Genomic DNA, 70,317 nt, shown 5'->3' with positions numbered 1-70,317 from the left:
TGCACGAGTGTATATGTCATATTTCATAGGCAGGACTTGTGTTAGCGTCTTCTTATGGAACTTGGAAAGACACAGTGAGTGGCTTTACAGCGACAGTGTGGGCGAAGGGGGTTCAAGTGGAGTGGCCTCTTCTGGTATTTTCAAAAGCACTGAGTCACGGAGGAGGTCATCTATAAATTACTACTTCAGACTCTTCAAATTAAGAGAAGACAAAAAGGCGGGAGGAGGGACGCAGAAGAGAGAGAGCAGAGCAGAAAGCATCCAGCTTTCTGTTGATGTGGCAGTCGTCTGTCACAGATGATGCCCAAACCTCCACATCAGCGGAGCAGAGAGAGCCTCCCCGCCTCGTGCTGCTTGTCCTGACAGAAGAGCAAAGCAGAGAGGCAGACGGCGCATGCTTTTGGGCTTTGTTGGCTGTAAGTCATGAGGGCTTCATTCAAAAGCCTTCAAAGACACTTGAGATAGTGACATGCTGCTGCAGCTGATGATGCCACCTGCAAAAAAGGAGACAAATCAGTGTTTGTCTGCGGCTCCAGCGTGTCACACTGAATGTTTACAGCTTTGTCAGGGGCTGCAGTGCTGCTGGAGAGGAACATGCATCAGTGAGGGTTATTCCAGTCATGGCAACGTTGCTGTGGCAACAGGCCCGCGCACGAGAGAGAGAAAGAGAGAGAGATTGTATACATTTCTAAAAATACTCCAACAAGCACTTCATTCCTCCAAATAAATGAGTAATCATACACTGCTTTGTCTGATCTTTTTTAAGATTCTTTTTGTAATTGGTGTCTTTTATTTATTTAATTATTTATTTATTTATTTTTTTGGCCACCAAAGCTCAAAAAGAACTACTTTTCCGACAAATAGTGCTGCGTTGTTTTAGAGCTGCGGGGAGGCGCGCTGGTCAAGAGGCTTTTACACTGTAGGGATTAAGACTGACTGCACGACGCAGCCACAGGTGTTAATGCACAATGGATCCGAATATCGTCTTCCCAACCTGGCTCAATGCGACCGTGGGCACTTGGAGGTCGGACCCGTTTGGTGATGCCGGGCAGAGGTAGGGCCGCGCGGGGCAGAGAGCGCTGCTCTGAAGTGCGCATTGTGTCCAGGTGTCAGCGGAGGCTAGCTGCATGCGCTGAATGGGAGGAGAGGGTAGCACCTTGTGGGACGTTTTTATTTTTATTCGTTATTTTTCAGCTGAGGCAAATTGCAGTCGTGCAGGTGAGCGATGGAGGAGGCGAACAACGTGCGCTCCCGCTCAGCAATTTGATAAGCGCGCCCAAAAACTGCTGAGATGCACAGAAACGCCTGCGCCCTTATTTATTTATTGTTTTAAGACCGTGGAAGTCGAAAAGGCTGTGATGTGAGGCAGAGCTGCATCTAACGCTCTTCATCATCCATTCGTTATTTTCTGATCGTTTGATCTATTTGTGCAACCAGTAGTTTAAAAGCCAACAGTGACACCTTGGTAGTTTTTGCTTAAGAAGTGACTTAAATGGATTTTTTTTAAAACCAGCGAGTTGCCAATAACTTTTTTATTCATCAAGATGTTCAGTTTATTATCACATAAGGCAAAGAATACCCGGATATACTTTCGAGCCACATCTAGGGAGTCATTGCTGATTACTTTTCTACTAAGTGATTAATCGATATTTCAGCTCTAGTATAAAGTGTTTTAATACCAGGTCTGCAATTAACGATTATTTTCATGATCACTTCATGTGCCAAGTCAATTTAATGCTAAAGTTTGGTCTATAAAACGTCAGAGAATGGTGAAAAAGAATCAAAAGATACTCAGTTCACTTTCACACAAGACATAGAAAACCAGAAGAACATTCATATTTTAGAGCCACAGCTGGTGAATTTTTAGCATTTTTGCTTAAGAGATTATTTTAAAAGAGAATGTGCTTTAAAAATCGTTCCTGATTACTTTTCGGTCAGTTGATTAATCAATAATTTCAGCTCTAATAGGAAGATTTTTCTATTAGAGCTGCAACTGGCTATCATCTTTCCATTGCTTGTTTTGTCTGACCGACAGCCTAAAACTCAAATATATATTAAGTTTACTGCCACAGAAAAGAACAGCAGCCAAAAGCTCACAGTCGAGCAGCTGGAAGTTGGTCACAACAGGTTTCTTCTGGTGGCTGATCAACACCTTCGGGTGAATTGATTTGATGAAAGCGGGCCTGTTTCAGAGCTGATTGAAAGTTGCCGAACTTGCTGAGCCCCAATCAGTCGTTTTAAAGGATCAGACTTCTCCCAGAGCTGCACGTCTTATTGCCTGAAACTCCGATGTGACACCGCAGTATGACTAATGTCAGACCACTTCAGCTTGTAATTGTGTGCTCAACAGGAGCTGATTATGGGTCATTACTTGCACCATTACGTGTGTGTGGGGGGGGTTGGGTGGGTGGGTGTGTGGGTGTGTGGAGGGGTGAGGCACAGTCAGATAGACAGGGAGCAATCTGGAGGACCCTCACGTGTGACAGCAAATTCTCATTTGCCTCAAGAGCCCCTCTCTGCCCTGCTGCCGGCCAGATGTGACAGCTGTTCGCAGATCTCATTGCGGAAGGTTCTTCTTTTCGTTGTTCCACCTCTGAAAGGTTTCCTCCACTCTGCGGTGCAGTTTCATCTTTGTGCAGACCTGAAATAGCTGTTGCAGAGCACGCCGAAGGGATGTCGGTGCACCCAGCAGCCCACACTGTCTTTTCCTTCCCACTGTGAACCTTTCAGCCACGAGGCAAAATTTGGGATGACTGCAGCAGCACCGCCTCACAAGCTTTCAACCTTCCTCGAACTCTTCTATCTCATCTCTCTGGCTTGCACTCTGTCTTTTTCATTTTCCCCCGTCTGCACTCTCCTCTGTGAAGATTATGCATTAACAGTGTAAACTGTGTGTTGCCAAGTTACCTACAGTATGAGTCGTGCTTATTCTCTCTGACTCTCTCTGTGCTTTGTCTTTGAAATTCACATCCAACATGTACTATTGTTTCGCAGTTAATAGAAATTGCTTTTTTTCACAATTTGCAAGAGGATTTTTTTTCTCACTCACAAGGCAGATGCTCCTGATGGCAGTGGTGGACATAAGAAGGGCATCAGCTGCGTGCGGTGGGGCATCAGTGGACAGAAAGTCATGATGCATTCATGGTGAAACAGTTTCAGGCTGTGGTTAAGATTAAAATTGTTTTATTATGTGACTCAGATTTGAAGTATGACTGCAACACCTCCGTAATAAAAACACACAAGGAACCACCATCTATCTAACCATTTAGAGGCACGAAGAGGTGATCTTAATTTTCTAGCATTTATGGCTCCACAGAGGAAACGGCATTGTGATTTCTGGATTGTGAGGGCATCCATTAGTGCACTGTGTCCCGGCTTCTCATGTTTTATCCACCATAGGGGCATCTGAGAGGTCAATAACTATAGTTTTTTTTCCAACATGGGGGCATCAGGGGCAGCGATCACCTCCCCCGATGATGTTTTTTTTAATGAAAACCTATTTTTTTCTTTATTCTTTATGCAATCACAGTTTATCAGTTTATTCTGAAATGGCATGGAAGCAAAATGTGTGTGTGTGTGTGTGGGGGGGGGCATATTGAAGTGACAAATTGAGATTTTGAAGGAGCAATTTTAAAATGAAAGCTTGAATTGAAATTTGTAACTGGAAAAGGAAAATTAAGACGTATATAAGAATGTTTTAAGAGAAAATGTATGCAAATGAGAGGTGTGGTCTTATACTTAATATCTTTCCTTTTTGTTTCATTTAATCATGGCTGATTATCTTGGGTACTATAATAATACTATTTTCTCTTTTAATTTTCCATTTTGCCTTTTAATTTTAATTATTTCGGATTCTTCTAATGATCTTCCGTACTGTGACAGCTGCTCTGTGGCTCCTTTCGGATTGAGCTGCATCTCCTGGAGTAACCCTCTCTTGTAATTTGGAACAAAATCAGAGACAGATAATTACCAAACCCTCCTCGGGCATATGATTAGAAAAACAACATAATGAATATTCATGCTGTGTGAAATTACATACTTTAAAAACGGCTTTGAAAAACATCTGCGTGGCTCCTGTGTTTGTGCTGCCGAGCGTCGTGTGACAGTTGCTCTCCTCTCCTCCCTGATAGGGTGCAGGTAGAGTTTTACGTGAATGAAAACACCTTCAAGGAGCGCCTGAAGCTTTTCTTCATCAAAAACCAAAGATCAAGTAAGTGGACGGTGCTTCTCACGTCCTTCAACTGGCAGAAATAAGAGGATGCACTAAAGGACAAAACAATAACAACAACACCCACAGATTCATACCTAATGAGGCCCAGATGCATATAGAAAAGTGTGACAGCACTGGAGAACACCACAAGTTTCTTGTTTAGCACCATAGAGGTAAAGGAAATTACCACTGTGCTGCACATACTGTAAATCTACACACAAATAAGCACATCTACGCACAGCTCATGTTTGTTGCAGTGTTATAGTGTTGTTGTTATAGAGTCCCTCTCTCGCCTTCAGGTCTTAGGATTCGTGTGTTCAACTTCTGCCTGAAGCTGCTCACCTGTCTGCTGTACATCATCCGAGTGGCGACAGACAACCCCGGTCAGGGCGCCGGGGCCAATCACAGCGCAGGACAGCAAAACGCTCCCAGTGGCAACAACAAATGGTTTGTTCTCGCTGAGCATCGTCACATGGAAGTGTCTCAGATCTTTACTTCAGTAAAAGTACTAAAACTACGCTGGACAAGTGAAAGTTCTGAAGTGAACTTTAAAGTATTAAAAGTACTGTTGAACGTGGGAGAGGTGCAGCTAATTGTAAATATCTTCTTTAGAACTGCGTGATCATGATAATTGATTGTTGGTTATGATTGATATGATTAATGATTATTATCATTATGGATTAATCTGCTGCTTATTTCCTCCATAATCAGTTGATTGGCTTGTTTATAAAAATCAGAAAATGGATGAAAATATGCTGTCACAGTCATTCAGAGCCCCCAGTGACGCCTTCACAATAATTGATTTTGCATGAAAAAAGACTCAAATTACTGTGAAAGCAGTTGCTAATTAATTTTCTATTGATCGACTAATTGTTTTAGCTGTTTTTTTTTATGTTTTTTGTTAAAAAATAATAATTCGTTTAGCAACTAATCAGTAAAGCTGTCAAACAATCATGATGAAGTAAAAAGTGCAATATTACTAATAATCAAAAGAAATGGAAATACTACAATTACCTCAAATTTGTACTCAATTGCAGTCCTTGAGTAAATGTAGTTAGTTACATTCCAGCACTGATCAATACACGAAGAACAGTGACAACAATAGAAAGACCAGCAAACGGTAGCATTGAAACAAAGGCAGCAAAATGCCTACTAAAGGTGTTTTCTCTGTTTCGCTCTGAGAAATTACACAACCATCAGGCATCAATACCTTTAAATAAATATGTATCTTTGACTGGTTCTGCAAAACGCAATCAAGTTTTTTTCTGTATTGAACTTAAAAACATGAGAAGACGATCTTCATTAAAAACTAATTTGAGACGGTGGGTGAACATGAAGATTTAAGACACTGATGGATTCACTGGCGAGTGTAAAATCTAATAAAAAGCTCCGCTTAAAATGCAAATAACCTGCGCACTCGCATTAACTTTTCATTCTGTTTCGTTTTGCTCTCGTTTCCTCGCCGTCATCTACTCTGCAGCGTTGACTGCCAGTGGAACGGATCAGTGCAGGACAGAGAAATTAACTGGTAAGCAGCAGAACGAGTGATTTCTGTTAAGATGGTCAGATCAGTGGGAAATTATTACGTAGCCTGTAGTTAGAGCAATATTCTGTGTGTGCTCTTTCAGCTCATTTCCTGCACTCGCTTTATTAATCTGGAATGATATCAGTGTTTTTATTATGAGATCAATTTTGGGAATTGTTAATTGGACAGATTGTCATATCTATATCTCCATTAATACACACCTAAAGAGATAGTATCTGACAGCCTGGTCATCCACAAGTCTTATTTTCACTGTATTTAAAGGATTTTTATTGTTAATTGTTGTTGTGTGCTCCGTCTGACAGGGAGTTGATCTTCTGGGTGGACAGAAAGGTTCCTGTCTGGGCCATTCAAGTGAGTCAAAACAAAATATATACACAGATTTAAATAAGCCAAAGTTTTATGAACTTAACCACAGATCTAAAACACAGATGCTTGACCAGCTAAACGAATGTGAAACCACCAAACTCCTGGGTTTATGTGTTTATTATTTCCTGTTTTGGTTTCGCACAGGTGATTGTGGCCATCATTAGTTTCCTGGAGACTATGTTACTGATGTATCTGAGCTACAAGGTAACACACACACACACACACACACACACACACACACACACACAAAGTACATACAGACAGACTTCAAGCACATCAGTATGATTACAGAATTCAGTCTGTACAATTAGTCACTTACAGTCTGTGAGATTGACAGTACATAAGTGGCGTAATTAGCCCAAGTCATTTGTCACAGCTACATTAAGGATAGATGGTAATTACAGGATCTGGTTGAGGTGAAGGATTAAGTGGTCGTGGAAAGTGACAGACTACAATTAAGGAATGTATCTGTGCAGTGACTCACTGTCTATTGTGTGCTTACAGGTAAAACTGTTAAAAGCGTCCGTGCATGTTTTTGATTTTAGGGGAACATTTGGGAGCAGATCTTCCAGGTGTCTTATCTTCTGGAGATGATCAACACGGTTCCCTTCATCATTACGGTAAAACTATTACCATGAAATACTCATTAGTTTAACTCTCCCACTAGTAAGCTACAAGTTTACTCTGACTTTTACATATTTTTTGCAATCTTAGCCTTCAAGCATAGAGGCCATAAGAATTATTGAGTCAGACTTACCTTAATGGACACATAAAAGGGAATTATACACTTTCAGATAGCTAGAAACCACAGACTCTGCATCTCTCTGCATCGCAGTTGTCATAGCAGGTGTTTTTTTTTACAGGTGAAACATCGAAGCCACAGCACATATTTCCCATTCGTGTAGCAGTTTTAGCCATGCCAGCGCTGTGGCTGCTGGCAGTCTACCATTGTGGTCCAGACTGTCACAACAACTACTGGATGGATTGCCATAAAATTCTGCAAATTTCCAATTCATCCAATACTTTGGTTTATGACCAAATACCTGCAAAGATGTTGACATTCCCATCAGCCTCAGTTTTTCTGTATTAGTGAATAATAACATGCTAACATGCTGAAGGTAAACATGCTAAACATTTTACCTGCTAACCAACAAGTTAGCATTGCCAATGTGAGCATGACACAGTAGCATGCTGACATTAGCATGTAGCTCAAAGCTGTGCCTCCATCACAGATTTATTAGCTTAGCTGTAGACTCGGATAGCAGCCATGTAAGTGTTGTAAGTCAGACTGAGCGTAGGCATAGAGCATAAACATTGCCCATTGGTGTGCAGTTTTTAATGTGTGATGGAAGTGATCGAAGAAACTCTGAAATGTTATCCGTTAATGAATTTAAATGTGCCACTCTCGCCTCAGATTTTCTGGCCCTCAATAAGGAACATCTTCATCCCCGTGTTTCTCAACTGCTGGCTGGCAAAGTGTGCTTTGGAGAACATGATTGTGAGTCAACAAAAGCATTAACTTAATTGTATCTGGTAATGACTTGTTTTTAATCAACATTTTAATGACTTTGTTTAGGCAAGACGCTCTGAGTCACACTATGCTCGGTCATCTGACAGCCAGTCTATCGCAGCCATTGCATTTCGCTGCACTGATTTGCACAAGCCTTCATGTGCACAATAATTTGTACTGTTGCTGCAACAACGGATCTTTCTGTAGCTTTGGTTCTGCTCTGATTGTTCGCACCCTGGAGGGCTTCCACTGATAGATAATTTGCAAACGTATCTGCATTTTATCATGTTGTTCTGTGTTTCGTTCTGTTCAGCTGTACTGCTGCAGCAGGGAGCATCCAAGAGCAGAACCATAATGTCATCTCCATTTGCAATGAATAGCTAAATTAATGGTGTGAGTGATTCCTGATGGAACTGACACGAAAGATGAGAGAAAACATTTCATAGATGCAAGTCTACTATATGTGAGTTGAGTTTTTAGCTTCATATGTTAAAGCATGCTGTTGTTATTGGGTAGAACGATGTCCACAGAGCGATCCAGAGGACCAACTCAGCCATGTTCAACCAGGTCCTCATTCTCATCTGCACCCTGCTCTGCCTGGTCTTCACTGGGTGAGGCTGCTTCCTCCTGCTTCGTTTCTGTCATCCTTTAGTGTGAATGACTGATTTAACTGCTCTGTGTGTATATGTGTATATTCCCAATCATGACACTATCACCTGTTGCCAGTGAACCTGTTTACCTGTGGAATGTTCCAAACAGGTGTTTTTGAAAAATCATGACATGTTTCTACAGGCAAACAGACAATATTCCAATTTTAAATTAATAATGAACAGATATTTATTTGGGTTTGAAAAGAGCATCTCTTTAAAGGGAATTGCTCTGGAAATGAATTATAAACTCAACACAACAAAATGAAGTTAATAATATAACAACTCTATTTTCCCTGTAATTGATACTGAATTACATGGTTCTTTGCAGGAAACTTTCAAGAAACATTAAGTAAATAATGGCCTTGTAAATGAAAATAGGGAATAGACGAGCCACTTGTGTAATCCAAAAAGAGGAAAACAGTGCAGCTGAGAATATAATTGTCAAGCAAAATAAAAACAATCGTAAAAACAAATCCAGTTTGATTTTATTAGATAAAACTTTTAATTTGCTTTTGCAATGAATTCGAACTGCAAATCAATCTCATTTATTGACTATATTACCTTTGGCTCATCAGATGGCCTTTTACTGCTTTATGTAGCCGAGTTCATAGCGAATAGTTCATGGTCGTCATAACTGTTTCTCTAACCTGTCCTACACAGCACATGTGGAATCCAGCACCTGGAGCGAGCAGGCAAAAATCTCTCCCTGTTCAATTCCTTCTACTTCTGCATCGTCACCTTCTCCACCGTGGGCTTTGGAGACGTCACGCCCCGCATATGGCCCTCGCAGCTGCTGGTGGTCATCATGATCTGTGTGGCTCTGGTGGTGCTGCCTCTGCAGGTAGGAAGATGTTGGAATGATCTTTGCTAACTTCCTGTGTTCCTGTGTGAGCTGTAGTTTCACTCGTCTCGTTGTGTGTCAGTTTGAGGAGCTGATGTACCTGTGGATGGAGAGACAGAAGTCTGGAGGGAATTACAGCCGCCACAGAGCGCAGACAGAGAAACATGTTGTGCTTTGTGTCAGCGCACTGAAGATAGACCTGCTCATGGATTTTCTGAATGAATTCTACGCCCATCCCAGACTGCAGGTACCAAACAACACAAGATAAGCATTTTTATATTGTGGGGTACACATACAGTAGAGGAAGTGATGATAATCTGCATTCCAGTAGATTGCAGTAGACACTAAAGTGATTCTTGTGTGATATTAAAGGATTACTATGTGGTGATCCTGTGCCCAACTGAAATGGACATCCAGGTGCGGAGAGTGCTGCAGATCCCTCTGTGGTCTCAAAGGGTCATATATCTGCAAGGATCTGTTCTCAAAGACCAGGACCTTCTAAGAGCCAAGTAAGTGGCCAATACTGAAACCTCTGAGTGTGTATGATGTTTCCATTAAGCACTGAGTACTAGAAATTCAGTACATTCAGGGTAAAATTGATATGAGACCCAACAAAATATATACACAAATATATAGCTATGCATACACAGGCAGGTACATGCACGTGCAGATAGATTTTAATTAAAAAACTAATACTGTAAAAGGAGGAAAAGAGGGGAAAAAAATAGTAATAATGAGAAAAGAAAAATACAGAATAAAAATGATAATAATAACAGGAAAACAAATTGAATTTAAGGTCATGGGGTTATGTCTTCCTTTCACATTTGACTCTTTGTGTATATTTAAACTGAAGAGACAGTTTTTGCAGGACAAGGAACCAAATCTGATCAAGGTTAGCAACTGTTCCTCACTTCTTTGCTAACCTCACAAAATACAATACATCCTGAGTCCAGCAAGTGCTAGAGGGGGAGATACATCAGACATCTTGCAATAAAGGAGAGCAATAAGATATAATTTATGGGCAGAACTGTTGCCTCAGGGAGGACCCTAAAGAGAGCAGTGATAGAAATATGGCTGTGATTCAAAAACAGACTTCCAATACAGAGTTACTGAAGGACAGGACCAGAACAGAACATATGGTAAAAGACCACCAGGCCCCAACATACATACAGCCAGGCAAGGCAAGAGTAAGATGTGACAGGCACTTAGAACAGTTTTCCAAGGAACAAGAGGGGAAACATTTGTCAGGGGTGCAAACTCCAAAATATGTAATCTCATGCAAAGAGATCTTGAATGGTATTGACTTTGTGAGGTGTATAATGTATAAAAGGAGGTCATCTGCATATAATGAGACTTTCTCGTCAGTTCCACTTCTGGTAAGGTAAGATTTGGATTTGTTCTTCAGGAGATGGCCAAAAGTTCAAAAGCTACCACAAACAGTAACACTGAACGTGGGCATCCCTGCCCTGTGCTACCAGAGGGTAATATTTAGAGCAGTTATTAATGTGGGGCTTGCAAGCATGTGCTGTAGATTAACAAAGTTTTATTCAAGTCGATAAGTTTTTTTTTCTTCTAAATTTGCAAATTTGAAATATTAAAGTCTGCTCAACTCAATCAAAAAAGATTTTTTGCGCTAAAATTCTGTGAATTAATCATTAATTATTGTGTTATAGGGTCAGCTGTTGTACCGTTGTACCATTACCCTGGCAGGGAAATGTCCATTGACATCACAGCATGGTCAGAGTTATTTATGAATAAGACTTTTTGATTGATTTTTGACCTCCAGCACTACCAGCAGCAAGCGGCAAGTTGTAATTGGTGATTTTGAGGGAGTTTCAACAGCAGTCAGCAGTTTGCCGTTAAATTGGGTACAGACAGATCGTGTTCCCTCAGAATGATTCGTAATGTGACTTTTCTTTCCCACTCAAATCCAGCTGCTCTGAGAAATTACACTGATTTGTCTAATTGCTATAATTAAAGGTGAAACAAATCATCTAATTTTGATATCACCATTACCAGTAGGCCTCCTGGAAGGATGACAGATCTTAGTAATTGGCCTGGAAAGTGTCTTCATCATTTTTAGGGAGGATCTGGTGTGAGATTTACCTAATTGCATTATGATGATGTCCCTGATGCTGCGGGAAAATAAAGACAACTTCAGATCAAATTATCTGTAGTGGATGCTAGCATTTTATATTTTGCATTTTATATCAGGTTCAAATAATCAGTGGGATATAAATCTTTATTATTCTTCCATTCCTCAGTGTCACACAGATATCTTCTCAGTCCTCTCTGTATTCTCTCATTACTCTCTCAGTAAATAGACTTGTCAGAGCTGTTGTCTTGCCTCATACTCATTTTTCAGGCTCAGCTGTTTGACCACGTTCTCTAATGAAAGCAAACATCGGATCTGTCTCTGTCTCACATTTTTCAGATAATTGTAAGTCATGAAAGTGTTATGAAGGAGACTACTAGGAAAGTGGCAACAGCATTTTTTAGAAACTGCACATATTGTACATATACATATACTGATGCAATTCAATGCTCTTTTGATGCAACAAGCACAATTTCAACATATGGCATTGGTAGTTTCTGTCATAAGGATATTCGCAATAATAAATTAGCATTTTTATAATCTGTCCTTAATGCTCATATACATAATTCATTTTTTTTATTCTGTATCCTTTATACTATTTATGTTGACCCTTCTGTGCCACTATTTATGCTGTTTTTGCTGTTGATACGTGCTGGCTCTACCACTTAATTTCCCCGGCGTGGGATCTTATCTTACACGGAAAATTTTAACACTGATGAAAGGACAGAAAAACCTTCTGTCAATCTGCGTGTCAAGTCAGGTTTATTTTCGTAGCCTTAATCACACACATGCAACAGAGATACAGCAAAGACTAATGGGTAAATCCAATTGATTTTACACATACAGGTCAGTTCATTTGTCACTGGCAGTGGTACGCTGCACACACCCTGTGGAAATGGTTGATATGGTATGTGGCTCTGGAGAATTCTTCTGTAGTCTAGTGTGAAATACTAAAACATCAAAAAGCAAAGAAAAAGATGCATATCAAAAACACATAGTCCTGTGCAACAGTTGCACCATAAGGTAAGAAAAACCTTACACCAAACACCACAGTGTGATTTTGATGAAGATGTCTATAACTTCACTGCATACATTTGGCAGGGTTCTGACAGAGCAATTAGAAGTAGAGGACTGGGTGTGTGTCGAGCTTACATCCTGCATCTGGCACCGTTTCAAATCCTCCCACACTTGTTTTGCATTCTCCTGGCTATGTTAATCATATGCAAAAACAGTTCCACATTCACAGCACATATACAGCGCAGAGCTTTTCAGCTTTCTCTTTGAGTGTTTGTCTATATGTTCTGGAGGCAGTGTTAAATTAAAGTTTGAACCATAACGCTGTCATCTCCTCTAACTGGTCAGCAGTCATTTCAGTTTTGATCGGCTGACTCTTTTGTGGCAGGGTTTGTGATTTTGTTCCCTGCTGTTAGCTTTTCATGTATTTTGACTTTGTTCTATTATTTGTCAACTTGTCTTGGTGCTGCAGAATGGATGATGCAGAGGCTTGTTTCATTTTAAGTAGCCGTAACGAGGTGGATCGCATGGCAGCGGTAAGATAACAGCAGAGATTGAGCTCTCAGTCATCCATGCCAGTTATTAGCTGTCATTCATTTTGTTTACAGAATCACAAGTCATTAATGCTGTCAATCATGAAGACAATTGCTGATTAATTAAAGGAGATTAATTAGGGAATGAAAGAGTGAAAATGCATCATCTTTGACTGTTTTCCCTCAGGACCATCAGACCATCCTGAGAGCCTGGGCAGTGAAGGACTTTGCTCCAAACTGCCCCCTTTATGTCCAGATACTCAAACCTGAAAATAAGTTTCATGTCAAATTTGCAGGTGAGAGTGTCTAAACTGTCAGTGAATGCTTATTTAGATTGTGGCTGAGAGTTATGTGTTCAGAAGAGCAGCTGAATGATGAATGATGAAATCAGTCAGTCGGTGACAGTATATCAGTGTTGTGTTTCCAGTTTGTTCCACTTCCCCCAGATGGCCAAAAAATCAGCAGGATTAAATATGAAGCTAGAGCTGGGAGTCAGTTTGGGTTTGTGTATCTTTTGGTCATTTGATTTTCATTTCTGAAACGGATATTAAAGACAAAAAAACAAGTGTTTATTTGATTTTAACACTAAATAGAGCAGCAATGAGAACACTTGTAAGTTTATTTTTTAAGTTTTGAGAGAGTTAGTCTAGGTTAAAATAATGTAAGATGACCTTAAGCTAAGCTAATCAACGCTCAGATCCGGCTAGCTCCATATGTAACAGACGGATAAGAGAGAGGTAGTGACCAGAAAGCAAATAAGTCTATTTCCCAAAATGTTAAATTAGTTTTTTCATTTAGAAATCACCTTTCCAGCATAACACATGATTTTACAACTTCTACTTCATGGACAACCCCTCTGGTCTTTTACTCCTTTTCAGATCATGTTGTGTGCGAGGAGGAGTTCAAGTACGCCATGTTGGCTCTGAACTGCGTGTGTCCTGCCACCTCCACCTTGGTCACACTCCTTGTACACACCTCCCGTGGACGGTCAGTCATCTTGTATAAAAAGGAGCCTCCTCGGGCTCTTTGATTTCTCCTCAGTCTGATCGCAGAGTTCAAATTTGTTCCCAAGTCTGCTGATGTATGCATTCTATGAAAGTGGCACAGAGAGGTGAAAGACAAGCAAAGACAAAAGTCTCAGTTCGCTGTGTAAAACGGTAGGAAGTCAAGCGAGTGCATTAAAGCAAAAAAATTGATTTTTTAGGATGTGTCCTCTGTAAAGTAGTGTGAAAAGCTCTGCGGTAGAAAATGATTTTTCACAGCATGCACACAGATCACTTTTAAAGTTGATGTCAGCGGCTGAAGGAAACCACATTAAGGAGGAATCAATGGGCTGCAGCACTTACTGTGTTCCTGACAACTCTTTTGAAAGTGAAGCTTTGTGTGTTTTCATTCGACAAAGGCGCACAGGCTTTGAGCTTGCACGCAAGAGCCACAAAGATGTACATGAATGTGTATTGGGGTTGCTTGATTGTGTATGAGGGAGTTTGTGTATGCAATTTCCGTTTTTGTGTCTATTTGCATTGCATGTGTGGGCGTCTTTGAGTGCACACGATCAATTTAGAGACATGCTGCTCATCAAGGTGGGAAATAAGTTTAAAATGAACCAGGAGTTATTGATAATTATTCTCTAATCATGAGTAACAGTATGGAAGCCATAAAGCGTCAAATATGATTTATAAGTCATCTTATGTAAATATTTATAAGTACTAAGAAACAAGTATGTAAACTGCTACCTTGGGGTTGTGTTGAGCATCTCTCGTAGCCCATTAAACTCCATCAAAGTGCTTGAGCAATTACTGCAATTACAGGAAGTCATTACAAAGGGCATATTAGAGCCAAGCAGATGGATCAAGCTGTCTGCTTTCAACAGAGAGAAATGTACTTTATGATTGATCCTATATAGATGGTTTATCAAAAAGAAAGCGATCAGGTTTACTGACCCTCTGTGTTTGATCGTATTTTCCCCGACAGAGAAGGACAGCAGTCTCCGGAGCAGTGGCAGAGGATGTACGGGTGTTGCTCAGGCAACGAGGTCTACCACATCCGACTGTGTGACAGCAAGTTCTTTGGAGAGTATAACGGCAAAAGCTTCACATACGCGTCCTTTCATGCTCACAAGAAGTGAGTTGACATGTAAGCTAAAGCATCTCCTTCGGATGCTGACAAGTTGAACATATACCAAAACATTTACAAGGGTTCTTCCGTATTTTGTTAGGTTGTCTGTTTGACTTGGAGCATTCGTGCGCTGCTATTTTGTCAAATCCAATTTAATATGGATTTTATACAGATAAATAAATGCAAAAGATCTAACTTTTTTTATATATTATTATTATACTGTAGGTGGTTTCTACAAAATTAGAATTCCAGAGAACGCTTCTGGTGTTATTTAAAGAAATAGCAGTTCAACATTTCATGCTTAATTGCCTTTTTGCTGAGAGATGCGAAGATTGATTCATTGCACACAAAGCTACATGCACCAGTCAGTTAGCTAAGCCTATCATTAAGACTGAAAACAGGAGGAAACAGCTAACGTTAGCCTGACTCTGTCTAAATCTCCCTACCAGCACCTGTAGCACTCACTAATTAACACGTCTCTCAAGTTTAAATACGACAAGTTGTGTTTTTTTTAGCGCTGTAACTGTTTTGGAAAAACACTTTTGCTATCTGAGCAAGGGTAAGATCAATACCATTGCAATGCCTGTATGCTATATGCCGCAAGCAGCAGCTAGTTAGCTTAGCTTAACTTAGTGTAAAGACTGGAAATAGCTAGACCGTCTAACAAAATCTTTAAAAGCTAAAGCCCAAAAGACCTCCAGGCACAATATAAGTGAATGTCATTATCATAACATCAAAGAAATGTTATCCATGAAAAATTAACATAGCTAACATTAGCTATACGCTAGCTTTTCACATACAGTATGAGTAAGTGTGCTTGCAGAGGTTAGAAGAGGAGTTTTTAAAGTGTGTAAGGTATAAATGTAAATGTAGTGAAGTAAAAAGTAGATTATTAACTCCAAAATATACTCGATTTAAGAACAGTACAGTCTTGAAAAAGGGAACATGGAAAGTATTTGTTCAGTGTTACTTAGTGAGCTTTAGGCAGTGGACAAACCCTGGCTAGCTGTTTCCCCGTCTCTATTCTTTATGCTAAGCTAATCTAAGCTAACTCTAAGCAAGACAATGAGTACTGGTAAGCTAGCCTATTACCCAAAATGTCACACAATTCCTTTAAGCCTCAAGTATCATTTCTTATCTATGCAGTCAATGATAAGACCTAGTATGCTAACAGCAGGTGTGTGACGTACAGGTACGGCGTGTGTCTGATCGGTATAAAGAGGGAAGACAACAAGAGCATTCTGCTGAACCCTGGCCCACGTCACATCATGGCTGCCACAGACACCTGCTACTACATCAACATCACCAAGGAGGAGAACTCAGCCTTCATCTTCAACCAGGAGGAGAGGAAGGGCCGCCCTGCCGGGGGGGTTTTTGACGGACCCTCACAGCTTCCTGTGCACAGCATCATTGCTAGCATGGGTGAGAGAGGATAGAGTGCCATAAACTGCTCCGTCTGGATTGACTGTGGAGACACTGGTTCCTGATATGTGATTTAAAGCTCAGCTGAATATATTTTACAGGCACTGTTGCCATGGATCTTCAGAATACCAGTCCACCTGACCCCTCAGGTGGTAAACTGGTCCCACCGACAGTAAATGGAACAGGGGGCCGCCGGCCCAGCATCGCTCCGGTTCAGGAGATCGCCGACTCCTCCTCAATTCTGCCATGTGACCTCCTCAGTGACCAATCAGAAGATGACTCCGTCTTCACAGATGAGAAAGGCCACTCGTCCACTGAGTAAGAGTTCTGTTTCTCTGTGTGTACATAAGCACCTGACTTACATATTACTCTGGTTGAAGTTTGATTTCTTGTCGTTCGTAATCATATATCCTTCATAGAGAGCCATTTGTCTGCACAGTTACACTTTTAATTGAATGCTATTGATAGTACACCCATACTGAATGCAGTACTTTTGCATATCATGGGGTATTTATTTATTCTTTACACAGTTTAAAGTTATAGGGACAGTACACATTAAAAGACATTCATCAGGCAGGTGTAATGACAGCTACAAAAGCCACATAAAATACAATAAAACAGAAATAGTAGACAGTACACAAAGCAGAGCACACTTCACGTTAAACCAGCAAAATGCAAATAAATACAAATCAAGCAAACAATCATACATTATCCAGATGATTCCTCCAACCTCCAAAAATATCTGACCAAAGCACAGCAAAACATTTTCCTTACCTGTTAGCATTATGTGAATAATTTACCCAGCATGCAGTTGAACCTGAATGTTAATTTCCAAGGTAACATGAATAAATTAATGAGTTCTGCATCGTCTGAAGATTGCCTCTAAACGCTCCCTTCACTTTCAAATGTCTAACACTGGACACCAGCCTCACCTTTTTTTGTTAGAAGAAGAATGAGAAAACCTGATTTTAACACAGTGCGTTTCCATGAAATGTGTCATTCATGCTTTTTGGATTTGTTGGCAGGTATGTGAAAGGTTATCCCCCTAACTCTCCGTACATTGGGAGCTCGCCCACCTTGTGCCATCTGTTGGCTGAAAAAGCCCCGTTTTGCTGCCTACGACTCGACCAGGTGGGCAGTCGCTGTTCCTCCAACTTAGTCACTCAATTACTTACTGCCTCCATCACTCCTTTCATTCTCTCTCTGTCCTTCACAGCAAACCGAAAATACCTGTCCTTCACAGCAAACCTTAAATATCTGTTTTTTTTTTGTTGTTTTTTTTTTGCTCCCAACGCAGGGTTGCAGGCACAACAGCTTCGAGGATGCTAAGGCTTATGGTTTTAAAAACAAGCTCATCATCGTGTCTGCTGAGACTGCAGGCAACGGTCTCTATAACTTCATTGTGCCTCTCAGAGCTTATTACAGACCCAGGAAAGAGCTCAACCCCATTGTCTTGCTGCTGGATAACCCGTGAGTTCACCTTAACACACACACACATAAACACACACGTCCTTCCTCTCTCCCTCCCCTTCACTCTGTCTTTCACCATGTCACGCCGGGAAGCATTATGTATGCTAAATGCTCACGTCACTTGCACTTAGGACAAGGCTGTGGAGGTGGCACTCCATTGTCGGTCTTGATGTTGGGTTACTGCCGCTGCTCGCAGTGACGGTGTGTTTTGAGCGACAAAGAAAATAAAAAAAAACGCCGCACTCGGTAGCTCCAGATGGTAACCATAGCAACTTGCTTCGCCTTGAACCTGAATGATATATATTGCTACAAGGGGAGAAAAAGATGAAGAAAATTATTTCTTTGGAGAACACCGAGCAGGCTTTCATTGACAACCCTGATGTGTCCCTTTTCAGCCCCCACATGCGAGCTCTCAGGACTCTCATAGAAACGCGCACATAACAATAAACTCTCGCTCCGTGCAGCTCTCTCTCCCACCGTTCCTATCGCTGTTGCACACACACAAATACAAACACCCACACACTTGGATACGCAATTCAAGCACTTACGACAGCCTTGGGTCTCTAGTCAGCAGGACTGGGCAGATGCATAAAGCAGTGTTCTGTCAGGGGTTCTGGTGGTGGTGGTGGTGGAACGGCAGAAATAAAGCAAGTGAATGTCTCTGAGAGCGCTCAGCAGCAGACGGACCAACCCTCAGCTTAAAGACGCACCGAGCGAGGACACCAACCATCACTTTGTCTTTACATTTACTGTACATTGCAAGCAGCGTGTGTTTTTGAGCTGAATTTCAAATAACCAAATAGCAGAATAAAGAAAAGAAGCAGGACTAAAATTCAGCTAAGACAGCCTCATTAACACCTTTTTTATTCATCCTCGAGGCTTTTCTCCAAGTTAGCGGCTAATTTAAATGTTTCTAGTCATCTCACTTTCTGCATCCGTCCATGTTTTTTTTTTTTATTTTGCAAAGCAATGTATTGTGTGGTTTTGAGTAAAAAGTGCAACAGAAAACCAAACTGAGTCATCATATGTTTCATGTAGGCCAGATAATCACTTTCTGGAGGCCATCTGCTGTTTTCCTATGGTCTACTACATGGCTGGAACCATAGACAAGTAAGCCTGTCATACTGCTCTCCTTTATAATCTTATTTTATGTTACATTTATTTTCTCATTAAAATAGACTGATGAGTGTTAAGTGGACGCTCCAGGTAAATTGCTGTTGTCGGCCTCATTGTTCTGTGCGTTTCAGTCTGGACAGCCTGCTGCAGTGTGGCATTATCTACGCCGATAATTTGGTTGTTGTGGATAAAGAGAGCACGATGAGTGCCGAGGAGGACTACATGGCTGATGCCAAAACTATTGTCAATGTACAGACTATGTTCAGGTAATTAATCAGATTTTATCAGGATGCTCGTCATTCATTATTCACAGCATGAGCTTTAACATCACTTTATCGTGAAGTTTTTGAACCTGCATTGGACCACAGCAGTGCTCACTCTCACTCTCATCTATCACTCTCTCTAATGGAGCACCCGTCTCTCTCCTCCCAGGCTGTTTCCCAGTCTCAGTATTATCACAGAGCTTACTCATCCATCCAACATGAGATTCATGCAGTTCAGAGCAAAGGACTGCTACTCACTGGCCCTCTCCAAGCTGGAGAAGGTAAGATGTAACGGCAGGGCTTACAGTGAAGTGTGTAGTGTGGATTATGAGGATGATTTGTGAAGAGAAGGTGGAGAGTTTGTTCAATCTTCGCGTCGTTGTCATGTGTTTGCCTTTTCCATGTGACCGTCTGACTGGCTCTCTCCCACAGAAAGAGCGTGACAAAGGCTCCAACTTGGCCTTCATGTTTCGCCTACCCTTCGCTGCAGGCAGAGTGTTCAGCATTAGCATGCTGGACACCCTGCTGTATCAGGTTGGTGCACACCTACAGCTAAAAACCTCAGATGACTCTGAAATACCAGGTGACAGAAAGGAATGTGCCTTATGTGACAGCAGAGAAACGGTATCACCTGAGGAAACCGAGCAGCATTGCCATCGTAAAGCTAAAGTGCCCTCTTGTGTTCAGTCATTGATAGAAAACTTACTCCACTTTCTTAATGCTTTTAGCTGTGATAATATTTAAGTTTTAAAAGTGTTTTCTCTGTGTTTCCATGTTAGTCTTTTGTGAAGGACTACATGATCCTTATTGCAAGGCTGCTGTTGGGACTGGACACCACTCCAGGATCAGGATACCTCTGTGCTGTGAGTCAGATAACAGAACCATAAAAGATTAATCTGACACAGTGTCACGGTATCAAACTAATAGCATACCCATGCATCACTTATTCCAGATGAAAGTAACCGAGGAAGATCTGTGGATTAGTACTTACGGCAGACTGTTCCAGAAACTCTGCTCCTCTAGTGCCGAAATTCCTATTGGGATCTATCGGACAGAATCCCACATTTTCTCGACTTCGGAGGTGAGATCTCAGATACTGTAAGTTTTACCAAGCTAAATTTCTCAATGGCAAGAACACGTTTAGTCAAAATACACTTGTGATTTCTGGTTTGTAGTAGAGTCTTGACACATGCAAGACTAAGAGTCTACAGCTATGCAAGTGACTCTGTGAGGTTGTACATAGGTTGCACGGCAGTGCTTTGAGCTAAATGCTAACGTGGTAATTTGACATTTTTATTTATTTTTTATCTTTTTGTGAACTTTTGATCAGCCATAATGGTAACTTCCTGTCTCCCCAGTCACAGGTGTCAGTCAGTGTTGATGACTGCGAGGACACCAAAGACAGGGGGGACGAATCTCGCAGCAATGACCAATCAGATCACCCGCTGCTGAGGAAGAAGAGCATGCAGTGGGCACGGCGTCTGAGTAAGAAAAGCGTGAGGTGGCAGTCAGTGAGCCGCGACTCGAGCAAGGACCACGCTCAGCGCATCGCTCAGCAGCGCCTCAACCTCTACCGACGCTCCGAGAGGGAAGAGCTGTCAGAGCTGGTCCGCAACCGCATGAGGCACCTGGGCCTCCCCACCTCCGGATATGGTGAGGATGGACGCGTCGTTCACTGATCCAACTGCTCAGGGCTTTACCTTCCCAAACTTTCATGTCTTCTACTGCTTTAAAGTTGGTCTGTTTCTGTGTCTAACTGCTGTCTGCAGAAGACCTGACTAATCTGACAGCCAGTGACGTGATGAACAGAGTCAATCTGGGATACCTGCAAGGTGAGCATCAAAGCTACGATCCGATGGCAGATCCTAGCGCCATCATGCAGATGTGAGTGTTTGCTGATTGAGAGATGTTTCTGTTTCAGATGAGCAGAATGATCACCAAAACACCCTGTCCTACGTCCTGATTAACCCCTCTCCTGACACCAGGCTGGAGCTCAATGATATTGTGTAAGCATTGCTCATCATGTTGCTCCAGTTCTCCACGTTTCTTTGTGTGCTGTTTAGAACAAATAAAAACCTGGTTTTGTCTCTCTGACCTGTTTTATAATAAACAGACCTGAAAAACTTCAATTCATTTTCTGCCTGCATGAAGGTTAATTTGACCTGCATCACCGCTGCTGTTTGTTTTTCAGCTTTCTCTTAGCAGGTTTTGTTTGTGGATGTTTTTGCATGTGTGTTACTGTGAACATTTTGTCCAAAATCAATCCAAGTGATAATCAAAGCAAAACAGTTTGATGCAACAAAACAGTAAAACACTGTTTTTTCAAAGTGGATTTTAATAAAATCCCTCAATAGTGAAGTGAAAATGAAAACAAAAACGTAGCTTTGTAACTTAAACATTATCTTACACTACCTGCCCAGCACCAAGTTTGCATTGAGCTGTTGAATATAGTGGAGCATCTGATTAGCTAAGGAGTCCCTCTGGAGTTGGTGGAGGCCAAAACAGAGCTAGAAGTTTATAGGTGCTGTGGCCAGAAACACGACTCCAAACGACAGCAGGGTTGCTCTGTGTTTACTGGATGTGCGAACAGGAAGTTATTTGATAACACATTCAGCATAAGAGCTTTATGGGGTGATAATATGTCAGTGTGTTCACAGATTGCTCCACTTCCCCCCCAAACATCACAGAATACTGCTTTACAAAAGAACAGATCCCTGCCTGCTCTGTCTTATTTCATCTTATTTTGGAGATGATATGCAGCTACAGGGAAACATGAATTATAACACAACAGCTGAGCAAGCAAGGCACCTATCAGTATCCATGACAACGGCTGTTTCCTGTTCGTGGCGAGTGCATCCCACAGTTTACTTGTTTGTTGAGCTCCTCTTTAATGCGGAGTGCCTTTCATGGCTAAGAGTGTGGATTCTGCAGCGACGGGTTCGTGAGCAGGGATCAGTTTAAGAAAGTGCCTGAACACTGAGCTTCATTGTGCCATCAACTGATGCACATGTTTGTCTCATCTGCCCTCTTGCTCTTTCTCTCTCTCAGGTACTTGATTCGTTCAGACCCTCTGGCTCACGTCCCAGAGGAGCCCCCGGTCCACAGCAGCAGCCTGAAAGAGAGACGTGAGTCCAGCATAGACACCAGGGAGGACACCCAGCTCTGAGACCATGTGGACGGTCACTGGTACACTCCTTCATAATCACCCCCTTAAGCTCTCATGGGGGTGAGGTTGGCGTCCAAGCAGGTCCAATCTGAGGGCAATTTGTGCTACGATGTTCCAGCACTGCAGTGTACAACTGTATTACTGTCTATGAGTGCCTACTGTTTGGTAGATGACATTTGTCATCTGTGACATTTTCATCCTCTTGCCACAGACATTGTATGTGAGAATAGTGTATTCATGTCTGTGGAAGCTCTCTCAGATGAGCAGACATGGACCAGCTTGTTAACAAATTATTTTAGCTGGCTGAAGGGGTCTCAGTTAGGCCCATCACAGCTGCAGCATCCCCCTTTGGTTAGAGTTAATCTGCGTCATCAAACTAAAGAACAGGGATCACAGGGCCACTTTATGACTTTCATTAGAACCTCCTGAATTTTGGAGTGAGTTCCAGACTTTGTCTCTGGGTTGTGGCCCCCTCAGGAAAAGTGTAAATTGAACATCGAGATCAGATATTTTCAATGCAGAGGTTGGTGGAGAAATCAAATGCACATATTTGAAAATTCCCCTGCGCCTTACGCTTACAGCTGTTTACCACCAATGCCATAAAATCAAGCATAACGTTCAACACCATGTGACTTATATAAAATATGTGGATTAAAGCTTTCCTTTAAAGCTTTCAAGGCTTAATTTTTGTAGCTGAACCATAGAAGTAGTTATTCAGTGGTGTAGAGGTATTAATAAGTAAGTTATGTACAAACAGTGATGTTATTTATATGTTCGCTGCAGTACATTTCTTAGTCTAGATAAGGTTTTTGCACTACGATAGCTTAGGTCAACCCTTTAAACAGGACGTGCCATATATTCAATACATAAAGGATTTATTTGATTTGTACTATATTAGTAATCAGAAAACCTAATTTTACTTTCAGCACTGCTCAATGAAAGAATTTGCTTGTTCATTTACAAATGTGTGGCTGTTTGGTCAAGGTATTCTAAAATGCTTCATTCTGTACGCAGGATTTTTTGACTCTGACTCTTTGACTTCATACATATTTAAATGTTGAAAATATTTGTACTTGAGTTTCATTTTATCTTAATTTGCACATTAAAGTGCTATATTATGAAAAAAGTACATTGAAACTGCTGTGAGTTGTCTAATAATTGAGCCTTGGTATTGCTGCGTGTTGAGCCGAGGAATGCCAAATGAAAGGAATAGTTTGACATTTGGGGAATTTGCTGAGATTTAGATAGAAGATCAATATCACTCCGCATACCAAATTAATTTAGGATATTTCCAGTTCAGAGACATTTCCAGTGTTTAGAACTGAAGCAGCTTCCTGGAAACAGTCAAAATACAATTAAAAAGTAAATTTGAATGCCTCACTTGTCCTTCCATTTTCAAACACGCCATCTTAGCTGTCAGCTATGGTTAGCTAACAGTGAGAAACAGCAGCTATTAGACTTAGAGAGTAACAATGCTAATCGAGACAATATACAAAGTTACGTAGATCCAGGTAGTGCGAAATGAACTTTTAGTGTCTCAAAACATCAACTGGCAGCACAGGTAAAAACCTCAGAAGCCGCCTCGCACATGTTTGCATCAAGCGTTGTGAGCATAAACTGTATGAAATACCTGTTTAAATGCTAAAAGATTAGAACTTCCCTCATTTTGGATTATTATATAATAATGTCATGTATGAAAATCCTGCTGTTTGCTCAAAATGTGACAGACTGACTGAAGTGAACTGAAACTGTACACATTTCAAACAGCATTGATCTGACAGCTTTGTTTTTGTTCTTTTATGTACTGATGTCTGTGGGTCTTAGTACAGACAGGTCTATACAGTCATGAGCGGTCAGTGTAATTTGCCACACAACAAAGGAAAGAAAGAAAAGCGAGGAAATCGCTCAGTGTGGATTTGTCACAGTTAACAGCTTAAATGGAAAGCAGAGCGGGACAAAGGTCTGTATGAAAGACATTTCTGTAGTGAAATACAGTGTATGAAAAAGAGCAAAATAAATGGTGCAATAATTGGTGAAAGAAAAAGTGTTAATGGAAAACAGGAGGGAGAAACAAAGAGAAGAGACGTGATGGAAGGAGGGAGCTGTGAGACTGAAGCAGAGAAGAGGTCTGATCGCACAACTCAAAACACCTGAACTGTTTAACTGTGGGTCTCCGGCTTGATTGGATGTGTAGAAATAAACAGCAAGTGGTTTCAGTGTGACCTGAACGAGTAGGCTGCATCTGAACCACCTATTTAATATAGTGCACCATTTACAGTCTCCCACTGAGTGTGAAATTTAAGCTCTATTTTCTACGTTGGAAGGTGCTTTCTGCTTTCTGCTGTACTTTCTGTTCCATTGAAATGTTGGGACACTTTGTGGATAAAGCCACTCAGCTTTATGGAGCTTTACACAATTTCAGCTCACTGCAACTTTCCTGTTTTGGTTCACTCTCAGCGATCTCACACAGCTGTTTTCAGTAAAAGTCTCTGAAAATCCACTGTAAACCACCAGCTCAGCACCAAACAGCAGACAGTTATCCTCTAGTAGTTGGTGGCATTTAGCAGTTGCCAGATATTTTCTTTTCTTTATTGGGAGTCATGGCAAAACAACCCAACTGCAAATGAATGTTTCTTCTTAACTGCCCCATAAGCAAATTTATGCTGTTTCCCCATATTGATTTAAAATGTGTTTGTTTTTAGCAGTAACTAAGTGGCCAAAACACAAAAGAAAAGAAGTAAAGAATCAGGTTTAAAGAAAGAGTTCAACATTTTAGGAGACATGCTTATCCTTCGTCTTGCAAATTTTCTTGGAATTGTTTTCTACATACAAGCACCAGTGTTACAACCCCAGAGTGGCCTTCAGGGACCAGCCCGAGGCACACCTGTTGAATAATCACGCTGTTTAATCAGTGTCTTGACGTGCCGCACCTGTCAGGTGGAATCTTGACAAAGGGGAGGTGCTCACTAACATGGATTTGAACACATTTGGGAACAAATTAGAGAGAAATAAGCCTTTTGTGTGCATGGAAAAAGGATTACATCTTCTTTTTCAACTCAGACAGAGTGTAAATTAGTGAGCTCTTTTGGTGATAGGTGATAGTTAGACCAGTGCTTTTCCTGAAACAGGCGTATACTGGAGGTGTTCTGCCTTAACTGTGTGGTAGAAATGATTTACAGCCCAAACAGAAGAGTGACTGAGTGTGTCATTGTGCAGAACAGTGTACAGTAATTTATATGTGAAAGTAAGCATGTTTTATTACGTAAACAGCCTTACAGACCTTTCATAAACACCCTCTTTACCTCCACCATATCTGGAAGAGACAAACGAGGAATAACGAGCAGCAGAGAAAAAGAAAGAGACAGGAAGGCAGATGGTCAAGGAAAGGAAATTGGAGCGGGAGGGAACAGATGCAGACTGTATACAATCAAAATGCACACACATTTCTTCAGAAAACATACCTAGTTACATTTTATTATATCTCTTCAAAATAAATAAAACATATACCACAACAACGTAAGACTCATAACATCTCTGAAAGCCTGTAACAGAATAAACTTTAAAATAGTGCCTGCTTTTTAGTAAACATAACTTGTACATAATGTACAAAAAATACTACTCAAAAATGTACAAAATGCAGCAAACAAATATCAAGTATTGTGCAGTTCCCCCCCACATTGTACCAGCTGCTGACAGTCAGTCATTGCAGGGAAATTACTAGTGTTGAGCGCCAGAAGCTATGTTAAAATCGTACATCTCTCCACGATCCTGTGAGCAGATAATGAGCGGCGAAAAAGCTCAGTGGCATAGCTCAGTTCATTTTGGTTCAGCAATATGAGCCAGTCAGGGATCTCAGGTGGCTCATAAGGAAGGAGGAGTATAAGTATGAAGTTAATACAATATAATGCACTACTGAAAGGTATAATGCACTGAGTCTCACAAGCGCTTCCTGTTTGGAATAAATACTAGTACAATTTCCCTCACAGTAAAAACAACATTATTTCTGTCCCACTGTGTCAGCAGCACACAGCTTCCAAACTAAAAAAAAAAAAATATTTTGTTGCTTTGCTCCATTGTTCTGTTGCATGACAGAAAGTTTAAAGGATAATAAAGTGAGTGAGAAAACACATTCAGAGCTGGACGCACAGGCAGTGCACTCAGCTCTCCCCTTCCCCGACACAAAGACTCACACACTTCGCCAAACACACTAAATAGCAAATTACCACTCACTAACATCCATTCCATACATACATTATAAAAGTTTCTTCAAAGCTCCCTCCTCGTAAAAGCACTGACCAGTCGTAGATAGAGGTGGATAACAGGGGCTGTGTATGTGGAGCCTGGATTAATCACAGCGGTAGGGTATTTTTTGCTGTGCTGAAGTAGCTTTAACTTTACAAGACACGATCAAGTGAATGTTCACCTCCGCCTGTCTGTCTGTAGTTGCACTTGGTATCAGTAGTACGCTCGCTACTGTAAGTAGATCCAGTGGTGTTCGACTTGAGGCTCCATCTCTTCGCTGCTACATAAGAATCAGTCCGTCATTAACAGTGCCTAATTAACACAGGATGTACCCACAAATGAAAACAGAAACGTGTGACATGCAGAATAAAAAGCTAACGAGACAAAAAAAGGAAATTAGAGCCTTCAGTTGGCAGGTGATTCATTCTCGACCTGCCCCAGGCTGACATCTCCAGTAATAAGAGCATCTAACGCTCCTGTCTAATGACACGTTAGTCACACGATCACATTTCGGTCACCTCAGAGATCATTGGGTCCTGCCCAACAGTAGTAGATAGAACAGAGACTATAACAAGTGTTTTCTTTCCCTCCTCCTCTTCCTCACTTCCTACGTGCGCTCCCTGGTCTCTTGACCTGCCAGAGGTGATTGTGGATGGTCAGGGCGTCCACGCTGACCGACACAGACTTGGCGGGGATGACGGTGAACTGCTTGCGGTCCGAGCTGTATTTGTAGAGCTTGTCGATCATCTTCCGGCTGATGGTTCGCGGTCCCGTGCCCGTGAACTTGACGATCTCCTCGGTGTCCGGCGAGTAGGAGTAAATGGCGCGGAATTGGCACCCGCCGTCGCGGAAAAGGATGATCAGGTGATTGGAGTCGCACTTTTCCAGCTCCTGTGTTCAGTGAGACACACGCAAAACATTGTTTCTGAATATGGCAAAAAATGAGCAAAATATGGAACTGTGAGAGTAATAAATACAAAAAAAAACAAACAAACAAACCTACTTTTGGCACAATCACCTTCAATAAATTAATTTCAAGCGATCACACTGACCTCCAGAACAGCATTCTTCTGGGTCTCATTAACTCTTCCGGCCAGACAGCAGTGAGCGATGGCATTGATGATGATTGGCTTGTTGGACTTGGAGCTCGGCTCTTTGAAGAGTTTAGGACCTTAGAACAGACAAAACATAGAAAGGTTAGTAAGATGAATGTGCAAAAGTCTTTAAGTCTTTAATACTTTCAATCTTCAGCCTTGGTTTGAAAATGTTCTGCACAAATGATTGCTTTGTGACGGTGATGGTTAAATAAATACATAGTCTTGTTTCTGCATTTCTACCCACCATTGTACTCCACTGAAGTGATGGAGGAGGCTATGGAGCCGTTCTCCCAGTCCCTCTCCATGTTCCTGCTCGACGCCCTGCTCAGCATGGGGAACGACTCCACAGAGCACACAGATCCAGCCCTTGAAAACACACTTATAGGTCAATCTGATGGCTACACGGAAACACAGTGTGGGAAGAGATGATCTCCTCCACATTTAACAGACAATGCAGGAAGTCTCACCTCTGTGACTCCGCCCCTCCAGAGATGACGCTGTCTGCCTCAGTCGCCAAAGAGAGCGTCGATCCTTGATGACTGCAGCTCAGATCGGCTGAAAATGACAGCGACAGAGGGATTTAGCTACTTTACAAAACAAAGTAACGCTGTTGTTTGTCCATTCCACACCTGTTTTACTGTTTTTCCACATGACAAGCAGTGACCCAAATTGACAATGTGATGTTACTCTACAAACAGTATGTAACCCTATGACTCAAACAAGGGACAGAAGCTGCATGACAGGCAACTAAATGATAAACAGATTACAATTAAGTCAGAATTAGCAAAGATTTATCTTCCTAGTATGTAATCCACAGCTGACTTCCGTTTGTCACGTGAAGTATTTTAGTGGGCTGTGTGTGGTTGATGTCACATCATGCAGAGCAGGTTAGAAGGTTCACCTCCCCTGCAGCCTGCTGCTGAGCCCTTCGCTTTGATCAACATCGACACCTTCAGAGAATTACCTGCATAACACACATGTACACACTCAGAGGATGACGACGAATGTACACAAGTGAATTAGACTGAAACTACACGTGCACACACGGCCTATCAGATGACACAACAGCATGTAGACAGACGCATTACTCTAAGCTGACAATGAATAAAACACTGAGCACTTGACAAAAATATGCACTGTTTAAGTACTAAAGGTGTTCTTACGAGTGGTGGATCCTTTGGAGAGGCTGCTGGACTCATCACGGTGCAGTGCTTTAGGTCTATTCCTGCGGGATTTAGTCCGTGGGCGAGGTTTGACCAGACCCTGCTCTTCCATCAACGCTTGCTGCTTCCTCCGCAGGTATTCCTGCTTAATAAGCTCTCGTCGTGCCTTCTCCTCCTCCTTACGAACACGGTCCTCTTCTGCCTTGCGCCTTGAAGGAAGGAAAGGAGAGTTAAGACGGGCAGGATTTATTTATCTGCGCGAAAAAGGTGCACCCCTGCCCACATCCCTGCTGACAGTTGCTTAATCTTATGATCAATTTCTGAGTGTGTGGCATGAAAACTTACCTGGCCTCATCACGTTTGAGCTCACTCTCAGCTTCTTGCTGTAGTTTGCGTAGTCTCGTCTCCTCAGCTTTGCGTTGCTGTTTGAGGAGGAAGGCAGCACGACGTTTTGCCATTTCATCCTCTGCTTTCTCGTCGTCCTGGAAGATGAAAGTTATGCTTCCTAGTTTGTACTCTTGGTATTCCAAATCAGTCACACACACAGTGCACACATGAAGATGCAGAAATGGTGAGTTTTACCTTAAAGAAGAAGCCTAGCACATTCTTCTGCTCGCTGTCTGTAGCGCCATCTGCACTTCCATCTTCCAGTGGACCTTTAAGCTCTGATAGGTCGACCTCAACCAGTTGACTCTTGACCCTGGTATTCTCATCTCCACCCACATCCTCTTTTCCTGAGTTGACAACATTGTTCTCCTCTTGTTCTGCAGCCTGTGAGGGAGACACTGATGTACTGGAAACGACTTCTGGGTCCTTTGTTTGCATTTTGTCCAAGGAGCCCCCCGTTCCCTCTCTGCTGCTGTGCTGGCTGAAGTCATCACGGACTCTGAAGGTTGTGTTTCTCTGAAGGCTTTTCTCTTGCCTGGAGCTCTCGGCGGTACTCCCTGCCTTCTGGTCTCCACCAGAACTTTCTTTAGGGGACTGAGTATTAGACTTGATATAAGCCATCTTGCTGTTGTCTTTACTCTGCTTTTGCTCTGAGGCTTTGCTGCGTTGGCTGGAGCTAAGCTTGGGAGGACGACGAGCAGGGGCAGAGTTGTTGCCACTGATATCTACAAAGTGAAGTGCAAAGCATTTGGAGTCTGAGGTAGGGGATGTTGATTGTGTTGTGCTCGGGGGTGTGCTGGGGCCTGATTCAACACGCTCTGGGGGTGACACCACACGCTTCATTAGCAGGTCTTGCTGTAAAGAGAGCTGCATCATCTGGTGCTGAATGGAACTAATAGCTTCATTGAGTAGATCTATGGAGTGGGAGCACTCATTCAAATCAGGTTCAGCCCCGTTATCCTGGGACAGGGTGTTCAACCTGTTGTCCCTTTTCATCTGCCCTGCCTCTGTTTGACCTGCCTTTGCCTGGACCTTCAGAGCATCGAGACAGGAGTCGTCCTTGCAGGACTGGGTCTTCACCCTACTCCTGGTTAGTTCCGCAGATTCTGAGTGTTTCATGGGCAGGGGAAGTGTGTCACTCTTCCCTCCACCCTTCTTAACGATGTTCAAGAACGCAGCTTTCCCTAGCTTTAGTCGCTGCCTCGCTGACAGGGTCTCCATCTTCTTCTTCTGAAACTCAATAGCACGTCTTTGCTCTTCAAGCTGCATGTGAAGTTGCAGCAGCTCTGAAGGCACAGGTGGGGGACTCACCACCATATTCTTCCCCAACATAGGGACAGGCTCCTTCCCTATCCAGCCGGAGGTGCAGTCACTCCTCAGTTGCCAGGGGGGGCAGGGGGTAACCTCAGAGCCATCTGGCGTGGTCTTCTGAGAGCTGCTGGTGCTTGAGAATCCATCACGGAGGCCAAGTTTGAGGAGCTTTCTCTCTGCAAAGCTGGTCATTTTGACACTGGTGCTGCCTGAAGCGCTGCAGCTGCTCGCCCAGGATATGGTACTGAGGCAAGGGCTGGAGCGTCCACTCAAGTCTTCCTTATCGTCCCGCTCACTAATCTTCAAGTCTTCTCTCAGTTTGGCCGACTCACCATCTCCCTCTACAAATTCATACACTTCTCCCTCCTCTAAGTATTGTCCCTTTCCTCTCCTCATCACCACTTTAGTCAGCTCCATCTGATCGTCGTCCTCCTCATCTTCTTCAAGGTCTGCAATGTCAGAGTCAGAGTCGTGCCCCACCTCCAGCGCAGTGGAGGAAGGACTGTGGTGCTCTGGCTCTCCTGACAGATGAAGGAAAAAGCCTTGGGGCTGTTTCTTCCCAGGCTGAGAGATGCCTACCGACCCCTCTGTGGGTGGCCTGAGTGAGCTTGGTGCTGATTCCACCACAGGTATGGGGGTGAAGGTACTTCTGCTGGACTCAACAACAGAGGCCTTCCTCTGTGAGGTGCTTGGGACACTGGTGGCTGCTTTCCTTGGAGCTGCAGCTGCTCTACAACGACTCTCACCACTCTCCTCCTCCTTGTTCAGGCTGATGCTCTTCTCTTTGGCTGGTTTAGGGACGGCAGGCATCAAAGGCTCCAGATAGTAGCTGTCTGCCTGGTGGTCAGGAGTAAAGGGAGTCATGTCAAGGCGGGGAGAGCAACGAGTATTAGAAACCCTTGAGATGGGGATCGCACTCTGGATTTCCAGCTCGTCTTGCTCCATGTCACTCCCAAGTCGATGTCGAGAAAATGCAGAGGGGTGGATTACAGCAACCAGTTCCTCCTCTTCTATTTCCTCCTCCTCATCCTCTATGCGCATGTGACTCAGCAGGCTTTGACCACTGAGCCTGTGTTGAGGCATTTGAGGGCCTGACCCGAGCATATGCTTGGGGGTGATGCACATTATATTGGAGGCCAAGCTGTCTTTGCTGATGGAGCGAGCAAGGCTTATACTGTCTGCATCATCCTCCAGGGGACAATGCAGGGCGTAGGGCACCGGCTGGGATAAAGGCCTAGACATGGAGAGAGGGAATAACGTGATTAATGTGAGCTTAGGATAATGAATCATGGAGCAACAACTGTCTGTTATATCTGCACCTTGTGGTACATTTAATTGAATTACTGGTCAGTACAGTAATTGTGAAGGTTGTAATCACGCTGCTCACCTCGGCCTCCTTTCTGGCCAGGCCAGTATTGAGCCCTGATGCAGCCCATCTGTACGTGTCATAGAGTTGGGCCTATTTCTCATCTCTGTACGAAGAAAATGTTATCTATATTACAAAAAAGGACTTCTCAAACATGAAACAGTAATTGTAGATAAACATTCTAGTGAAATGCTTTGACAACTAATCAAATACTTTGTTTGTTTTTTTTGTTAGAGGTGGACATTCAAATAAGGAAGGATACAAGAACACAACTTGGGTACATTTCACCTTCAAAGAACAATGAAGAACTTTGTGACTAGAGGAGCCTGTGTACATTTATTTTTGTATTACCTGAAGTGTTCTCCTCAGCCACTTTGTGCTGTCTCTGTCTCAAGGGCAGTAAAGAGTGAGATGGGCTTAATGAGCTTGGTTTAGTGCTGTAAAGGAAAGACAGAGAGGTTCGGGTTTTCAAGTTAAATCTAGTTTGATTTTAGACAATGAAATGTTTAAAAAGTTTATTATATGGAGAAAGCTTTTCTGAAAAAACTCATAGTGTCCAAAATAACTCTGATGTTGTGTCTCTTTGTTGTTGATGTGAAAAGCAGAGGCACTTTAAATGTAATTTAATCAAAGTTAAAGTGCTGTGGTAATGAACTGTGGGAAGGGCAAAAAATCAGAAAATTACCAAAGTGCTTCTCCAAATTTAAATGCATGTCACTCACAGTGGTTGTTCATATTTCTGACTTTTACCATAGCAAATAATGTGTGCGTGGTAAGAATGTATCTTAGAATTTCTTTACATGCTGTGTTCAATAGTAAATTTATATCACAAGCATACAAATTATGCAAACATCAATATAGAGAAGAGAAAAGTTTAGGCATGAGACCTTTCTCAGAACTCTAACGTGAACACAACTTGAAAGCAGAACTGTCTCTGAGTGATGTTACTCAAAAACACAGTTACTGGATAATACCTGAGGTCAGGGCTCGGGGGCGTGGTCAAGGTGTCAGCAGAGTTCGACGATGTCAGGAAACTGCGTTTGGTGACGTTGGAGATGGCAACATGGGGTCGTGAACTCTTGGGCTGCAGCAGTAATCTCACTAAAAAATGGTAGAAGGGATTTCAACCATTAGAAGAGATCCTATAAAATAGTACACCTCTGTTTGAAAGAGCCATTAGAAGTTCAGTAAATGACAAAAAACTGTATCGAAGTAGAAGGTGTGTTATACCATCTCTGATTTCCTGAAGGTCCCTGGGCTGTACAAACTCTGGCTTCACACACTCAAACCACCAGAAGAGCTCAGCAATGAAGACCATCACGTTATTCTGCAAGACACAATGATCAAGTTCAAGGTCAACAGGAAGACATCACAATGTCGCTGGAGCCAGTTTTTACAGTATTTTCTTGTTGTCAGTACTTTGGCACTGACCTTTAGTACTGGTGGTGAATACAACAAGTCCTCAGGCCTCAGATAGAAGCATTTGTTCAGGTATTCATTAGAAAACTCCTTCAGTAGCTGGATGTTGTACACGCTGTCTGCTATGGAGGGAACCTCCTTCAGACAGATATCTGCACAGAATAGGAGAACAGTGGTCCAAACAATGAGGCTAAGACTATATACTGTAACAGTTCAGTTCAGAGCACTTTTTAAACCTATTTCTTAAGGGACACCTTAACAGAATGTTTGCCATTTTGGGAAATAAGTTCCATGTTTGTTGTCTTGCTGATAGTTAGATGAGAGGATCAGCACCACTAAGTTAATGTGGTACACTAAGTATGAGGCAGCAGGCATTATCTTAGCTTAGCATAAACGCTTAAACCTGGGGAAGTCAGCTAGCCTGGCCTCCATCTAAGAGAGGTATACAAAAAGCAGCCATTATGTTTTAATGACTGCGTTTAAAAGTGAACTTTAGAGGTGCTAGTAGGCGTATTTGTTCACCTTACCTTTACAGCTATCCAGGCTAGCTGCTTCCCGCCGCTTCCAGTCTTAATGCTAAGCTAAGCGAATACTTTCCTGGCTCTAGCTTCACATACAGCATCCACACATCAGGGTGGTATCAATCTACTAATCTAACTTCCGTCAATAAAGCCAAAAAGCATATTTCCTAAACTGTTAAAAAGGATTATAACATCGTAAACAGAGTGGTGGACTGTGTATCCAGGGCGTGAGCAACTGTAGTATCTTGTAGCAGTGGATCTAACAGTCCAGTATTACCGTACCTTCCAGTCTTATGAGTTCCGGGCAGTAGAAGTGGATCACAGCCAGCAGAGCCGTGCCGTCACACACATCCTTCAACAGGTCGTCCAACAGAGGGAAGTGCTGAAGTGTCCGACCTGCCAGGTGATCTCTGCGGTAACGCACCTGCACAGAAAGAGAGGGAACAAGTTTAAACAAAGCACACAAATTAATCTGATCTGAACACTGAGTCTCATGCTCACTTGTCACACACAAACACACCATTTCTCGCTTTCTCACTAAATTATTATCTGGCTCTCTTCAACACATATACTGTACAGTAGGTGTCTGTAACTGGCATCCAGTGCTCGAGGGCCCTCATTTATCAGATTAGGTCAGGTGAAGTCTTTTAGAGGAGCACCTTGTGTATCTGGCCTGTCATGTGGTACAACAATGTGTGCCTTCACTCACAGGCATGTTAACCACTTTCAGATATAATAATTCAACCAAGCCTAAGGTGAGTTTAGTGGTTGGTTCGTGTGATGAATGATAGAAAGGGGTAAAAAAAAGGTCAATGGTGAGTACATTACCACACGAGAGAATTCCACAGGCTCCAATAAGCAGTGGGCCAGAGCATGCAATATATCGGGCTGATGAGGGAAGAAAGACAAGATTTGGTGGGAAGTTAATGAAAGGAGGCGAGCAGTGACTGGATGAGTGGACTTTAGCGCTTTAAACACTGGACCCCACACAGGTTGCTTTATGGCAGTAATGAGCTACAGCCCAGGATTTCACTTCAGCTTTGCAGGATAAAAAGAAATGAGAAAGCACAGCGTGTTGACATTTAGGGGAGGGAAGGTGATGAATGTGAAAGCATTCAAAGCCTGAAAAGTGAAGGAACTGCGAAAGGGTTTCAAGCAAAGCAAAAGCAGACGAGTAGGGACGAGTCTCATGAGCCTGCTGTTTCTTCCTTTGCCACTGAGGGGCACTGTGTCATCTGCACGGCACACATCAGTGGTTTTATGTCATGTTGGGCTTTTTTTCTGTGTATCTCATGAGCTGTTATTTTTAGTTTGGCTTCCACTGTCTGATCTCACACACACACACACACACACACACACACACCCCTCATACAGACATACATACACACCCACACAGGAGAATGCTAGCGGTTGCACTTACAGGTACAAGCTTCCAGTACCATTTGGAGGGAGACTAGTATCCAACAGGCAGGAGGGGGAGGAAAGTTTGGGGAGACACAAAGAGGAAGAGCAGCAGACAAGTCAGGGGTCATATACAGTGAATCAGATCCCCTGATTCACAGATCTGGTTTTAAAGACAACTGGAAAGGGTTAGGCAGAGAGAGTCAAGAACGAGTAGTTTTACAAAGAAGAGGCAAAGGAGGAAACAGACTGGAGGAGTTTGAGTATATTGTAATTAAATTGTCAATGATTTCAATTTGTGTTGTCACATAATCTCAGACTAATGCAAACCCATTACCCTCTAAAGAAGCAGCCCAACAAGTCTTTTACCAACATGCCTTCACTGGGTGATAGGAACCAAGGCGGATAAACAAAGTGCAGAGTGTTTCAAACTGTGAGGCGTGCCTCCCCAGGGAGGCGCGGGAGAGTTCAAGAGGGAACGAGGAGTCATAACTCAGTCAAACGTGAAGGCAGAGACATGACAAACATATTTTTAGATTCAGCGTAACTTACACTTCCTGAGGATATCATTATCTTCGATCTCCATCACAAGTGAGTGTCCATAAATATGTTCACAGATCATAGGAAAATTGTACTATTTATAACTCCAGAACTTAACTGAGGATCATCATGTTTTCAAGCTTTCTTCAGTATTAAAACAATCCAGTGATACTCGTCTCCACATCCATGCCACAGTGTACACAGGAACTGCTAGTAACTAATTCAGCAAAATGTAAACAAATACAGGCCAAAACAGTTCAGACACTTTCCTCTATCCAGTAATATTTTGCCCTGTGTAAGTACAATATACAGGGGGGCATGCAGTCTACAATTTAACATTGGTTGCCTCAAAAAGATGGGGGAGGGGGCACAGAGTCAGGCTTTGAAAGCTGCTGACATAGAGTGTGTCTGAATGTGTGATCTGAGGTTGATGCTGGGCGCTCATCAGATCACAGCCAGAAGGACAATAAACAAAGGCAACAACATCTCCAAAGAAAGACGCTATTCAACAGAGAGGAAGTGTTTTTCTGAAGCAGTGAGGGAGACAAAGTGTGAGACGCAGGAATAACACAGAGACACACAGGGTTTTACCTTCTGGTGACTGGGTGACTCCAGCAGATGCTGCTTCATTTTCAGCTCTTTTTCTATGATCTCCCTCATCTTTATGTTGACCTGTAGGAACAAAGATGCTGCAGGTCAACGCAGACTGACCAAAGCACAAGTGCAATCGTTAACCCCCCCGTCTGGTTCTCACCTTGTTGATCCAAAAGACCATCGCGTCTTCCAGGTCAAAAGGCAGCTCCTTGGAGGCACTGAAGCTGGAAAACCGCTTGACACTGGTCACCACCTTCTCTATGCTGATCATCTCCACAACATAGGCCATCATCAGGGCATCAATGAGGTGGATGTGGGAGCTCTGGAAGAACACAGATTGTGAGTTAATGTCACAACAGAAACATGATTATGGAGCAGCATGCATTTAAAATACTAAAATGGTATTCGTGCCATGTTGTGATAATCAGCCTCTGCATTAAGAAGTATTTCTGATGTGTTCACTGTCTACACTGCATGCCATTGTTGCACTGCATCATTAATGGCAGTACAGACAGTTTGTGTGCTTTTCTGTCGACAGTGGAGACAAAGCTGATTTTGTCAAGAGATCCTCCATCACTGAGTTGCCAGGGAAACAGTGCAGAACTTACTGACTGAAACATGGAGAGTTCAGCAACAGCCTACATGTGAGATGATCACTATGTCATTACTGTATGTCTCACACACAGTTTTTATTGGTGCCAGAAGCTACACAAAATGAAAGTTAGAGTTGAAGTGAGCCGGGCACATGCATTTGTTTTTACTTATGAGGGTGATTTTATTATAATGACAGTGACGGACGATGCCAGACCCACTAATTCTCTCTTAGATGTGGATAGACAGTTGATTAATTAATGGCGAGAGCTTGACTCTATGCACTGAGAGCAAAGAGTACGCTCGTATAGTGACACCTAAACACAGCAGAAACTGCTGCTTCTTAGCCCGCTTGTTGCCTTTTGTGTTTTCACACTTGTGGGATGAGAATAATACCCCCAAAGTGTGGGTTCATATTAAATGATAAATGCTAAACCTTTGGTTCATTTTGCCTCATGAATATTTTAGCTACGTGCTCTAAAACCTGCAAAACACTCACATCCACTGGTGCATTATTTATTCCAATACTCTTGGCTCATATTTGGCTTTGGAAAGCAAAGTTGCATTAGCTTGTTACCAGATGGCAGGTGTGGGTTGCCAGTTCGCTAGGTTAAACCATCGCAGAGCATGTACCCATATTTACATAAAAGCAATCATTTTACCACTTGGGGCAAGTAGAACAAGCTGTTAACTCAACATATTATCACCTTATCAAGTTGTTACAGTGAATGTGTTATCGAACTTTGCTTGTACACATTCAGCAGAGCTACAGTAGCATTTATTGGAGTTCTTTTTGTTGATCATGTGATGAACGTTGATTAATATTCGGAGCAAAAGCTTCACTGAACTTCTCACAAAATGATTGAGGTTCCTCAGATATGTACAGCCTGGTTATATTTAACCAAGTTCGTTAATTAACCAATTATTAACACCGATGCTCATTATCTGAGTGACCTATCGAAGCACACAAGACTTAATGCAGAAGCTCCATACATCAATGCGCGTACAGGTCAAATATAGCCAGGTATACACAGATTACAGGTTTCGGAATACACGAGGCTGGGCTCGAGCAAAAGTTTAACATTGGTCTATAAGCAGACATGAAGGTGAGCTACTCACCATCTTGATGGGAGTCGAGCTGAGGTCCAGATCAGACACAGGTGAATTGTCTGTCTGCAGGACATAGATGCCCTTCCTGGACAGGGCCTGGATGACGGACTGGTGGCTTTGGAGTGAGGCGGCCTGCTCAGCGTGCAGGATGAGCCCACACACTCGGCAGTAGAGCTCTCCAGACAGCAGCAGGTGGATGATGGGGGGCTTGATGTGCTCCTGCTCATACTGGTCGGTATAGAAGGGGTCCCGCAGGTCTGCAGGGATGTGATCTGGAAAGAATGACAATCAGATGTGCATTATTAAATGAATGTGTACTTGATGAGACATTCAGGGTTAACCAGTGAGCTTTTTTTCACCCATCAAGGTTGTATTAAGTCACACATCACGCCATGCATTCACACACAAACTATTTCTGTGCAGACACGTGTCCAACAATGCCACACCGTGTTACGTAACAGAGAAGCTCCCAGGACACCGACTGTCAAGGTATTAGGCTGTCTACGAAGAAACCACTGTAAGAGGAGAGCACTGAGACAGAGTCCATGGTTAAACAGCATGCCAGGCAGCAACCCTGAGGGCCTATAGGTGGACCAGAGGCTTTAAACCAATGAGCTAACAGGATTTAGTGGTGACACTTAAGCTGATGGTGCTGTCCCAGCCACCCTGGTGTTTTCCTGCTCATGGACACAGACATGGGGCAGCTATTTTTATATGCCTTGCACATGTTAATCCAGAGCTAAGGCCTGGAGCACTCACGAAATTTATCTTCCAGCACTTTCTGGGTAGATTCAGACAGGAATAAACAGGGCTGCCTGATAGAGCAAGAAAGTATGGCTATGCATATGATGAGGTAAAAAAAAATCAGCCTGACCTAGCTGAATTTTATAACTATTTGACAACAGAGCAAGCCACATATGAAGTCAGTCATTAGGCTGCGCCGTGCTATTTTTTTGGTGCTCTGTCACAAGTCTCAAGATCACAGCAATGACCACATTAAGACAAATTATACCTTAAAAGATGCATATCAAGACCACTACTGAGAAAATAAGAAATCGGCTAAGAAGACAAATGCAGATTCTTGCATCCAATATTCTACCACTTAAAAATAACACCTTCTCTCATTTTGCATCACATTATAATCCAGCTGACTGAGATGAACTGGCAAAATGAAACATCCATTAGTGGAAAACACACACACACACACACACACACACACACACACACACACACACACACACACACACACACACAGCAGGCTGCAGCACTCTGTGAAACCCTTAGCTGTGTCTTTCATGACAGACTGCTTGCTTGGCACAGTCTATCTACAGTATCCATCTCACTCTCTGCTGGCGTGTGGCACAGCCATATGGGCATGAGGATCCAGATCATGTGACAAACTGCTTGTTATACATCCCTCCAGGTCTGTCTTCATCTGCCTCATTTGTGTTTTTCACTCACACAAAAGCAAACCTGGCACATCTTCCTTCAGCAGATTCACAAACACATCACTCTTTAACCCGCCACTTCCTCAGCCTCAGCTGTCCCAGAATGCTCCCACATCCTCCCTGGTTGCCGTGGAGATGGTGATGGGGATGCCAGCGTGGCCGGAGGTGGGGGGTGGGCTGCTGTCCCATCTCCTCACCATGGCCTGCTCGCTGAATCGTTTTATGGTCCCTGACATCAGGAGGGGTGAGTGTGTGTGTGTGTGTGTGTGTGTGTGAGTGCCGTGGAGAATCAGAGGGGGAAGCAGGAGCTGCTCTCTAATCCTAGATGCTAATACCACTTAGATATTTATTATCCACCTGATCCAAGGGTTAAAGCCCACCCTGCCTGTGTGTGTGTGTGTGTGAAATCAAGAGGAGGGGGTGCACAGAAAGCCTTTGTTCCTACTCTATCAGACACAAGGTCAGATTGATCAGCAGAGATCTTGCTGACAGAGGGCAGCGCTGTCAGACTCTGCAGGCTCTGCAGGGGAAAGACACAACTATTCTCTGCAATAAGAAGGCTTAATGGAGAATCCTCCACAAGACAGTATGTAGGGAACACGTAGCCTTTAAGCCGATGCACCCTGTAGGCACACATGGAGGTCTGACCCTGCAGAGAGAATGAAAAAGCTGGCGCATGCAACCAATCTGCCAAGAGTATAATGTGTAGCTCTTGAACACTCAGTGGTTTCACGTATGCTTTATATCCACTGACACGCAGTTCTGCAACTATTTTTTAAATCCTGTAATATAATTCCAGCCAATATCCACTCACAGGCCACTTTATTAGGCACACGTGTTCAACTGCTCTTTAACACGAATAGCAATTCAGCCAATCACGTGGCAGCAACTCAGTACATTTATTCATGCAGGTGTGGTGAAAACGATCTGCAGAATTTCAAACCAAGCACCCGAATCTCAGTGACGTTGAGCGTGGTGCAGAAACTGCTGATTCACTGGCATTTTCACAGAGATTACAGAGAATGGTCTGAAAAAGAGAAAATGTTCATTTATTCTAAGTGGACTACATTTACATGGCGGTTTTCTAGTCTTACTGACAACTCACAGAGCTTCACAACACAAGTCAGCATTCACCTGTTCACACACATATTCATACATGGGTGGCAGAGCAGCAGCGAAAGCCATTCACGAACACTCACACACCGATGGCACAGCATAGGGAGCAATATGGGGTTTCTTGCCCAAGAACACTTCCACATGTAAACTTCGACGGCCAGGGATTGAACAGGTAGTCACATGTAGTCAACTAGGACATATACTGTATATTACAGAAAATACTGTATATGTCAAGTTCATCAACCATGACGCAGGTTCACAAAATACTTTGTCAGTGGTCTGCATTTCACCCTCCAGTGTTGCTTTATAAGTCTCTATGCTTCATATTTTAGCTAATGGTGTGGTTTCTATTCCAGCATTAAATAATAATTCTAAAACATAATTTGTGGAAGAGGAAAATTTGGTAATGGCTGACTGATGGAGTTTGTCAGAAATAAATTAAATAAAAATGTGATGAGCCTGGTTTCCAGAGGAGACATTCAGAAAAGATTTGGAGGTTTCTCCGAAGGCCATCAATGAAACTGCGTGAGTGCAAACAAACAGGCTGTGTTGGACGACGACAAAGCCTTCAGGTCCAATCCCATTAAACACTTAACCATGTGACTGGCTGTGCTGACTTTCACACCAGCAAACTGACAACACAGTCCTCGCAGCACTGCCGTGTCGGTTGGTTTGCGCTCTAATCTGATAAAAGTGTTTTGGTTCGTCTGACCTCCACACTGACTATCAATGAACAGGGATTGAATCACAGAAAACAAACAGACACCCTGCATTAGAGGTATAGTTGTAGAATGCAATCCGTGATTCGGTGCATCAGGAGGATTTTTCCTAAATGCTGCACGGTTCCAGGTGTTTGCATTACGACTATTACTGCTATTACCACATATTTAAGTCCTCGGATTCGTACTTGCATCAGCAGATATCCTGAGTTGAGGTATCAGAATTGCATAAGTATTGGGAGATGACAAGCTCCATTTACAGCATAGAAAAACAGCATTACAGCATTACATAGATGTACAGTATATGGACAGTAACACGGTAATTGTCAGATTCATTGATAATAATAACGACTGATAGTCGCAGCCTTAGACAACATAGAGCTGAGCAGGCAAAAAGCCTGACTCATCACTGGCACCACCAAAGAATATCAGGGTGAACTGAGGACTGTGAATAAATGGGATGTGTGTGAAGCAGGAGGGATTGTAACGCTGATCATGTTATTCCCTTCGGTTAAGTGAAAATGTAGAATGTCAATAGTTATATTATATCTAAGCTGTTAAAATGTTTAAGCTAGAGTTGAAATGAGCAGAACTACATGTACTGTACCATCTCTACTGTCTGAACTTGTTCAAGTCGTGAAAGGGGAGTTAAGATGGTGTAGTTTGTGCAAGATCTCAGTGACTTGATGTAAAGGGCTCCTAGGTGTCCCTGGCACACTGACGTCAGGAGGAGCCAATCAGATTAAAGGAAGCAGGAAGCTTGACGGTGGAAAGGGTGATTGTTTGTTTATTACGGGCATCTGATCTCTGCCCTGGGACAACACAGTGTTGGGTAACAGAGAGGTAAATCTTTGACCAGCAGGACGAGAGCTCACAGCATTTCTAACAGCTGGTTGGGGATTCATTGATATCAATCACGCTGATCACATATTTGGAACGTAATTAAGCATTCTTCACTTTCATTTTTATCCACCTGTACGATCCGCCGCTGTTTACCTCACCACACATCAGGAGCTTTGAATTTTAGGGTTTTGTTCCCCTCTTAGTCAATTTACTGAGTCATCCAGTGCAACACAGGAGACAGCAGTGCAGGGCAGGAAACACTTAAACTACAGTGAGTCTGGATAATAAAATGAATATGATGACAAAGAGTTTTCCTGCACTGACTGACCGGCTCTGTGTCTCCTTCCAAATGCCTCATTGTCAAACTGATAATAAAATCACAGAGACTAGCAGGCTCGCGTGAACAGCACAGCTGACCTCCTGCTCACACTCCCCGGAGAGCCATCAGCGAGTGACACAAAAACCCACATTCAAGGAGTAATTTCCAGACATTTACTTACAGCCCGGCGATGTGGAGCAATCATTTTTAATGTTTTAGTAGACCTTGTCAGCGCGGGCGAGGCTAGTGACCTGTGTATAAAAAGACTTTGGCTGATCATGAGACACGGCCGAAGGTCTGGACTGCTGCTACGCTGTCACCATATGAAAATCTTTTTCTGAGGGTGTTTCTTTACACTTTTGACAGTGAAAAGAACCAGACAACAAAGCAAACAACAACCTGATTAATACTCAATGAGTGTAACGCAAAATGTGCAAACAGGAAGGTTGTCAACATGTGCATACTTGCACACTGGAGATCTACATGCAGTGTATTCTTCTTGTCTTTTTGGACCAAACACTGATCTAAGAACAGCACTATCCTTTTATGCATAGTCATGTATTTGACTACATTCATAAATTTCTGCTGCGATTTTTTTCACTGACACCAAACGGATGTTGATAGCAGACTTTTTCTGCAGTGTTTTATAGCAGTGGTGGGCCACCTCACCTTAGCCACTGCATACACTTTTAGTTCATTAGCTTTTATGAGAGAGCACAGATGCGCAATTCCACTGAGCAAATGTTGTACATTTAACGAGTGTGACTATTGTGAGGGCTGTCATCCACTAACTAAATCAATCTCCAGAAGAGATGCTTACAGATATGGGTGGCTTACTGCCTTGGCTAAACAATTTCCAGGGTCAAACGCTGGACAGGCCTTTAGTGCATCAGCTATTAATACCAGCACTCTGCAATAAGGCTGCAAGGATAATTTCCATTATCAATCAATCTGCTGATTGCTTTCCAGATTGATTGATGTTGACATGGTTTTGGTCCATAAAATGACAGAAAATGGCAAACAGTCCTAAACCCTAATATATTCAGTTTACTGTCAGATAAGACTGGCTGGGAATCTTTGATGCATGTCATACTCCTCTCTCTCTCTCTCTCTCTCATGATTACTGTCTGTATCTGTAATCTAATAAATGCAAGACGCCAAAAAACACAACACATAAAGATGACGCCATCTCTCTGTCCTCTCATGCGCAGTTCATTTCAGTACATTTGACAACATTATTAGGTTTAGAGTATATGAGCAAATAATAGAAGTACTGTAATATCCTCTTTGACAAACACATAAAGAAATGTTGTTAAAAACTGTTATTTTGTCCTTGACTTAACCTTATAAAGGTGTGTTGTTTTTGTTGCTCTCCAAGACAGTGTCAGAAAGTGGACATGTGCAACTGCTCAGGCTCAATTAACAGGATTTGCATCGAGCAAACTGCCCATGCAACTACAGTAGAAAGTCTATAATGTACAAATACCATCTGAATTACATAAGATGTGCAGCTGCTGATATGTAAGCAGGAAATACATAATTACCCTGGGCTACAGAGCTGGAATAGACAATCTGCCTGAGTTCAGTTCATGCACATTGGATGCATCTCCAATACATAAATAAGGGAATAAAAACAAACCATTGCATGACGTGACTCAAAGTGTCAACTGTGAGAGGAGAACACGGGGCAGCCTTACCTATACCATAAGCTTTGGCAAACAGCCAGCGGAGATTTCCGTCTATTTTGGCTCTTGCAGAGTCGTACAGCTCCAGCGGCACGACCTGAGCCTCCATGCCTCCCCCTCCGACATCATCTGCTCCTGCTGCTGCTCTCCTCCAGGTGCTGTCCCTGCCAGCACTCACCTCCACATCCATCCTGCACCGAGAGACACGGACACATCACTGCGAGCCGACGGCATTACATCATCGATAGGAAGAACAACAAGCAGGGCCTGGCTCTCTGACAGCACCTGCTCTGGGGATGATGTGAAAAACTACACACACGCTCACCTTGTTTAACCTGCTCCTACCGCAGGTGTCTCTGCCGTTAGGTCACCATGACTCGTATGCTAGAAGCGTATCTTTGAAATCCCGCTAAAAACATCGTTTATTTGCGTACTGTTAGAGCTGTCAATCAGCTGGAGTGAAACAGAAAAGCTGCACTTGTGGGCATGAATGAGAGGCTGCTCTGGGTTTATTAGAGACCAAAAATTAAACAAAATACTAGTATCTTTGACAGCTGCTGTTAGCTAGTTTTTAGCTAGTGGGGGCTGGTCATGGTGACCAGTGGATGACCTGACATTAACGTAGCATCATTGAGTTCAGGGTATCGACGTTAGCTGGTTAGCTAGCTAAACTGCCCACACCCCGAAATTTACAAAGACATACGCAACAAATACTGACCTCTAAGAGTGCATTGGGTCCTCTCTCCAGCTTTGTCTTTGAGGTGGACGTGTTGTTAAAACGCCAACATGCTGGTCTGGCTTCGGCTAACGGTGAATAACAGGACTCCTCCCTGCCCGGCGACACAAATCTCCGGCCTCTCAGGATAAAGCTGCGGCTGGCGGCTGATGGTCGTTAATCCAATAATAAAAAAATCTGTTTGGCAGCCATCCGGAAGTCTGTTTTCGAGGAAATTATTAATGTCCAAAAGCCGGACGTTTCATATCGAGGCTGTCATTGCCTCAGAGGCAGACTAACGGTGACCAGGCAGCCCTGTTGTCGGAGCCTGTCTCTATGGGGACGGCTGTTGTCTTCCGCCAGCTCGGCTGCAGCACAGGTGTTCGCCTGCTGGGGGCGCTGCGGGCCCGTATATGAGTGGACATGGATGATGCTGCAACACTGGTATGAAGGGAGCGGATGAGTATGGTACTCCCTCAAGGTGTTTTCTTTTAAATAAAGAAGGCACTGTGAAATAAATAATGAAGAGATTAAAGAACAAAAAAAAATAGCTTACAAAAACAGCATATGGACAAAGAGTAATAGAAAAAGCAAAACGAGAGAACACACAAAAAATGGAGGTGTTTACACAAACTATATCAGAATCAGAAAAGCAGAATCAGAATCAGAAAAGCTTTATTGCCAAGTATGCTTTTACACATATGAGGAATTTGTTGTGGTGAAATTGGTGCATGACACATGTACTAAAATGAGACTACAAAATATAACAATTTAAATATATATACACAAGTCTGTGTTTTGTTGTTTGCTATTTTCCGGAAACACACTCTGTTTTTCAGAAAGAAGTCCAAGTTGAGCATTTATGTAATGCATAGAGTTATATTTATATTACTTCCATATTACTGTCCATAGATAACAATGCAACTGCAGACAAATATGAAATGCCTATACAGTAGCTATTCCAGGTAATCCAAAATGCAGTGTAGCAAAATGATCATGCATGCATATGGCTTACTCCAAGTGTGGAATGAATCCCCATTTTTAGCATTAATTGTTTTCCAGATTAGCCTGAAATTCTGTCTTTTTCCAAAGATCCAGCGCACATCTGCTTGAACAGGTAGATCATGTAGGCAAAAAATAGCATAAACCATCTGTTGTTGGTTAACCGCCAAGTTTTTATGGTTGCATCCATACACATCAAGTCTAAAATCTTTCAACATCAGCAGCGATGATGGCTTTACTGTTGTGCTATCACCACTAGAGGGCGTCAGACACCCACATCATCCACATGACAGTTCAGAAAATCAAGTTAAAACAGCAACGGAGGCCATATGTTAACGCTTAACAGCAGCTTTTATTGAATCAAGACAATTTTTACAAAACATTTTTAATCAGGAAATACTTCTTTGCAAACTACAACTTTGCATGAACATCGATTTTGAATTACATCTTTTCTTAAAACATCTTTAACTCTGAATTAGTTTATAAAACATGACATTTAGACACCTTAAACCACACTCCTTTACAAAGTGCAGGTGATGTCGTTCAACACACAGAGGTCCCATTTCTTTGACAAACAATGTTCTCCACCTTGAAGACACTTTTTTTTAGAAGAAATCTCACAAATACGTTGCTTTTCTTCGGAAAAACAAAAATCACACTGGCACTATTTTAAACTGTGTAACATTTCCTACAACAGGTCTGCACTTTAACACTTAACAGGTTAAACATGGTAACCATAATCACTGATTTGGGATAAAATATGAAATGGCAAACAGTCTTTGCATCATAAATGATCACAAATCAATCATTCAGCTCCAGCCCAGATCATTACTCAATAAAAATAGGCTCAGGTTGATTTAGATGCATTTCCACTCATTTAGAAAAGCATCTCTCAACTGATATGGGATATATGTGCTTTTAGGTCCCAAATCTCCAAAGTAAATGACATAATTTGTGTTTACTCGGCTTTGTTACTCATTTTGCCAAGAGACGACAGCCTAGCAAGCAACATTATGAAAGGTGACACTTTGTATATATATTTGATAATCTAACACAGACTCAGTGGTAAGACTTAGTGAAATGTAGTTCAGTAACAAAATCTGTGTCACTTAAAGACAAAGGAGGTTAAAATATAATTAATACTGAAAATTTTAAAATAATCTATAAAAGCTGAAAAAAATCTGTACAGACATAACGCAACGCAAATCCCAAAAATAAAAATTTATGAAGGCTGATGCATCAAAAGATTAAAATAAATCCAGTGGATATAGCAACACAAGACACAAATAAATAGCCAGTGTACACATCTAGGAGTCTTTTTTCTGATATACACTCCCTTAAAAATGGATTCTAATCTTCCCATACATAACAGAACAAAAAAACATAAAAAAGCATAAATATAAAAGCATCTTCTTTATATTTCAGGTCAAAAAAAGCACATAAATAAATACAAAATTACTAAAACTGTTCTTATCGTTAGTATAAAAACTGAAAATAAAAAAGGAGCATGTTCAGTCTTGAGACAGGGTCATCACTCTCTTTCTGTATCAACTTACTTTATATATTTTTTGTCCATTTTACAAGTCTCTACTTAAACTGGTCTGGGATCAGATTCATCTGCGAATGGATACTTGTAGGCGGGCTGGAGATGCCTTCTGACCAGTCGGACATGTTGGAATGTGGGGATGAGCTTGACCACTGGTCAGGGGAGCCAGGGGAGGGAGTTAGAAACGGATGGTCAGGCACCTGCAGCTGGTGGTTAGGTGTGTTGTCCATGGGGCCAGAATAGCTGTGCTGGGAGGGAGGGGTGAGAAACTGGGTGCCGAGGATTTGCGTTTCCTGGGGCATTACAGTGTGGATGGGCATAGACCGACCCGAGCCGTTGTTTTGCTGCATGTCGGAGCCGTTCAGCTCGATGTTTGGGAAGCTCTGGTTGTGGGGCTGCCCGGCTGTGGCAGAGTTGGAGTTTTGGTGTTGGAGCTGCCGCGAGTGAGCCTGCTGCATCATGTGTGCAGACGAACCGAGGTGGCTGGTCTGCAGATTCTGGTAGCCCATGATCTGAGACAGGGTGGCAGTGCTGACACCTTGCAGAGCACCCATCATGTTGTGGGACATGGGTGGCGCCTGGGTGAAGTTTCCTTGCTGGCCTACACCTGGGTGCATCCTGGTGACCCAGTCACACTGGCCTCCTCTGCTGCCACCTATGGATGTTGTGCCCTGACTGTTGGGGCTGGACACGGGCAGGTGGGACAGACGGGGTGGGTTAGGATCAAAAGACATACAGCCCATGTCCTTACCCATGCTCATCTGGCCCATATGGTCTCCGTTGCCTTGTAGGTGATTTAGAGACATAGGTGGGGACTGCTGGAAGGGGGATGTCATGGGAGGAGAGGCCACGTCAGACAGATAGCCATGCGGTGACTCGAGGGAATCAACCGGGGATAGGACAGCTGATGTGTCCAACAAGTTACCCTTCCCATCCAGCGACTTTTTCTTCTTCATTCTACTATCTTTGCCCCCATCCTTCCCTCCTTTTCCACCGGAGCTAAGTTTGCGAACCTTCTTAACTGATACAGTGGGCTTGATGTTGCTAAGGTAGTCACTGGGGGAGGAGAGAGGTGGCGAGAGGCTGGAGGTGCTTAAGGGGGCGCTGTGAAGTCCGGGACTCCTAACCACATTGTACTCATCCAGAAGGCGGACGATGTCATGGTGCATGCGTTCCTGGGCGATATCTCTGGGTAGCTGGTCGAGATGGTCAGTGATCTCACGATTGGCAAAGTGCTCCAGAAGAACTTTGGCTGTCTCGAAGCTGCCTTCACGTGCTGCAAGAAAGAGTGGTGTCTCCTCCTACAAAGCAAACAAAAAAGACAGTTAATACACTTGGTACACTATTATGAATGTAACAGTGTAAGTACTTGCCAAATACCTCCATCACAGTCATATCATTTCACTTACCTTGTTGTCTTGCATGTCTTTGTTGGCACCATTCTTCAGCAGCACCATAGCAGCCTCCACATTGTTTACAGCCGCGGCCCAGTGAAGAGCAGATTTACCTGCAGAAAGAGTGAAAATGGAGAGGGTTGATAATCATGACAAGCCCTGCACATTGAATGATCTTTATGGACTGTGGAGATGATAGGTTGATAAAGCATTAGTTACCAGAGTCATCTGTGGCGTTAGCATCGGCATGACAGTTGATAAGCTCTTCCACCATGCCATCAACTGCCAATCGGGCTGCCAGAATCAGCGGTGTTGTTCCGTCATGCATGCGGGCATCAAGATCAGTGGCGCGGTTTCGGATTAAAATCTGCAAGAACACAGACTTGTTTGGTTAAGTGCTTTCGAGCTGCTGGACAAACTTTATCAGAAATCAAAGCCTGGAGAGATATGAGACCCCAGCAGAGGAAGCCGTTACCTGGAACACTCCCTGTGCATCTGCAGCTACAGCAGCGTGAAGGGGGGTGCGGCCCATGTTGTCCTGAACGTTGGCGTCGGCACTGGACTCCAGGAGACGTTTGGCGGCATCAGAGCGGGCGTATCGAGCCGCCAGGTGGAGGGCAGTCTCGCCTGTGCGGTCGGTCTGGTTGTGGAGGTTGGCGCCCTGGTAAATGAAGTCAGAGATGATTTCTGCTGAAGGATCCTCTTCCTCTTCACTGTTGCCAGTCTCCAAACCTCCACCGCTGCAGGAGGCGATCATCAGGGGAGTAAAACCATCTGAAACAGAAAGTAAGGGGATTATAATGAGTAATGAGTAAAGAGTGTTTTCATGCTGACAAACTATTCTGTAAGTCATCCAATGACAAGTGTACACACCTGGTCCTCTGACATTCACATCCATGCAGTCATTCTCTATCTCTCCCTGAGGAGGGGTCGGCGCAATGGAAGCAATACGCAGATCAGCTGCATCCAGATGCTGCTGTGTCCATTTCCTGTGGTCAGTATGGTCACTCAAATCCAACATGGCCTGCTCCTCAAACTGAGAGAGACATCACAACGTTAGCAATGAGCAGGACACGTGAAAACAGTAAAGAATAGAATTGGTTTAGATGTTTATGTAGACAAGAGGAGACTCATCTTAAATTGTTAGTCTTACCCTGAAGCGCCTGCAGTCTGGATCGTCATCATCCCATTCATTTTGATTGTCATCCATAAGATTTATATCAGAGTTTTTCATAGGCCTGTTGAAAAGATTAAGCAGGTTAGACGAGTTACATGACAACATATAGAAAGGTTGCTGCTGCCAGTCAAGGCTAAGGCTGCAGGTAGACTTTAAAGCACAGTTCTCTTCATATTCCACTTCCAAAGTCTGCTTACTTCAGTCCTACAGAATCCTCTCCCAATGGCTCTCTGCGTTTCTTTTTGCTGGGCTCTGACACTTTGAATCCCTCAGGAAACCAGAGCTGACCGTGTTCTCTTCGCCGCTTACGGGACACCAGAACACCGAGGCAGATGAAACCCAAAGCAGCCAAACCCAGGAAGACAACGTACATGGGGTAGAGCTCTGAACGGGAGGGAGTCGGTCTCACACCTGGAAAGACAGTCAAAATCACTGGGTGTTACTTAGGATTTCAACTTGATGCTCATTTGTAATATAACACGTTGAATATACTGTAAATACATGAAAGGGCTGCGGATCAGTTACGTACTGGTGACAGCTTCAATATAGGGAACATTGAGGTTCCCACTGGAGGCCAGAGCTCCAAGGAATGCAGCTACATCTGTGGCACTCTGGAAGCATTCAGTAGACTGCTGGTAGCACTGACGGTTGTCAATCTCCAGGTACACCACAGACCTATGAGCAGAAATGGGTAGAAACATTGACATTCAACACTTTTCTGTAATCCAAATAGAAATCATTCTGTCACTTAATATATTATAGATATGTTCTGTTAATGAATACACAAGAGGAGTTGAGATTTTTTTGTGGTGCTTACCCTTTGACTTGCACAGGATCCAGCTCTCTACGTTTCCGAGGGCTGACAATGGCGGACATGCTTTCCTTCACTTGACCTAAAACATTGGCTGGCATGGAAGCCCACTCAGGCCAGCCATCTGCAGAGCGCTTCAGCACGTTATGTTTCACGAGGTCCTGTTCATTGCCATAGTAAGGGAAGATCATTGGTTCTCCTTTGGCATCACGGCGGAACACCACATTGGTGTGGAGGACGCTGCTGAGGTCTCTGAGGAAAGCTGAAGAATGGTTTTTGAGCTGTTCTGGGGGGATGTGGACCACGAGAACTAAGTGGCCATCTGCCAGTTTCTCTGGCATGTTGTTGGCACAGTCCAAGCCATCCCATTCACATTCTGCATTATTGCAGCCCTGATCACAGTGACCGTCTGCATAGTGGTCTTTGCAGTACTGGTCATAGAGTGGGCTGGAAGATAAAAAGGAGACTGGGTTAGCATTGTCATTGGCATTTGTGCAAGAATGCATGCAAGAAAACATATGACAAATAATAAAATAATAATAAAAATGTTTGCTTTGTTTTCTAGACTTACTTGCATTGTCCTTCCTGTCCTTGACAGTCAAAGCCATCATAGAGGCACCCAGGGCTGTTGCACTGGCCATCACACTTCCCATCGTTGAAGTAGCGCCAGCACTGCAGGGCCGCGGAGCAGTTTTGCCAAGGATCGTCAAAATTAAGTGAGCAGTCTCCTCCATCCCAGCCGCAGGCATGGTTGTTGCACAGGGAGTCGCAGATATGGTTCCCTGCCCACTCGTCACACTGAGGAATCTCGCAGCTCACCTCCACTTCCGGAGGTGGGGTGATGTCCCGGCCAAAACCTCCTACAAAGGAATAGTCCAGGATGTGGCACAGCAGGCCATTGAAATTGCTGGGGCAGCTGCACTGGAAGAAAGGCACATCTGGGGTGATCTGGCAAGTGCCTCCATTGTAGCAGGGGTTGGAGATGCAGAGGCTGTCGGTGGGGGTCTGGCATTCAGGCCCAGTGAAGGTTGTTGGACAGAGGCAGCGTGGGCCGAGGTGGCCTGACACACATGTACCTCCATTCCTGCAATTCAGGCTCCCGCAGGAGCGAGAATCATACTCGCAGGAAGAGCCTGTGAAGCCCTGCAGGAAAAGAAATGGAGGTTATGATCACTGTGCTATACTTGAGAAAAAGTCGAATTATCTTTAAAGAGGTAGTGGTCTAACATAGCTGTACTCACAGGTGGACACTTGCAAATGAAACCATGAGGTGTGTTACTGGCAACAGCACATGTTCCTCCATTCCTGCAGGGTCTTCCTTTGCAGCCATCAAACACCTTGTCACAGCGCTGACCTGGAGAGCAGAAGCAAAATGTCACCACTCATACACCATTTATACACTGCACTCAGGCATACTGACATCTTGTTATGTGCTGCTAGATGCACATCAGTACCTGTATATCCAGTGCGGCATTCACAGCGGTAGCTGTTGGTGAGCTGGATGCAGTTGTAGGACCCTCTGGGGTCACAGGGGTCTGACAAACACTCGTTAACATCACCCTCACAGCGCTCGCCTACGTAGCCTGGTGGGCACACACACTGGTAGCCCCCAATGCGGTCCACACACTTGCCATTGTTGAAGCACTTAGGCTCATTGGTCAGTGGGTCAGTGGAGGGGGTGCAGTCATCCAAATTAATCTCACAGTGGACACCTACGGCAGACAAGAAACGCTAAGTTAGACAATATCCCTATCCTCATATTTGTGGTCCTAAATGTGTGTCAAATTAGATTTTTGTCAACATATGAACGTGAACGTATGCAAGTATATACCTTGTGTTCCTCTGGGGCAGGAGCACTTGTATGTGTTGATGAGGTCGATGCAAGTGCCTCCATTCTGACAGGGCTGTGACTGACATTCATTGATCTCTTTGGTGCAGTTTACACCGTGGTAGCCGGGGACACACTGACAGAGAAAAAGAAAAATCATTATGAGAATAATTTGGCATTTATTTTCTATGATAAAATGTTGTACAATAACTCTCAATTGTCCAGTAATCTCCATTTGTATCTGTAGCTTTCCATGTTATTTATTTCATTCTAATTTAAATCAACCTACATCACAACTGTAGCCTCCCAGATAATCAGTGCAGGAGGCTCCATTCTGGCAAGGATTTGGCGAGCACTCGTCCACTTGTTCCTGGCAGTAACTCCCAGTGTAGCCAGCCTGGCAGTGGCAGTAATGTGTGTTTCCAGCATCCAGACACTGGCCTGAGTTCCTGCACAGGTGAGCCACCTCCACCCCTGAAATCATAGCAGATGGAGTTAACAGAATATAACAGTGACACATAGGATTTGTTGTTTCGACAAATTTAATGTAAAAGGCTACATCCCATGATGGAAAGTAACTTTTGGCGGGCTGTCGTACCTTGCTGTTTGGCTGCAACCTCACAAGACACACTGGGGATGTCACAGTAGAGACCAGTCCATCCAGTCTGACACTGGCAGGTGTAAGAGGCTCCTTGCTGCCAGCAAGAACCTCCATTTTTACAGGGGGAAGAATCACACCAGCGCACAAGATTCTAACAGGGAAGCAAAGACAGAAAACACTTAATAAACTGTATAAATGGAGGCAAAGCCTGAAACCACCGCAGAGCCCCCCAAAATTATCCGGAGAGAAGATGATTTCAGACTACCTGACAATTGACCCCTGTGTAGCCATGAGCACAGGTGCACTTGTATGTCCCATAACTGTCAAGACACGTGCCTCCGTTGAGGCACGGCTTGGAGTCACACTCATTGATATCGTATTGGCAGTAGCTGCCAGTGAAACCAGGTGGACACAGGCAGGTGAACGCATTAATTCCATCCACACAGGTGCCACCGTTGAAGCAAGAGCTGAGGAAACACAGGAAAATAAAAATGTTAAAACATTGCCAGACTTGCTTTGGGTTGATTATTCAGGAAAGTTTAGTGGTTAAATAAATACAAACAACATTTTGAAAGGTTGACCTACCTGTCAGTGCAGTCGTTGGTGTTGATCTCACAGTTGATGCCACTGAAGCCAGGCGGGCAGGTGCAGGTGTAGCTGTTGACACAATCGGTGCAGTTTGCGCCATTCCTACAGGGGTTACTCTCACACTCGTTTATGTCCTGCTCACATCTGCCACCACGAAACCCGGGCAGACAGGTGCACATGAAAGTGTTGATGCCATCCCGGCACAGACCACCATTACTGCAGGGGTCTGAAACACAGAAGAGAGGATTAAAATCACTGTCTACTAGTGATGTTTTGAAATGTGAAGATGAAAAACAAATCTATTCCTTACTTGGTTTGCAGTCATCAGTGTCTGTCTCACACTTCTGGCCAGTGTAACCAGGCTGGCACTTGCACTGGTAGCCGCCCATAGTGTTATGGCAAATAGCACCATTGCGACATGGGCTCTTCACACATTCGTTGATATCAATCTCACATGTTTGACCTTGAGGCAAAGGATAGTTGAAGGCAAGTTAATCACATTGTCCAGTCAATAGATAGATTTATGGTCAGGTATGCATGACTAGGTGAAACAGAAATGGATGGATGGATGGATACCTTGCCATCCTTCAGGGCAGATGCAAGAGAAGCTCTGATAGTCTTCAGACTCTTTACATACTCCACCGTTTTTGCAGGGTCTGGGGCTGCAGGGTGCGAGCAGAGTCTCACAGTTTTCACCTGGTGGCAGAGAATAGACAACATCAGTTTTTGCATTGCACTGGCAATATAGAGCAACTGCGTTAGACTTCAAACACCAAATCACAAAACAAATATTACATTTCTTTATGTTACAAGACTCCTGTGAAAGACTTCATTTTTAAGAGTGACATAAATTCCAGTTTACATCCCACTTCCTTATCCATTTCCATGACGACTTAGTCAAACAGGAAGGGCCTTCCTGTTTCCTGCTATTGTGCGATCACAGACAGGAAACAGGAACTGGGAATAGGGCCTGGAGCAGGCTCCAGTTCTCCTCTTATATTAGCTGTTGTGGCATGTTATTCCAAAACACACACATACTGTTATCCCTGCATAGCAGACAGGCAGATCTTTCCACAAAGAGATGCCAAAAACAGACATCCCTGTTAGTGGTCATTGGCTGATGTTTTCTCTAATAACATGAGCCAGAGCTGGATAAGCCTTCTGTGTGGAAAGTGGAAGATATATATCTTTATATCTTCAAATCGGAACAAACAGCTGAGTCAGCGGCTAACTAAATTAAACAACCCAGGTAGTAGTCTGATCCCTTGTGTGAAGAAAAAGCAGCTATGTGTCATACCAGTGTAGGGCAGCAAGCAGTTGCACTTGTATCCAGCCACATCATCGATGCAGGTGCCCTGGTTGAGGCAGGGGTTGGAGGCACACTCGTTGATGTTAGTCTGGCAGTTAGGTCCTACAGTGGCAGGATTAGAGAACACACTTGGGTTAGGAGTAGGCTAACGGGGCACACACCCACTCTCAATGAGCAAAAGAAAAGGAAGGGAGTGATGGGAAGTCATAAGGGTTGTAACTGACCAGTGAAGCCGGCTCTGCACGTGCAGTGGTATCCGCTGGTCATGTCCTTGCAGGTTCCCCCATTCATGCATGGGTTGGACTCACACTCGTTGTTATTGATGTCACAGTTTGCGCCACTCCAGCCGGAGTCACAGGTGCATTTGTAGCTTCAGTGCAAAGGAAATGTCAGTCAGTGGTGTTTTCAAATTTTTATTTAATGAGTTTTATTCAGGCCACTTTTTGCTGCTCGTTCATCTTAAAACTGGATCTGTGCTCACCCATTGATGAGGTCCTGGCATCGGCCGTGGATGCAGGGGTTGCTGCCACACTCATCCACCTGAGACAGACAGGTGGCGTCGTTGTAGCCCTCTGGGCACAGGCAGGTGAAACTGTTGATGCCATCGACGCACGTGCCCCCGTTGTGACAGGGGTTGATGGCACACTCGTCGATGTTGATGTTACACATTGCTCCTGAAAGACCATGGGATGTGATTTTAGGACAATGCAGCATATATTCTCTTTGAAACATGTGATGTGATAAATAACTACACTAGTCATTATGAATGCCTCACAGCTAGACACTTTGCTCTCTGGTGTGGTATTCTTTGAGCCTTTATAAGCTGCTTGCTGAGTGTACTGTGTGGCTTTTGGACAATAGAGACAGCTAACACTAAAGACTCCCTAAACATTCAACAGGCAGAAGCTGTAGCAGCTCCAATGTGTGCCTAGCCTGGCGGCCCCTGGAGGCCCCTTTGCCTTTCCTCCATTGATTGAATGGGGTTCGGTTGAATAGGCAGAAGGAGGGTTTCAGCTGGATCTGAGAGGGGGAGGTGCTGCCAGGAGAGAGGGGGTGTGGGTGCTGTAGCTACTCTGCCTATTCACGCACACACCACCCCCCCCATCCAGGGAGAACTAACCTCACCCAGGGCTGTTTACAGGGACAGAAGGCCAGACCATTTCACACACAGCCGAGTAACAATTAAACCCCCCTCTGATCCCCTGCTCGGCTCCCTCCTCCTCTGCTCTTCATCAATCAGGAGGGGAGGGCCCAACTGCCTGATCTTCAGTTACAATAGTCCTCTGTCCCTCTGTGTCTCAGTCCCGCCGTGCCCTCCACACTCACCCCGTCAGCACAAAAAGATGGAGGGGAGGAAGAGGAGGAGGGATGCACAGAAGCCGGCACACACACTTGTTCCTCCCTGCCCCCTTTCTAGCATAATCACACGGCCACTACCAGTCAGAACCGGCTCTGCTGGGCCATGAAAGAGGAGGAAGGAAGACAAGAGTGGTCCACTTGTTGGGATCAGCCTTTGTCACTAAAGTTACTAGTACATTACAGGTGGACAAGTAAATGAAGGGGGAAACGGATTTATGGGATTTGTCATACAGTTACACACTAGTAAACATCAGCTATGTGATTAAAGGCCAAGCTGTTTTCCTTTTAAAGTATCACGTTACAGACTCTTTCCAGGCTCAACGTCACAGCCTTTTCAAGCGGCAAACAAAGTTAGTGCATTGTGTGTATGTGTGTGAGTGTGTGTGTCAGGTTGGGGACTGTGTTCTTTTCTCTACCCCCTACCCCCACCCCCATCCCACACAGGCAATCTGACACCACTGTTCTGCAGGAGTGGACCCGCCAGCCACCTGTCCTACCTGCCCCTCCCAAAGCTCAAGGGAACACCCCCCTGCACCTGTACACTCCACCCAGCGCTCACCTGTGTAGCCAGGCTCGCATGCACACTCATAGCCGTTGATTTTGTCGATGCACCTCCCGTAGTCGCATGGTTTGCTCTTACAGTCATCCAGGTTCACCTCACAATTGAAACCTGTTGATTGGAAGACGCGTAAGAAAAGGAAGTGAGGGAAATCTCCACATTTAAACTGGGAGAATCTGACATATTTGAATGTTGTTGCAAAGTCTCACCTGCAGTGCCTTTGGGGCAGGCACAAATATATGTGTTCTCCCTGTCCTGACAAGTGCCACCATTCTTGCAGGGCTGGCTTAGACACTCATTGATGTTGGTCTCACACAGGCGGCCAGTGTAGCCAGGGCGGCAGTAGCAGGTGAAGGAAGCCAGGCCGTCCTTGCAGGTGCCATAATGGCAGGGGTCAGAGTAGCACTCGTTGATGTCAGTCTCACAGTGCTGCCCTGTGTAACCTGGACAGGAAAAAAGGAAGCATTTAATAGAGTAATGCAAATTTTCATTAAGAGGGAAACTAGACAAAAAAAATGGAAGAATTCAGAAAAAAACAATTGGTTTACCTTCAGCACATTCACAGGTGTACTTGTTGGGACCATCGGTACATTTAGCTCCATTCTTGCATGGGGTGCTGGCACACTCGTCAATATCCACCTGACAGAGACTCCCCGAAAAACCTGCATATGAAATGAACAGTATTAAAATTTTCTTCAGCTTTTGGTTTAAATGTGTGAAATTCCAAAAAAATCACATCGATCGTTATAGTCTGTCTATCATGTGCATAATGCAAAAATGGATGAAAGAAAAGCTAATTTGCATCTGAAGTAGGTCTGCAGGACACTGAGGGTCCTAACGAACCGTTCCACATCACTCCTTCCGCCTCCACCCCCCTTCCTCTGCTCTTACTGTGCAGTGAAATCTTTCTTTCAAACCACAACACAATGGCCTCCAGCTTACCAGCCATAAACCAGTCCCTGCCCCCTAATTTTGGCGCTAAGCTCTAACACAAACTCTCATGCCCGCCAAATATGCTAATGTGTCTGCAACCTGATCTGTTCACCCGAAAACCCTTCAGTGATAGTATGAGAAGAAGTAAATCATTTACATTCAATCTGTGAACCATGTATGATGTGCTATACTCATTGACAGCTAAATTAATGATCCACTCTTTTATAGCCTCCTCTGTGCTCCCATTGCCTGAACAAGAAATGGTTAAAAGACACTCAAAGGATCCAAGAACCTGTTCCTTTCACTCAATTAACTCTTTCACATCCCCTGATATTTTCTCACCTTTGGGGCACTCGCAGTGGAAGGAGTTGATCTTGTCAATGCACTTGCCATTGTTGAGACAGGGTTGGCTGGCACACTCATCTGTGTTGATGTGGCAGAAGACACCCTCGTATCCTGAAATCCCATAGAAGAGTTATTAGTCCAACCATATTTCCCTTCATTTACCCTAGTCATTGTCCTGGCATTCAATAAGATACCAAAGTTTCATGCATTTAACTTTCCCCTTTTCCCTCTCCATGCATTGTAAACCAATGCTCTTACCTGGCATACAGATGCAGTGGAACCCTCCAATCTGGTCCAGACAGGTGGCATCATTATGGCAAGGATTAGACATGCATTCGTTGACGTCCATCTCGCAACGAGGTCCTTCATATCCTTGAAGACACTTACACTGGAAGGAGCCTTTGGTGTTGAGGCAGCGACCACCATGTTCACAAGGGTTGGCACCTACAGCATTTAAGACACAAGCTGTCAGGCATATGCAGTGATTTGAGCATAATAACCATAAAGGATTTCATTTCTTGACTATAGCAGAAGAAAGAAACTGTTGACTTACCGAGGGAGCACTCGTCAATGTCCAGGTTGCAGGCTGACCCTGTATATCCTGGGGGACAGGTGCAGATTGCCTTGCCATTCACTGGGTTGGTGTCACAGTTGGAACCCTTTTGACATGGGTTGCTGATGCAGGCGTCATCAAGGTGGCACAGCAAACCTGTGAGCACCACAAGAACAAATGTTCATCAAACTGTATCATCACATTACTGCACCCATAGATCATAATCTATGGGTGCAGTATTTCTGCAACAGCCCTAAGAGTCGTACCTGTGCGCCCATGAGGACACTCGCAGAAGAAGGAGGCCACGCGGTCGTGGCAGGTGGCCCCGTGGTAACAAGCTGCACTGGCGCAGTCGTCAATGTTCTCACTGCAGTCATCACCCGTCCACCCGTTGACACAGACGCAGTGGTAGCTGCCATGGGTGTCGTGGCACGTTCCTCCATTCTGGCATGCATTGGGCATCAACTCACACTCGTCCACATTTTCAGTGCAGTATTGACCTGAAAGAGTTTATAAAGAAAAATAGGGGAGGTTTCTAAGTGTTTTCTTTGTTAGACAAAAAAAGGTCCATGGTTATTCTCTTAATGAAAGGTCACCTGTGTAATGAGGTGGGCACTGGCAATTGTAGGTGTTCACTCCATCCACACACACACCACCATTCTGGCAGCTGTGGCCTGGACAGTCATCAATGTTGTGCTCACAGTGCTGACCTGTGAAGCCTGGCGAACAGGGAGAGAACAAGACAAAAAGAGACAAGATATGAAAAGGTGGGGCATAGCAAAGATACAGAAAAAGGTCTCGCAACATTTGCTTTGAGTTAATAATCACACCCATTTTCCTCTTGTTATCACTGTGCACTTAAGGGACAGATAAGCTGTCTACTCGTGGCAGACTGTTTTAATGCCCTGCAGATGATGGTGCAACTTGTCTCCCCCTCACACATCAAAGGCTTGAGTGGGAGTTTTACAGCCATGATAGTTTGATTAACAATCAACCCGCAGCTCCGCAGGTGCCTGTGCAGCTTCGCTATCAAGCTGCATTCCAGCACGGACACCCACGGGAGACACACAGCATGTGCTAAACTTTAACACACAACCCCACAATATCCCTCATTCATCTGCATATCTAAACAACTTGCTCTGTGGTGGCCATAAGTGCTCGATCAGACAATGACCCAGCCGGCCAAAAGCTTAAATAATGGCCAAATATTGAACCTTTCGGAGATGTGCTTTGTGCGACTTGGGGAGGATTTTTTTTTTTTTGCTACAGTCTTGCCTCTAACAGCATAAACCACAATTGCCCAAGATTAACCAAAGTTTTACACAATACTGCAACGGCTCTGGGTGCCAAGACAGTAAAGATGCCAAACAGAGTGGTTGTATTTAGCAGAAAAGAGATTTTTTTTGTGTGTGTGTGTGTGTGACCTCATGAATAGGGTGTGTATATCTATACGTTTATCCCTGGTGTTCTGGGGGCTCACTGGTGATTATCAGAAGGAAACGTCTGTGTGACTGCATCCTGCCAGTGGAGGCTGGCAGGGAGAGATGGGAGGGGGGGTAACCTTAGATTTCGCATTCCTCTCAGTCAGATTTTACTACAACAACAGACTGGTTTTAAGGTCAACTGATGTAATAGGAAAACAGAAGTTTGTATGTAGTTCCTGCACTCGCCATGCAACTCCATCTGTCAACAGGAAAACTACACGTTGTTCTGCTTATTTATGCGTAGATATCTATCTGTCTGCCTGTGTGTTTGTGTATTACCTGGCAGGCAGCTACAATCATAGGTGGTGTCTCCCTTCTGGACGCAGGTGCCTCCGTTCTGACATGGCGAGGGGCTGCATGGCATGTAGGGGGTCTCGCAGTGTTGGCCAGTGTACTCTTGAGGGCAGCGGCAGTGGTATGAGCCCACCTCGTTCACACACACGCCACCATTGAGACAGGGAGAGGGACTCTGGGCGCACTCGTTGACGTCTTGCTTGCAGGTTTGACCGTGGAAGGCAGGTGGGCAGGTGCAGATGTAGGTGGAATCGAAGGCTGAGCACTGACCACCGTTCGCACATGGATTGGATGCACATGGGTTGGCGAGTTGACAGGTTTTACCTTGAAAACAAAATAACAAGAGAGATTAATCATGGTGGTTCATGGTGATATGAGGCAATGGAGAGAACAGATAGAGTAAAATCTTATTTACATACCTGACCATCCAGGTGGGCACCGGCAGCGGTAGGCGGCAAGGGTAATGAGATCACATGTTCCTCCATTGCGACAGGGGGAGCTCATACAGGCGTGGTTGGTGGGGGTCAGGCATAACCGGTCAGTGAAACCCAGGCGGCACACGCAGCGGAAATCGAACGTGTTGCCGTGGGAAACAGCCCGGCATTCGCCACCATTGCGGCAGGGTGAAGGGCTGCAGGGACTTGGATACTGGCACCGATTGCCTACATAGTCACCGGGGCACCTGGGAGTGAAAGGGGAAATAGAGATGATCAGAAAACAAGGATATTTTTGGTTGAAATCATGGGAACAATAATCCTAACAAAAGGGGAATAATGGGAGGGTGGGAGGAGGGAGTATTGGAGGGTTTGCCGCCCAGGAAAGTCCCACTGCAGCGGGACAGGGACGGCATGTTGTTCTAGTGTGTCTCTCTGGATTAGACTCCCTCAGAACCTTGAAAACACATTCTGCTGGGACAACAGACGCCACAAAATAGTCTAGCCGTTCCCATCTACCTTTCACCCCCATGCTGTCCACACTCATCCTGAATGACCGTAGAGATCAAGGGGACTGTGCCGGCTCTGGATGTCGTATTTGAAGCACTGCATTCAGGCCCTAAGCCCCTGGGTGCTTCTCCCCCCTCCAGACTAAGGATGGATGCTGCTACAGTCACATAGCTCAAGCTGGCTGATTATGAGGACTGAAGACATAGAAACCCAGGACAGAAGCTTGACAACGATGAGGACTGGTCTCCCCTTTTGCAGTGTCTGGGTAGTTTTTCACCCCCCAAAAAAACAACGAATAAGGAATTCTCTGGTTCTGATTTCCAAACTGCTCAGATCATCATTTGATATGCAGCTTGTACATAATGCTGAAGTCCTATCTGTCCCGTGCAGGAGCATTTTAAGTCAGCAAATAAAGTGTTTATGTTTGAATTGGGGCTTGTGTGAGAGTGTGTAGTTGTGCATTGAGTGCGAGTGTTTGTGCGTGAGGGACGGCATCTGTTGGCCTCTGAGTATCTCCACAGGGAGCAGGTGCGCATGTTAATGAAGGCAGCTGTTGGACTGGACTCCTCCTCCTCCTTTCCCCTTATCCCTCCCCCTCCCTCCCCTCTGTCCCCTTGTCAGATGGGGGTGCTGACAAGCCAACCTCTCCTCCGGGGACATAAAGAACCCATGTGAAGTCAGCTGTTGCAACTTCTGTCTCTTCACCCTCCCCCCCGACAACCACCGCACTTATTCCTAATTCCTCTCTTATTTACCTGTTCCTCTTTTAATTTCCTTTTAAACTCTTCACTCCCTCCATTCCTGTCTCGGCCGCTTCTTCGCTGCTCTGTTTTCTCACTTCTCTCCTGTGTGGACAACTCCCAGCAGTTTGCCTTTTACAGCGTTTCCCTTATGTCACAGGGAACTGCTGAAAACTCCCTTGTTGACTTAGTTAGGTGAGACCAATCAGTGAGTTTTTAACGGTCCCATGTGCCCCACGGGGAGCCCAGACAGTTGCAATTGGCAGAAGATTGTAAAAGCATTTGGGGTGGCTTTGAAGTTCTCCTGCTTCCCATTTCACTTTACCATGAAAACCCACTGAATTATCACTGATCACTGTTTGGGTGTAAAATCCTCACTCCGCAGTTTCATGAAACAGATGTTATTAAATGTGTGTGTGTGTGTGTGTGTGTGTGTGTGTGTGTGTGTGTGTGTGTGTGCGTGTGTGTGTGTGTGTGTGTGTGTGTGTGTGTGTGTGTGTGTGTGTCCTCCCACGCTAACTAACTGTAATAGATCCTCTTTGTCCTAATGTCAGCCCAGTCTGAGATAAAGATCCACCCACATGCTGAAAAGCTAAGCAGCACACACCACGGCAACAGGTCTCTCCCAGCGATGCAATGTCCCCTCAGGCCGGAGCAGATGCTTCCCCGACCTCTGACCCCAAACACTTTTGTGACTGTGGGACGGCCTCTTTGCCTTCTCTCCCCTCTCTCCTCTCTCCCCACTGGGCCTGATCTACCATCTGCCACTCTGGGGCTGACTTTATCCTCCGATACAAAACCAGGTTGTATGCTGGAAATGCCACCGCTGTGGAAAATGTTGTGGAAATGGCTGAGGGTGGCATACAGTAATCGTGTGTGAGTATGAGTTTTACCCTCTTGATTTATCTTTCATGTTGTTTATGAAAGTATTACGTGACCACCTCTCTTCTTGAGCTCGTCGGCACTCACTCCCCCAGTTTTCTTCTTAGGTGGCTTTTTGTTTCTGCCCTCTCCTCCTCAGTCATTTAGCTGATGTTCAATTGGATTTGTCTAATCATTAGCCAAGGTCTGACCCCTGGGGTCCACATCTGTTAGTAAGACCAAGAACAGAACAGTAAGGTTCTGCTGGAGACAATAAGAAATGCACTGGGCCTGGAAGGCTCTGAACTCCCGACACAATGATTGATCTGAACTTTAACGGGATCAGTGGGTTTGATGCTGCAGTAGGAGGTGAGCACTGTACATAAAAGCATTCAGTGAGAGAATTCTTATAAATCCTGAAATATCTCCTCTCTCAAGCACTTTTCTAACAGTATAAAGTTACTTCAAATATTGTGTTTGCTTAGTGAAATAAAAAAAATTTCCACAAGTAACAAGTGTCAAAGAAAAGAGAGCCCATAAAGAGATCATTTTGATAGTTATTAAGCTATTTTCTGTCAAGGAGTGAGAGGTGAGAAGATTTATGAGGGCCAATCACGGTGACAAGGACTGAGCACCTGCTGCAGGATCACTTTCACACACAAAATGCCAGTTAACACACACCAGGGTCGTAACTTCAGCCGTGTCTGTGTGTGAGCGATACACCTTGTTCTGCTGGCGGCAGATCAATTTCAGAAGACATCCCACCTCACAGTCAGACAAGACACCTGCCTGCCACTCCACCTCTAATGATGCTTATCAGTGACAACAGATCTGCTAAAGTACATGTAGCCTGGAGTCTATTAGACAGGTTACAGAACATCTTTCTCGCCTCTCATAGCAGATATACCAGTTTGCAATATGGTGATATTCAGGATAATGAGCGCTAACTGTCCTAACCGACAGTGTTTCCTCTCATGCATATGATTAAGAAACAGATAGAGAGCCATGCACACACATGTAAACATCTAACCCATTTACCCCACTGCCTATGCCCTGTAGTGCAGCACTGACCTGCAGAAGAGTTAATGCTTCTACATTTGACAGACTGTGCTTGTGCATGTGAACTTTCAGTACCCACTACAGCCAAATGGCCTCTTATCTCTTTGCTCTGACGCCACAGCTTTGATCGACCCGCTCTGAGGATCTCCAGACTCGCAGGATCCTGATCACTGCCCAGTCTACTCGGAGACACTAAGTGCCGGGAAATATTTGCATCAAGGTTCTCTCCACAGCAGCTTTTTGAAGTTGCTCCCAGGTTCTTAAGAATGAAACTCAAAATCAACATAAAGTTTAAACACTGCGACCCACCAAACTCATTCACTGCTGTATCAGAGGCGCCCTGGCATCTGGGGAATGGGCCCAACCAGGGGAGTGGCAGCCTTAGAGCTTAAACCCCAATAAAAGCCCGACACCAGCAGGAACACTTGACCCAGTCATGAACTTGTATACTCCCGATTCGCTTAAGCCCACATGGAGCTGAGCCTTAACAGAAACCAGCTCTGTAATCCTATAGGAGGACAAATGAAGAGCAGCATTCCTTGAGGGAGAGTGGAACATCTTTTTAGTGGTGCTGGGCTTGCTCTAGACGGCCTTTACGTGTGAGACATTTTATCATCAATATGCAATACCAGACAGCTCTGTGCAAGGTCACAGAGGTCCGATCACACCAACCACCGCAGGCTTTCAGTCAATTTTCTGTCTCGAGTCTTGTTCTGTCACACGTCTTGCAGTATTTGAGACACATAGCGAGACAGTTGAGATGTTTCCTGAGTTTATTATTAACAGTCACCTCAGACCAAAACAGTGTCTATTTCGGTAAAGCAGCATCAACAGTCAGTCAGTCATGCAAAGGCAGGGTTGAGGGCAGCAACCTTTCAACCTTACTATGCCCTCATCACTATCTCACGAGTGTAAACTAAATTTGACTCACAACGCTGTGCCCTTACATGTTTTTCAGCTGCCTACAGCTCTATGGGAAACAGGAAGCACCAGACCTTCAGATAACCTCTTACTTCACAGAACTACGACCGAGTGCTTCCCCGTTACTGTTGTTTCCGTGAGTCTACAGGCCCACCACCACCGCAAACTGAAGTACACTTCAGTCGAGACAAGATTCTGATTTCCCCCAAACTGACGCCTGTGATGAATTAATCTGTGGGGTAAATATGCGTAGCACAGCAGTCCTAAAATGAATCATAGACTTGCACAAGCACAAGGAGAAAATCTAACAATCAGTTGACGTCTGTGAAAATTTCTCTTTCCCATCCATGTTTAGATTAAAAAAAAGTTCCCTGTTTGTATAAATGTAAAGCTTCAAAGAAACAGAAAAGAGAGAAAACACAGCTAAAATGAAACCAGTCAACCACGCAGCAACCGTAAAGTGATAAAACTAAATCATGTTAACGCTAGCTACTGAAGTGGCCACTCCTATATCTAGATAAGCTAAACTTACTATGCCAAATTGTTTCCTATGACGTGAAATATATCAGTTTGGATGAACAAACATTGTGGTAATTTGGTTTGTTTTCACACATAAATATGGTAGTGACTAAATCCAGTCTAGCTAGCTAGCCTAGCTGCCTTCACAGCTCTAGTGAAATGCACAATTTGGTGTGATTAAGATTAAACGTTTAAATGTGTTAAATTGAAAGCTAGAGCATGTTTTGTTGGTAGATGCTTTTTCTCTCCTCACTTACCCTGATAGGCTCTGTCTCATCTAGCCTACCGTGTGGTCTATGCCAATGAGCTTTTCTGTGTGACTGTAAAACAATGAGCCTTTACATTCAGAAAAATTAACTTTGCTGGACCGCCTGAAGACTTTAAACCCATTTTTCTTAACTTAATCTTTTGTAATGCCATGTCTTTATGACAGATAGCCTCCAGGTAACAAGAGGCCTACCCCAGAACAAAAGTTGAGCCCTATCAACCTCAGAGAGAGATAAATATACAGCAAGTAAATAAACAGGACACAAGCTTGTTCCTGTTTTAGGGATGATCCGCACTGAAAAGATTTAAATCAAGGGTGACTAATTTTAGAACCAGGAGGGACAGAAAACATCCTTTCTGCAGGAAGGGCAATGGAGAACCAATTTTGTCTTAATCTCACTAAACCCGTCCATAAGACATCTGATTACCACAGTTTACACCAAGCCTAACCTTGTTCTCTATACCAACATGTGATTTCACTCTCTGTTCTCCCACTCATGGGAACTGCACTGAAAGAGGATTTAAATCTACCTTACCACTCAAATCTGTGTCACCATATGCTTGCACGCCACTGCACAAACCACAGCATGACTCACTGGTAACTACAAGAGCTGCAAGTGTGGGCTTAAAACATTTTTACATTTAAACTTTTGACACTCGCTCTGCACGTTTCCCTGGGTCACCACAGTGCCAGTCCCTTCTTTTTCTGAGCCAGTGTGCAAAACATCAGTTTCCCCGAGTGGACTTTCCATCCATCTCACCACACATTTCCAAGCTGAAATTGCCAGTTAATGTGGCACAAAATTCAAAGTGATGATGAACACATAAGCTGGACCACTATTGGATACCCCCCGCCCTGTATAGACGCCACACTTTGACCCCTGAGCACTGACGATGAATCTTCCAAAGCACCCGTGACTGATGGCTGCTTGTCTTGGCGGGGATGAATGATTAATGGGAAGACAAGCAAAGAGGAAGAGAGAGCGCGGGTGGGTGAAGTGATGCTCTTATCCTGTCCGTTTTTAATTGGACTGAGCAGAGATGGAGACCACAATAACAGCTTTGTGGAGGAGAAGGAGGGTGGAGGGAGAGTTTCTGTGTGCGAGTGTGTGCACACGTGCGGGGGTCTGTGTGAGGGCCTGTGTGTGTGTGGAGTGTGCAGATTAGATATCGTGAATTGGTGGCCCTGGGCTAGCAGCATGGGCTCCTCAATAGCTCCCCCTTGTCTCCGTAGACCAGAGAAGCGCCTGCCATGACCACATGCCCTGAGGGGAAACCAGGCCACCCCTGAGCTCCTTTACAGACGGATAAAAATGACACCACAACAATAAAAATGTTCTGAATTTAAGCAAAAAAAAAAAAAAAAACCCTCCTCTGTCTCCCCTCAGGGATATGCATGAGGAAAAGGCTGAAGACTAACATCTTCTTTTCACTTCATCTTCTGTAATCTTGCACAAGAACGAGGTGAATCTGCAAATTTACAGGTTTTCATGTATGTCAGATTAAAGGCAATATGTTTGCATATTAAGTGTCTCACCCACAAACTATTAACATCAATCCGTAGCCTAAACAAATAGTCCACAATCTGCCTCCCTGTCTGTTCCCACTTGTTTGCCTTCGAATTTCTGCACTTTATTCCAATTAATCTCACTCTCTTGACATCAAATCCAATTACATTTCACAGCCATCTGGCTTTCTAATGGAGATCATAAGCGGGTAAGGTGGGGGTGGAGTAGAGGTGGAGGGGGGGTGTATCCATTCAGAAAGCAGGAGACAAGCCTTTTGGGGGGGGGGGGGGGGGGGGTAGGCTGGAAGGGGGTTGGTGGGGGTTATGGCAGGGGTTTGGTGTGTGTTGTGGTGTTTGGGGTGGCTGTGGCATGATGGGAAGCCCCACTCAGATTAGTCACACAGCATTATTCTGACTGCAGGACAATGGGTGACGGGCGGCGGGCGAGCCCCAGCTGTCGCCCATGAAAGGGCAGAAAAACAAGATTTAGGACTGGACGCGTCCTCTCACTTTGCTGGTGAAGGGTTCTTGCATTCATTAACAGGCCCACTGATGGTGGGGGGGTGGGCTGTTGTCCAGCTACCCCTCTCTCACCTCTCTGGAACCACGCTCTTTTTATTTCTTCGCTTCTTAAACCCTTTTCTTTTTAGGGAATGTGTGCTGCCTCACAGAGCAATGTGGCTCCTGGAGGGGCACAGGAGCACACCAGCCCAGAAGAAACTCAAGGGCCTCTGGTTGCTGGGCACAGGGCCCCCTCAAAGGCTGGAATGAAAGAGGGAATATGTGGCCCCTTTTCTTTATAACCACAAAAAAAAGCATTTTCAAGTACCAAAATTACACTACACTGCACTTCTAAGGCTGCACGAATTCCAAAACACCCGAACGAATGACATGCTTAGAGCACAAAACGATAACAGGAAATGCTAATGTACTGTGGTGGTCTACAGCGCAACATCTGGTGCATCACATGGTGCTGTTTTCAGACTTCTTGTTACTTACTTGCACTCTCCGTTTCCATTTGAAGTGGCTTCACACCTTCCTCCATTCATGCATGATTCAGTGGGCAGGGAGCATTTTAGACCTGTTGAGCAGTGAAAAGCATTAAAACACACCTTTGACCCAATGTGCATGCAGCATAGAGGTGCTGCATGCATACACGCAACAATGCCTGCAGCATAATGTGAAATCCATAAAGAAGATGCCAGGATTAAGGGGGATTAGGCAGAGTTGAAATTGTTGGTGGAATATTATGCATCAGTCAGATTTTTAATGCATCTTAATTCATATGAATTCATTTTTTTAATGCACACGCGCACATGCTGATCTGTAATTGATTTGTTACACAGTCGTCCGTTGGGGATATTGGGAAGCCTGTTGTGGACACCGGTGAGGCCAGAGCGCGTGGTGCGTGGCTTTTTTTTTCTATTGGCGGGGGGCGAGGGGGGCGCACGCTTTTGCGGGGAAAGCGCAGCAGCTGCGGGGCTCAGATGCGGAACAAAAGAAATCAGAGTCCAGCACGAGCCATAAAACACTCTCCTCGGGCATTGTTTACCGGCAGACGGGAATAACAGCACCTCCTCCACCCCCACACCCTCCGCCCGGCACTCACAACACTCTCCCACACATGTAGACAAAAGGTGCCCTCCCCCCGCCCGGCGTCCCCCTGCCCCAACACACGCACCAGCTTCCATTATCTCCTATTTCATTTAAAACCGGTTCTCAGAACAGTTAAAAAGTTTATCAAGGCCTTCATCCAAATATTTTTTAATCGTCAGCCATTAAATAAAGTTACGACACAAAATAGACACTAAAATGAAGGGGTTTCGGTAAGTTGTTTTTTTTTTTTTTTTAAGTAACCTCCCGCACTGGAAGTATAAGGCCGATTAGCCTGACTGATGTGCTCGCGCAGACAAAACAAACAGTTAACTTGTGAATAACTTTCACACTGCAGCCAAGCGCACCGCAGCGTCTGGCTGCTGCACTTCTAGTGAATTCATTCCCACGACCAAGACAGGCTCTTAAAATAAGCCAGCGAGAGTTTCCAGCAGATGTCCGCGGGAAATAATCAGATTCTAATCTTCAGATTATGCTTACACACACTGGCTGTTGAACATCACTGACTACTGATCAAATAAAAAGGTTACATATATCAATCATTCACTTCCTCGCAGCCTAATTGTTTCCTCGCTGGCGCTCGGTCATTGATTCTCCGCACCAAAACTTTCTGAGAGATTTTACCTTGTGAGATGACGATCGCAGGAATCAGAAATGTTAGTTTCACAAAGAAACGATACATTCCTCCTCTTCAGCTTCACAAATGTCGTTGACTCCCACGTCGGGTTCGCATAGATGCGCCCTTTGATATACTCCAGGTGTTGGCTTGAAATAAATATCCGCACAGAAAGGTAAGTCCAGCTGAGAGAGCGCAAAATCATCAAGAGGACTCACTTCATAGATGTTAACCTGGTGCTTTCCGAGTTCTCAATGAAATCTGCAGGCAACTCTACAAGTTCCTCCCACTCCTCTGCCTCACCCCCCTCTTCCTCCTCAGGCCGAGTAAAAGCTGCCCCCCTCCCCCCTCCACACGCTGCAGGAGGAACACTCAGTCTCCACCTCACTGTCCAAAAGGAGGATTAATACCATGAGACAGTGGTGGGAAAGAACTGTGCATTTACTCAAGTACTGCACTTAAGTACAACGTAGAGGTACTTGCACTTTCAGATGGAAAATATTGTACTTTTCCCTCATTTCATTGCTACTTTTACTTGACAGCTATCAATAGGATACTGCTCAGGCTACTTCACCGCTT

General features: G+C 44.0%; 3 protein-coding genes across 10 annotated transcripts in view; 1 reads left to right on the top strand and 2 right to left on the bottom strand.

The window, feature by feature from the left end:
* The window catches only part of kcnt1a (potassium sodium-activated channel subfamily T member 1a), a 28,797-nt gene extending 5,343 nt beyond the window's left edge, over positions 1-23,454 (top strand). The window contains exons 1-30 of one of the 3 annotated variants that reach the window (XM_076757252.1): positions 848-1,054; positions 4,131-4,210; positions 4,510-4,657; positions 5,691-5,738; positions 6,059-6,107; positions 6,267-6,326; positions 6,668-6,742; positions 7,537-7,620; positions 8,149-8,243; positions 8,943-9,123; positions 9,206-9,370; positions 9,496-9,632; positions 12,705-12,768; positions 12,953-13,061; positions 13,644-13,752; positions 14,740-14,889; positions 16,076-16,305; positions 16,407-16,623; positions 17,331-17,436; positions 17,603-17,775; positions 18,814-18,885; positions 19,023-19,157; positions 19,324-19,435; positions 19,587-19,688; positions 19,934-20,017; positions 20,107-20,235; positions 20,513-20,807; positions 20,924-20,986; positions 21,076-21,160; positions 22,203-23,454. In XM_076757252.1, coding sequence (XP_076613367.1) covers positions 969-1,054; positions 4,131-4,210; positions 4,510-4,657; positions 5,691-5,738; positions 6,059-6,107; positions 6,267-6,326; positions 6,668-6,742; positions 7,537-7,620; positions 8,149-8,243; positions 8,943-9,123; positions 9,206-9,370; positions 9,496-9,632; positions 12,705-12,768; positions 12,953-13,061; positions 13,644-13,752; positions 14,740-14,889; positions 16,076-16,305; positions 16,407-16,623; positions 17,331-17,436; positions 17,603-17,775; positions 18,814-18,885; positions 19,023-19,157; positions 19,324-19,435; positions 19,587-19,688; positions 19,934-20,017; positions 20,107-20,235; positions 20,513-20,807; positions 20,924-20,986; positions 21,076-21,160; positions 22,203-22,320 — 3,561 coding nt within the window. In that variant the 5' untranslated portion in view covers positions 848-968 and the 3' untranslated portion in view covers positions 22,321-23,454. Of the gene's footprint in view, positions 1-847; positions 1,055-4,130; positions 4,211-4,509; positions 4,658-5,690; positions 5,739-6,058; positions 6,108-6,266; positions 6,327-6,667; positions 6,743-7,536; positions 7,621-8,148; positions 8,244-8,942; positions 9,124-9,205; positions 9,371-9,495; positions 9,633-12,704; positions 12,769-12,952; positions 13,062-13,643; positions 13,753-14,739; positions 14,890-16,075; positions 16,306-16,406; positions 16,624-17,330; positions 17,437-17,602; positions 17,776-18,813; positions 18,886-19,022; positions 19,158-19,323; positions 19,436-19,586; positions 19,689-19,933; positions 20,018-20,106; positions 20,236-20,512; positions 20,808-20,923; positions 20,987-21,075; positions 21,161-22,202 lie in introns of those variants that run through there. The other 2 variants (XM_076757250.1, XM_076757251.1) reach the window with 2 other exon arrangements.
* A 2,094-nt stretch (positions 23,455-25,548) lies between these two features.
* Positions 25,549-45,245, bottom strand: camsap1a (calmodulin regulated spectrin-associated protein 1a). Of its 6 annotated transcripts, none has more exons than XM_076757245.1 (20): positions 44,911-45,044; positions 44,205-44,383; positions 38,072-38,334; positions 36,522-36,683; positions 36,359-36,439; positions 35,247-35,279; positions 34,109-34,250; positions 33,318-33,457; positions 33,117-33,213; positions 32,861-32,987; positions 32,238-32,323; positions 31,908-31,992; positions 29,405-31,754; positions 29,168-29,304; positions 28,823-29,031; positions 28,561-28,623; positions 28,127-28,214; positions 27,904-28,025; positions 27,615-27,733; positions 25,549-27,453 (listed from the first exon to the last, which is right to left on the bottom strand). In XM_076757245.1, exons 2-20 carry the CDS (start codon positions 44,380-44,382, stop codon positions 27,163-27,165), a joined length of 4,773 nt encoding a protein of 1,590 aa, XP_076613360.1. In that variant the 5' UTR covers position 44,383; positions 44,911-45,044; the 3' UTR covers positions 25,549-27,162. The 6 variants fall into 6 exon arrangements, with proteins under 6 accessions (XP_076613360.1, XP_076613358.1, XP_076613363.1 ...); XM_076757243.1 differs by lacking the exon at positions 35,247-35,279 and adding an exon at positions 34,655-34,714; XM_076757248.1 differs by lacking the exon at positions 28,561-28,623 and having other exon boundaries at positions 44,911-45,245.
* A 998-nt stretch (positions 45,246-46,243) lies between these two features.
* notch1a (notch receptor 1a) lies at positions 46,244-69,968 on the bottom strand. Its single transcript, XM_076758263.1, has 34 exons — positions 69,747-69,968; positions 68,508-68,589; positions 61,110-61,372; positions 60,676-61,014; positions 59,509-59,631; positions 59,179-59,412; positions 58,913-59,068; positions 58,618-58,803; positions 58,357-58,470; positions 57,630-57,743; positions 57,291-57,524; positions 57,082-57,192; positions 55,645-55,837; positions 55,388-55,533; positions 55,152-55,265; positions 54,431-54,550; positions 54,165-54,317; positions 53,852-54,080; positions 53,532-53,733; positions 53,264-53,417; positions 52,955-53,139; positions 52,669-52,801; positions 52,292-52,549; positions 52,079-52,191; positions 51,409-51,980; positions 50,844-51,284; positions 50,556-50,701; positions 50,224-50,437; positions 50,003-50,087; positions 49,723-49,885; positions 49,325-49,623; positions 49,069-49,216; positions 48,865-48,962; positions 46,244-48,756 (listed from the first exon to the last, which is right to left on the bottom strand). The coding sequence occupies exons 1-34, from the start codon at positions 69,802-69,804 to the stop codon at positions 47,497-47,499; spliced, it is 7,440 nt and encodes a 2,479-aa protein (XP_076614378.1). The 5' UTR covers positions 69,805-69,968; the 3' UTR covers positions 46,244-47,496.
* Between the last annotated feature and the right edge of the window lie 349 nt (positions 69,969-70,317).

This window comes from Chaetodon auriga, chromosome 19, assembly GCF_051107435.1.
Source record: "Chaetodon auriga isolate fChaAug3 chromosome 19, fChaAug3.hap1, whole genome shotgun sequence".
Lineage (NCBI taxonomy): Eukaryota > Metazoa > Chordata > Actinopteri > Chaetodontiformes > Chaetodontidae > Chaetodon > Chaetodon auriga.
The sequence above is the reverse complement of the archived record's forward strand: the minus strand, read 5'-3'. Positions and strand labels throughout refer to the sequence as shown.

Coding starts and splice junctions, on each gene's coding strand:
- camsap1a (XM_076757243.1), bottom strand. CDS start 44,382: ATGGATGTGGAGGTGAGTGCTGGCAGGGACAGCACCTGGAGGAGAGCA. Junction 38,335..44,204: donor TGCCAAAGCTTATGGTATAG/GTAAGGCTGCCC, acceptor CATTCTTTCCAG/ATCACATCCCTGCAGACCTG. Junction 29,305..29,404: donor TGCTAGGCTTCTTCTTTAAG/GTAAAACTCACC, acceptor TTCATCTTCCAG/GACGACGAGAAAGCAGAGGA.
- notch1a (XM_076758263.1), bottom strand. CDS start 69,804: ATGTATCGTTTCTTTGTGAAACTAACATTTCTGATTCCTGCGATCGTC. Junction 53,734..53,851: donor ACCAACGACTGCACTGACAG/GTAGGTCAACCT, acceptor GTGTTTCCTCAG/CTCTTGCTTCAACGGTGGCA. Junction 53,418..53,531: donor ACACAGGGGTCAATTGTCAG/GTAGTCTGAAAT, acceptor CTTCCCTGTTAG/AATCTTGTGCGCTGGTGTGA.